The sequence below is a fragment of the Heterocephalus glaber genome, unplaced genomic scaffold (genome assembly GCF_053883595.1).
Source record: "Heterocephalus glaber isolate CG9 unplaced genomic scaffold, H.glaber_assembly_v1.0 deba00000122, whole genome shotgun sequence".
Classification (NCBI taxonomy): Eukaryota; Metazoa; Chordata; class Mammalia; order Rodentia; family Bathyergidae; genus Heterocephalus; species Heterocephalus glaber.
This window is the reverse complement of record NW_028258138.1, coordinates 28,237,011-28,309,099: the sequence shown is the minus strand read 5'-3', so window position 1 is coordinate 28,309,099 and position 72,089 is coordinate 28,237,011. Positions and strand designations below refer to the sequence as shown.

At 35.8% G+C, this 72,089-nt stretch overlaps 2 protein-coding genes, 1 non-coding gene and 1 pseudogene across 4 annotated transcripts; 1 reads left to right on the top strand and 3 right to left on the bottom strand.

Moving 5' to 3' along the window:
• Positions 1-27,259: 27,259 nt before the first annotated feature.
• Positions 27,260-37,363, bottom strand: Hspa13 (heat shock protein family A (Hsp70) member 13). 2 transcript variants are annotated; one of them, XM_004842200.4, is made up of 5 exons: positions 37,249-37,363; positions 35,475-35,815; positions 33,086-33,299; positions 31,356-31,523; positions 27,260-30,296 (listed from the first exon to the last, which is right to left on the bottom strand). In XM_004842200.4, the coding sequence occupies exons 1-5, from the start codon at positions 37,271-37,273 to the stop codon at positions 29,629-29,631; spliced, it is 1,416 nt and encodes a 471-aa protein (XP_004842257.1). In that variant the 5' UTR covers positions 37,274-37,363; the 3' UTR covers positions 27,260-29,628. The 2 variants fall into 2 exon arrangements, with proteins under 2 accessions (XP_004842257.1, XP_021111772.1); XM_021256113.2 differs by lacking the exon at positions 31,356-31,523.
• A 1,121-nt stretch (positions 37,364-38,484) lies between these two features.
• On the bottom strand, positions 38,485-38,591 carry LOC147830387 (U6 spliceosomal RNA). Its single transcript, XR_015439385.1, has one exon. It is a non-coding gene; the product is annotated as a U6 spliceosomal RNA (small nuclear RNA).
• An 11,786-nt stretch (positions 38,592-50,377) lies between these two features.
• Positions 50,378-50,465, bottom strand: LOC147830386 (U2 spliceosomal RNA; annotated as a pseudogene).
• Positions 50,466-57,112: 6,647 nt separating this feature from the next.
• Positions 57,113-64,438, top strand: LOC110348634 (uncharacterized). Its single transcript, XM_087213844.1, has 5 exons — positions 57,113-57,382; positions 58,554-58,678; positions 59,446-59,577; positions 61,790-61,934; positions 63,368-64,438. Exons 2-5 carry the CDS (start codon positions 58,652-58,654, stop codon positions 63,595-63,597), a joined length of 534 nt encoding a protein of 177 aa, XP_087069970.1. The 5' UTR covers positions 57,113-57,382; positions 58,554-58,651; the 3' UTR covers positions 63,598-64,438.
• Positions 64,439-72,089: the final 7,651 nt, after the last annotated feature.

Sequence of the window (72,089 nt, the reverse complement as noted above, 5' to 3'; positions counted from 1 at the left end):
ATTTACTTTACTTACTACACAAAATTCCACTGAAATCACAGTGAATAAATATAAAAGGAAAGACTTCAGGGGATTTCAGAATGATAAATGTCTACATAGTGATTATATGGATAGAAAATCAAGGGTAGAAGTACCTGGCCAAAAAATGAATACAGAAGTGGTTATAGAAAAGGAACATGATTAATCAAGCCAGGAAAAAATACTAGACTCATGGTCACAGTAACAGGGAGTAAAACTGAGCTGAAAGCAATTTACTAGAGCATTGTTCTGTCCTCCTGTCAGCCTCTTCCTTAATGCCTACCACTACCACAAAGGTATATAGACTCTGGCACAGCAATAGCAAAATGAAAACCATTAGAACAAGATACAAAGCAGAAAAGAGAGTTTCTAGCGTGTGTGACAGAGAAGAAAGCCGTTGGAAGACTCAGTTTCCAGTGTCATATCCACCCACTTAAGTGGAACTTGAAGCAAGCCCTTCCATTCAAGGGAGAACTGTTCAGAAAAATTAATGTGTGCAATGGCAGAAGAAAGCCACATCAGATATTCATGTTATCAACTATGTATTTTCCTCCGATGTTTATACTGATAATGATGAATGATCATAAATTCTAATAAAACTAACAGAGTAAATAAGAGTCAACTAATAGACCAGCTAAGCTCAAAAGTAAAATAATCATGTCTGGAATAGAATAGAAGCTTTAAAAGAGCTTTTAGTGTCTTCAGAGATTCAAAATATTGCATCCATAAAGTAAATACAGAATGTACAAAATAAGCTCAGTCTGAGACCAAGACAACCCTTTAAACTATTTAAAGACTTTTAAAAGATTGTACAGATGTGAAAAGATAAATTAGAAGTTATCCCTAAATACGTAGTACCAAAAAGGGAGATGGAAAATAATAGATAAGAAAAAATTAGAGGAAATGTTCAGGAAGTTCAAATGCATATAAAAAGAGTTTCAGTAAATGTGAGAGAAAATTGTCCACTGTATAGTACTCTAAAATATTTTTCCATAACTGAAGATTACAAATGCCTATTCTAGCAATCACTCTAGTTTACAGCAGAAAAGATGGAGCATTCCAAGAATGTGGTTTTTGTTTCAGAGGGGGAGGGACTAGATAAAATGAAAGAAACAGAATATCTAATGACAATAAATATGTTAAAAACAACTTGCTGTTTATTGAAGTGACTGGGAATAAATTAGTATTAGTTGTATAGACAACTACTCATACAGAAAAATGACCCAAGGTCTGTAAACTGTTTAGTAGTAATGTAAACACTGAATATTTAGGAAAAATAGTAACAATGAATTTAGGAAGGGGAAGAGGTATATACAGGGGAGACAAGGAGGAAACAATAGAAAATAGTTAAGACAAGAATTAGTTAGTGGTATTATGTGATATTATTTAAAAATATAAAGAACTAGCCAAATATCTAGGTGAGGGTAAATTTTTTTTAAGCATGATACCTACAAAAAAAGAAAGATCAATCATATTGGCAACACATTTTTATTAGCAATTTTGTACATTAGAGCACAATGGAGCAATTGTGTATCCATTACTACTGAAGAGCAAATTGAATTAAGTAAATTGGAAATTTATTGGTACTAAAAACCCAGATCTTTAAACATAGTTCACTTCGAGATGTAAATAAAGTGTCTTAATTTATCAGCACTGCTGTTTTCCTTATTGGTTTCACCTTCAGGTTTCAAATGCTAATGAAAATGTATCTTTCAAAGAGCTTACTTCTATAGAAGTTCATGAAATTATTCTGCTTGAAACAGTTTAGGTCATATACCCATTCTGGAGCAAATCTTTGTAACAAAATATTTCTTTTCTAAGTCTTAACAATTCCTCAGTTTGGGGACTCTTATTTAATCTTATACAGTAGATAACTCCTTTCTGAGCTTTTGTCATATGATGTCCAACACAACTAATAAGGGTCAATGTGTGCTAATAATTGTTTTCTAAGCCCTTCAACTAAAGCTTGAAGACAGATAGACAGATAGATATATATACACATCTATCTATATATATATATAAACTCATATATGTTTATTTATTTTGACTCTTTAGTTATTATAAAAATAACCCTCCTCCCAGCCACATATCAGTTGTTTATTACTCCAAATATCATTTATTCCTCATTCATACCTTTTTCCAATGTACAAAAAAAGGGAATTTTCTTTTCCTAGGAACCCATATTGAAACAACAATTCAACCCCCATGTAAATATTGGCAGGCATAGTGCAAAAGAAACAAGAATTACAGCAGGTCTGACACCAGCAATTAAATCTTCTGACTTGAAAGTGTCACATGTCATTTTTCCCAGAGTTCATTGTTCAGAACTCTGCATTTGGTCTCATCAACCACAAGTAGGGACAGAAGGAGCAACTTCTCCATGTATCTAGGAACTGAGAGAACTTAGAACTAAGTTCTAAGGCTAATAGCACTAATGACAACCACATTATCCCACAGGACATCCCAGGGTTGGTTAATCAAATGCTAAGATTCTGTGAACTAGATTTAGCTCTTATCTTCTATGCATTTCTATATAGCATTTACAGTGATCTCTGTTCTCATGGCAAGGCTAGCCATTAGAAATATCTATTTACAATGCACCATATACATTTATATTTCCTTTGCCCCACAATGAAACATTTTAAATTATGACTTCTGGGCATTCTGTTTGTTTAAAAGCTACTACATGCTACCTTTTGAGAATTAAAGCACAACAACCCATGTGAACATGACCTTCATGACAATTTGTGTTTAGTTCTTTTTGTCTGTTCTGAAGGCTATGTACTGCCTCTAGAATCTTGCATGCTCATCTCTTGAACAATATGTTACACCTCCTATTACAGTATTTGAAACCAATCTCAACTTCCTGACTACTGTGCCAAGCATATCACTTCCCTTTTTTGGTCTCATTTCTTTCCCCTGTAAAATAAGAGGTTTAACTGAGATATGTGCTCTTCAAAGTGTGCCATAGCTCACATCCTACATAGGCTACATCAAAATGTCTTTGTGTGGAGCCCGTATGTCTGCATTTGCATAAACCTTCCAGGTGATTTCTACAAAAGTGTGGGAAGCACTGATCTAGATAAGGGTCCTAAACTATATTTCATGGGGGGTTTCATGGAAGAACTCCATGACTTCTATAGTTCACTGAAACTTTTTGTATTTGGGTATACATTTTAGATTTTGTGGAGATGGGAAGGGACTCTGGGGTGTGGAAGACTGCAAGGAGGGCAGGGGACAAGAAATTAAAGGATCAAGATGCAATATGTATATGTACCAATAGCCCATGATTAATGTATTCATTATGTATCACAAACATATACTGATACAAAAGGAAGAAAAAGTTTACCTAGGGAAAGGTGTCTTCATTTTTTTTCTTAGGTGTCTTACTCTTAATTAGATACTCTAGGGATTTGTTCCCCAAAACATCATCCCTTCACTAGACGATCTGTTATACTGCCTTGCAGTCTCCAGACTATGATAATCCATTTTTGTTTCCAGAGCAGAGCTTGGAAATATAAACTTAAAGTCTATAGACAGTTTGGTATGTTTGTTTAGCTTGCTCAGTATTTTTGCCAAAATGAAAACATTTTAAAATCAAGAATTTTACATAAAATTTGAGACCTGGAGTTTTTCCTGAAATCGTTGCAAGATCAGTTAACCTCTGATTTTCATTTCCAAATTGTATCAATTTTCTAGGGCTTATTGTGATGATTCAGCTAAAAGAGTACACTCACTCCAGATCTCCAGACTTCCCACCAATCTCAGTTATCCTCAAATTCAGGCCAAAAGAGCATAGCCAAATGATACTTGTGGCTGCACTAGTGCATTGTGTTTGTTTGTTTTGGGTATTTTTTGTGGAGAACAATATTTTTTCTGTAATTATGTTGGTTTTTTAAATTTATTTATTTTTTTAGGTGCCAGGGATCAAATTCAGGACTGTGCACTTGCCAGGCAGGTGCAATGCCACTGAGCTACATCCTCGGCCCCTATTTATTTTTCTTTTTAGTTTTCTGAGACAGGGTCTCACTATTAGTTCCAGTTGGCCTTGAACTCACTGTGTAGTCCAGTCTGGCCTTGAACTCACAAAGATCCTCAAGCCTCAGCCTCCTGAGTGCATGCTGAGATTACAGGCATGTGCCACTGTGCCTAGTTTGTAATTATGTTTAGGTTAAAAAATACTGCATGTATATATGGTCGACTTTCCTCATCCAATTGGTTAATTGGGCAGTAGTGTTTTCAGTAACAGACAGCTTCCTCCAAGGTACTTGACAGAGTTCTCTACCAGAAAAAATGGCCTCAATGATCCTACATTCTAAAATGACTCCCATTCCTAAAATGATTCCCACTTACAGAAATGAGCCACTTTGGAAAAGTGAAACCTACCCCCTCTGGAGAAGCAAAACCTAACTTGTTGCTCCACCCTGCTACCTGAGTCATCCTCCCCTTCCAATCACTTGGCATCCCGTTGCCTGCCCAACAGCCCAACCAATTCTCAACTCTCACCATAAGCTCCCCACTGCACCACCCTATATAAACCTCATCCCAGTTAGTCTTGCTCTCTCTCACCATTGTTACAGACAGCCCAGAAGCTCTTTCCCTCCCCAATAAAGCCTTGCCTCAGCTGCTCCTGTTTTGACTAGTTTTCTTTCATTCTGGTGCCAAAACCCGAGAAGGCAACAGATAGGATTTCACCATGATTCCCCACTGGTTGGGGTTGATTGGCCTCCCAGCTGTTCTTCCAGAACCCTACCAGATGAGCACCGGACCAGGGGACTTCACCTTTGCCATTGCTGACACCCTGCATCCACACTGGTCCCTAATCTCTGGATGAGTACTCAGATCAGCCTCTCTCTTGGATCCTCTGTCTCTTTCTTTCAGAAAATCCTAGCACTAGGTCAGATGGACTCCTCAGTCCGTGGCCAGGACCACCACCCCTGGGGGATACCCCATCAAACTGGCTTCTCTCATTCCCTCTCTCCAGAGATCACAAACCATCAAAGGGATGAGGATGCTCCTCCCTTTTGCCCTTCTCCTCAGGTGCTTTCTGATACTCACCCTCTATGCCTGGCTCTCCCTCAATGTGGGAGCTACGTAAGTCAAACCTCCCTGGTAAACACCACTGGGATGTTTTCTAGCTAATCTCAAAACTCTTGGGCTCACAAGAGATATTAAGCCTAAACACCTGATCTTTTACTGCAATTAGGCTTAGCACCAATATAAATTAGGCGACTACCACTGGCCAGAAAATGGAACTTTCAACCCGAACATTTTGTGGGATCTTTATAACTTTTGTCAATGCAACAGCAAATGGTCGGAAGTCCCCTAAGTGCAAGCTTTCTCCTATCTCCACACCTGTCCTTCTCTCTGTCAATCTTGTGCCACCTCTCAGATTCTCCTGGCCCACACAATGTATCCCATCCATCCTGACCCCTTCCCAGAGCCATCCCCCTCTCATTTCACCTCCACCCTACAACCCCTCTGCCTCCTCTTCCTCAGTGCCATCAGTTCCTTCCTTGTGCTTTCCCTCCCTGCAGTGATCTCATTTGCCACACTCAAAGCCACCCAGCCCCCCTACTTCTCCACCACACACCACTCCTGATATCTCACTCTCCCTGCTCCTCCAGCCCCAAACAGGAGAGTGATTTAGCACCCCTGCCTCCTCAGATTCAGTGGTGAACCTCTACCTCTGTGTTTCCTCTTAGCCTCTATTGCCATGTTACACAAAAGGCTGCAAAGATAGGTGAGACTTTTAAGGTGCCTAAACCCACTGCTCTGCCTGCTCTCCCTGCCTCAGCTTCCCCTAAGGAGAGAGGGAAGCAAGACTGCAAAAGAAAGTAAAATCCTCTCCTGGCCCTGCCTATTTACATATCAACAACTTGTTTGGCAGGCTATATTACCAAGAAATTTCATTGGGCCCTACTATTTTCTACATAAATATTGGAAAATAAAATATAAGGTTTTGAAACAATTCAAAGAAAATGTAATGCTTAAGATTGGAGCTCAAAGACCAAATGCTAGGTTCCAGCCCAGTGCCTGCTACAGACTGCTTGCTCCATATTAAAATCAACTGTGATGTCTTGCTGGGCAGGGGAAATTAAAAAGAAAAATCAGATTATAAATTTTGGCTAATTAACAAATGTACCTTTTGTCTCCAATTTAAATTGGTGTTTAATTAATGTTTGGTTTCCAGATGTTTAATTGATGTATTTAAAACATTTCTTTTACATTACAAATTCTTGAATTGTAATTATAGGATTAACTTGAACTACTCTCTACTTTCTGCTTACAGACTCCTGACAATAACTATAATACAAGATTTTGCTACTTTTATAAAGTGCTTTTATTCCTTCTGATTCTAATGACAAGAGATCTCTATTAATTAATCTACAAAAGTTTTGACTAGTCTTAATTAAAAGAGATGTTATAATTCAATTGACCAAATATATTTGAGTGCACTCTAGTTTCATAAATTGTCTTATATGTTTGTTTTTATCTGTCCAATTGTTTTTTTTATTTGTCCAATTGTATTTTTGATAAATATTATTAAAGGCATGCCTTCCTTTTCTCCCAGGTTGCTAGCTGATCAAAATGAAATCAAAGATTAATTTTGATTGTAATGCACATTGCTGTCTACATACTATAACTCAATATATATATATATATTACAAATAAATTGTTAATTGTTACAATTTGATTTTTATAGGTTATATAAAAAGAAAATTGTCAAGATAATTAAATAAAAACTTTTATGTTTGGGGAGATGGTTGGATGATGGGACTCCCTTGATGAATAAAGAAGCAGCTGCTCAGAAAACAATTATTTCTGGTTTTGTTCACTAATGGGAGCCTCAATAATTTTCATAGCCTTATGGGAAAACACACCTCCAATGAACTTCACTTAATATGTTGTTATGAAATGTTTGCATTGATTATCATCAAAGGGTTGTGTTCTAATTAAGTTCTAAGTATGTTATTGTGATATGTTTATATTGGTTATCTTCAAAATATAAAATTTCTGTGGGAAAAACAAGGTGTTATTAAAAAGATCCTTTTGGTACCAAGATACATTACAGGATATAAGGTTTCATATAATTGTGATAATTATTATTGTTACTTTTCTTTTCTGGTGTGCACAATGTATTCATGTTTTCTGACTGTACTGTACTTTCCACCATAGTGTTTATGGCAATAACCTCCTTTTGATCCAGGTATTTGGCCTTCTCTTCTACTCCAGCTACTCATAATAACAGAAAGTCAACTACTAGAAAAACCATGATTGATAAAAATAATAGTCCTCTAACTACATTTTAGATTCCAAAATGCTTGTTATCCAGGTAAAATTATAATAGTTAAGCTCACTGCTCCTACTGCGCTACTAATGTCACTGATCTTCTGTTCTGGGTTTTCAACAACTTAAGTTTGGAGACCAAAACTAGAAAGGTAACTGGGCTAAGAGGACTGCCCATATTTTGGCCCTAGCCCCTCAAGGTCAACAAAGAATCCAGGACATGAGGGAACCTTTTCTGTGGGATCCTACATCTTTGGTAAGTCACCCAACCTCCTGAGCAGGGAGATTGCTGGATACCAGCGGACAAATGTACCATGTGCCAAAAGAGGATCACAAATAGGGAAAAATCTCCCATCCTTTCACTGAAAGCAACATGGTCAAGCAAGGCCTTGAGCCACCCTGATGGCTGACACTGACAGAGGAGCTGAGAGGCTCTATGCATGGTTCCAAAATAATGCCTGAAGAGATTTAACTGACCTTGATAGATAGCAAGATGTTCTTATTGATTGACACAGGTCTCACTTTAACTTGGTCTTAAACACCCAACAGAAAAGAATAACCAAAGGAGGTATAAAATAATGGCATAGCAATAAAGCTAGGTATAAAAAGGGGCTCCAGTCACTGACCCCTTCTGGCAGTTTGCAGCTCTACCAGTAGCTGACCATGGTTATGGATTATTAGGAAAAGCTATGGTAAAATCTATACAAGCTCAGCTAGAGCTTTAAATTTCTTAGTGAGATTTGTTCTTCAAATTGTCTCTTCTTACAGCTAAAACTAGAGAGACTTATGACAAAGTATCAGACATAGATAACCTTTATCAATGAAAGAATCTAAGACCCAACAGGTTACAATCACTCACTATTTCAGTTTCTAAGTGTGACTTTCTCCCTGATCTGCCCTTCTATTCTAGGTGGTCATACTTAGATTTTTCATGCTCTAATTTCTTTAAAAATCTTATTTGTTCTTGCCTATAAGCTGCCAAATTCAAAGTGATCATACAGATAATATTAACAACAAATGTGCTAGACATTTTTTTTAACCAATATCCACCATCTTAACAAGCGTGCCCTTCCTATACTCCCTTTCCTAATGGAAGCTGGAGTTCTGGCAGGAATAGACACAGGGGTCTCAGGAATTTCAACATCAACACACTTCTATTACTCCCTATCTCAGGGGCTAAATGAGGATATGGAAATGGTGGCAGACTCCTTGGTCACCCTACAATTGCAGATCAATTTACAGGCAGCCATGGTACTTCAAAACAGGCATGCTTTGGACATAATCACAGCAGAAAGAGGGGGAACCTGCCTCTTGCTGGGAGAAAAATGCTGCTATACCTTGTAAATCAGACAGGCATCATAGGTGACAAGGTTAGAGAACTGAGGGAATACATAGAAAAGTGCAGACATAATCTAAAAAACCAACATCCTTTGTCAGGATATTTTAACCAATGGCTTCTTTGGCTCCTACCTTTCTTAGGACCTCTCACTATTATCTGCATGATCTTGCTTTTCCATCCCTGCTTGTTCTATTGTTTTCAAAATTTCTTGCAGGAATGCATAAGAGCCTTCACAAACCAGACAGTTGGATAGCTCATCATGGCCTGATATCAGGCCATGATGCAAGCCTTCACCACTTCACCACTGATGCACGCTCCCCAAACTGGGACCTCACCTCAGCTGGCCATCTAAAGCCTCCACCCAACAACACCCCTTTGGCAGAATGAAGCAGCTACATTAAAAGAGACCTTCGCCCCTATTCCATAATAACAAGAGTCTAGAATGATAGAGTTCCCTACCAGACAAAATGGCCCCAACAGTCCTACATTCTAAAATGGCTCCCATTCCAAAAATGATTCCCACTTACAGAAATGAGCCACTTTGGAAAAGTGAAAGCTACCTCACTGGAGAAGCAAAATCTAACTTGTTGCTCCACCCGGCTACCTGTGTCATCCTCCCCTTTCAATCACTTGGCATCCCGTTGCCTGCCCACCAACCCGACCAATTCTCAACTCTCAGGATACTCTCCCCACTGCACTGCCCTATATAAACCTCACCCCAGTTAATCACACTTTGTCTCCTGCATTGTTAGAGGCAGCCTGGCAGCTTTTCCCCTCCAATAAAGCCTTGCTTTGGTTGGTCCTGTGTCAGCTAGTTTTCTTTCAGTAGGTACTCAAAGATTTCAGATCACCATCAATGAGATATTTTACTCAATTACATTCTAATTTTACTGTTCAGAATTTGAGATTTTTATAGTTACAAAGGGAAATATGTTTTCTAAGTCTTCTCTAACAATGTACCAAAATCTGGATAGATTCAAATAACAGAAGGGTATCCTCTGGCAATTCTGGTGGCCAGAAGTTCAACATCAAGATGTAGGCAGTATTGTTTCCTTCTGCACACTGCGGCTTCCTTCTGGCTTTTGTGGGCAGTTGGCAATCCTTGGCATTTTCCTTGGCTGTAGAACTATCACTCTGTGTTCTAGCAGTATCTTCACACAGCATTCTCTCTGTGTCTGTCTTTTTGCTATCTCTTAGAAAGACACTGAGCATTGAATTTAGGGGTCCACCTTAAATCCAAAATGATCTCATCTTAAGTTCCTTAATTTTTTTCTACAACGATCCTACTTCCAAATAAAATCACATTTACAGGTACTGGAAGTTCAAACTTAGACCCAATTTTTGAGGGATATCTTTTTAACTCATTACACAAGGGTCTTTCTGATTTTAAATTATTGAAGTGATTTCTACTTCATTTTTCTGAGTACCTCTCTATCTTCCAATTATAGGTACAGTATTATTTGGTAAGCTCTCAACAGATTCTGTGGTTATCAGGATCATCTTATTCTTCTGTCATTTCCCACTTCAGTGAGATTTTATTGGGTCTGTCCACTATCAGACCATTTGGACAGGGCAAAGATTTATACAGCAGAACAAAGAGGTGGTGAATGAGAACTTGGTCTGTTTTTATAATAATGTAATTTCAAACAAGTAAGTCCCATCAGTACACTTACCTCAGGATTAGCCTCTCAGATTTTTTTTCACTGATTCTAAATGGAAGAGCATTTTGTAATGACATTTCATCAAATTAAAATGTAAAATGTATATGTATATGCATTTTTTCCATTAAGTTTATTGGTACATTTTAGGTATAAAATACAGTTACATTCATCATTGGGATCTTCTTCCTTTATATGACATATCTTGGTGCTTATTTTTTTCCCCATTCCCCTGCCTTCTTTTCAACCCCTCCACCCTTTCCTATTTACAAACTTTATTTCCATTTTTTCCTTTTCTTATTTTTTATAAATTGGAGTACTACTCAGCTATAAACAACGAGAAACTAGGGCCGGGGATTTAGCTCAGTGGTTACACCACCTGTATCGAAAGCACAGGGACCCGAGTTTGATTCCCTGTACCCTCCCCCGCCAAAAAGAATGAGAAACTAGAAACATTTATAGCTAAGTGGATGCACACTGAGGCCAAACCCTTAAGTGAAATTAATAGGATACATATGTGTAAATACCAAATAGTTTCTCTGGTGTGAGAAACTAAAAGTGTAAATAAGGATCAAAATGTATAATTGATATTGTGTAATAGAAAGAAAAAGTGTAAAGGAGTAGGGGAAGTGGGAGAAGTAGGGGAAAGGAAAGAAGGTAAAATATATATTTATTTTAAAGTCCTGGATATTTTCTAATATTTAAAATGCATTTAAAATTAAATTGTATCCCCTTCTAGTCATATAAAATGTATCTACTACTCTATATGAAAGCAAGATCCCAGATATTTTTGAAAGACATAGAGGATATTATTAGAATTCCTCATAATATGATTGTTTCTATGCTGTATTTTATATCTGTAGAATGTATTTATTTGTATGCAATATTTTATAATACTTTTCATTTCAATCTATAATTTCACATGAAGGGAAAAATTAAATAATTGGGAGGAATAAATTTACCATTAGTCTGTAATGTATTTGATTTTATAGTGTATATAATTGGATAGGTAATTGATTTCACAATTGGAGTTTTTTAAAAGCAACATATTTTATCTAGTGTTATTTTCTTTCATTTTAAAAATTCTGATCAAGTTTTTTTTTTTGGTCTGATTAAGTTTTAAAGCAAATTCTTCAAAAGTCAAAAGCATTTTATGCAGAAGAATCCTTTAAGGTATTATTTTAATAATCTTATGTTTGAATTCTAATTAAGTTGTGGGGGAGTGGGGCAACTAATGATGTGTACTTCTCAATTTCCCAGAGTGAGTATGAAGTGCAGTAAAATCTTCACATCTCGGTCTCTCAGGAATATATTCCATTTATTACAGGTGACTGTCTCATAGACTCAAATTTCTTGGCCGCTTAATGGTGTTCTTCACTGTGCTTGGTGTGCTGGCTGCCAATAGATTCAGCAATAGTTGGTTTATCTATAGTCTATGCCTTTAATGTAAGTAATAGTGATTTTGTGGTTCATGCTGTTTATAATCGAGTTAATTAAATATTCTTCTCCTTTGCCTGTCTGAATTATAAATTGTATTAAGTAAATAATGAAAGACAAATCTGGATGACCCTAGAGGCTCATTTCTTCCTCTCTTTTGGTAGCAACAGGAAGCTGACTCAACAGTTTCAAGTTAGTCCACAAAGAGAGTAGACTGATGAGAGCAGACTGAATAGACTGATGCCTCACAAAGAGAATAGACTGATGCTGAGCTCTGGAGGAATAAAAACTCCTGCTGTTACTTATGATAGCTACTGGAAAGTTTCCTGGCTCCAAAACCTTGTACATTTATAGAGGGTTATAGACTAGGACCTCTCTCCACCATGGCTGTTAAGTTCATTTTGCCCCATGTAAGAAAGAGGTAATGCAAGCTTTGAGGGGAGTTCATGTTCTGATTTTCTCTGCTTGCAAATTTCCCCTAGTAAGCCCTATTTTATGTTACCCTGCAAAGCACTAGTGTTATGACTGTGTTCATGCCTCCTTTATGAAAGAACAAATGCCTTAAACTGCTTAATATATTTCTACATAATTTAGGAGATGTCTAGATGATGTTGGTACATACCTTAGTCTTTTATCCAAAGCCTTGAAGCCAATTTTCATTCAGAATTTAGAATTTTGGCTTGCAGAGAGGGAAATATATATTATTTCTCTCTCTCTCTTTCTTTCTCTCTCTCTCTCTCTCTCTCTCTCTCTCTATATATATATATATATATATATATATCCATTCTCCAAATAAAAATATAACATTTCCAGTTGTATTCTGCATCATTTCTATTCCTGTCTTCTCTCCTAGCTCATTCCATTAATAATCTTTTCTAATTCCTACATCTCAGCTCACTACTCCTTATTCATTATAGCTCATTAATATACTCAAATATTTTCTACACCCTCTAACACTTACTTGAACTTTGCATCTTCCTCTAAATTCTCTCCTAGGCTTGATTTTCCTTCTTGTACAAACCTCATGAAAATTATTCTATCTTTATACTCTCTAGGAACCAATATTTATTTTGTTCAGTCTGTCATTCCTGTGTTACACACACACACACACACACACACACACACACTGAGATAACAAAACATTTCTATGTTACTTGATGCAAGTGGGGACAAATACTGCTGCAAAAATTCTTCATATGGAAGGGTAAATTTGCTCAATTAACCTGTTTTACCTCTCTAGAATTCTGTTTCTCTGCTCTGTTTTATGAAATTCTTTGGAAAAGTTGCCAGTACTCTCTGTTTCTACTTCCTTTCCTCTTGTTCTTTTTTTTTTTTTTTTTGGTGCCGGGGATCGAACTCGGGTCTTTGCGCTTGCACAGCAGGTGGAGAAACCACTGAGCTAAATCCCTGGCCCTCCTCTTGTTCTTTTATGGACCCTCTTCAAACAGGCCTTTGGTCCCACCACTCCATTGAACCTGCCTTTTATCTCAATCATAAACAATTCATATTCAGTCCTCATTTTACCTAACTTATCCTTTGATACTGGTCATCCCTTCCTCTTCATGAAACACATCACCTTGCAGCTTGGGCACCATGCTTTCCTATATGTTCTACCTCTTACTGCCTCTCCAATGTTCCAGGTGGGCACTTGGGTAGTTGTTTCTTTCCAGGATACTCTTTATTTGATACTGTTATGGCTTGTGTTTAGATGTCCACCTAAAGCCTAATACTTTTTCAGTGGTAGCTGAATCTAGATTGTGTGACTGATGCATGGTGGGGCTAGGCCCGAGGGCATTAGGATTAAGGGTGTGAGTGCTACCCATCCTAGCAGTCTGGATGAGATAAAAGGGGCTGAAAGACGCTATTAAAGTCTCTTGTTGCTTTTGCTGTCTTCCACCACCATGAACTGTTACTCCTCTGCCACCCTGCTGAGGAGCAAGCCAATTATGGACTGAAACTTCTAGGAACTGTAAGCCAAATAATCAGTTTCCTTTTAACATTGGATATCAGGTATTTTGTCTCAGCAACTAGAGAAAAGTAATTAAGACAGATACCCATTTGGCTTATTCCCTCACCATGCCCACGCAAGCTTTTCTTAACTCTCCACTAAAAACAACCCTCTCCTCCCACCAACGTAGCCCATTTCGTCTCTTCCAAAGTTTTATCATCATTTAACATTGCAACTATGCGATGTAATTCTTTCTGTCTCTTCCTGTTACAATGTATTCTCCATTATATGAAGTTGTTTTTTGTTTTGTTTTGTTTTGAATCTGCCTCACTTCTAAATTCCCAGCAACTAAAAGATACTGGAATTCTAAGCATTCTGAATTTGGAGAATGAATGAGTGATAAATTGTCCTCATCTTGTAAAATTTTTACCTTCAGCCCCTATTTAGGATTTTAAAAGGATTTTATTAATACCTTGAAAGGAGATGGGAAGAATTTCTATTCAAAAAATTATTTCTAAGATTTTCTTAAAAATAAATGAGAAGTCTTATGTTGATAGTATTTAAAATTATTTTCAGAAAATTACAATATTTACAAATATCTTTAATCATTTTTCCTCACATTTGTTTATCTACATGAGAACTACTTTATGGAAGATAAAGTTTTACTTACTGTAACTACAGTTTAAAGAATATTTCTTTGTTTTAAGGCACCTTAAATAGTGTCTAGAAGTCTTCCATTGCAATGGCCCAATAAAGGCACAGTGGAATTTATTAGCTATCAGGTTCTCTACCAAGATGTACTAGACTCCGCATTGCAAGATATCATTTTCCAGACTCACGAACGGGAGAAGGCATGGACCTCATGTGTTTGATTCATATGGAAGTAATAATAATATGTGGTTGATGCATAGCAAGAAAGTTTTCTCTCTACAAAGAAAAATATATTTTAGATGGTTTATGCACTATTGTAAAGCATACTTTTAGTATACTTTTTTTAACTTTCTCTATAAAGGTATAATTTAAAAATAAGGAGTTGCTTAAAGCATAGTAAATCCATATGATAGGGTATTTGTATAGTCATTTTCTAATGATTGAGACATAATTTAGCTTTTTTAAAGCTATATACAAAAATTGATAGTAAGATATCAATTTTCTATTTTAAAAATAAACAGGTAAGCATATTAACAAAAATACCAGAGTAATTATAAATCATAAACAGTAGTTCTTTCTGGGTGGTAGGCTTTCAGATCTTTTTTTTTTTAACTTGTTAAATTTTTTTCTATATTTCTCTTTCACTTTTCAAAATGTTTTATGAAACCATTATTTTAATAATAAAAATATATTTTACAAATAAGGAGAAGTAAAAAAGTAAAAAACAATAATGTCTGTTTGTTTTTTCAGAAACTCAACTTTTATAACCTCAAATGTGTTTTGTTCTAACCCTCTAAACCAAGTCCACTGTGGAATCAAAAACAAAGATTTTTGAAACAAAAACCATTATAGAAGTTTGATTACCTAATTAATTCAAGTGAGTCCTGTTTTTTTTCTGATGTATTTTGCCAGAATTGCCTTTTATTAAGGCAAACCAATCACATCAATGTTCTCAACTCCTAACATTCCTATTCACATCAAGATAAATCAGAAAGCAGAAAAGATTCCTTTATTTTGCACTGCTGAAGGAACATGATCAATCACTGGGAGGTGTATAGTAAGCCGAGTATTTCAGCCAGGAGTCCAAAATCTGTAGCCCTTATCTATGGCTTCCCTGAACAATTCCAACCTGTAGTTCTGATACAGTAGGGGAAGTTGCAGATATTACTTTGGATTTCCTAATCTACCTGCCCAAAGTTTCTACTCCCCTTATTTTTATTTTACTTATTTATTTTTTTAAACAAGGGAAGCAAATTTCATTTAGATAGTTGCAGCAAAATCTCATTCGTACTGCTGCTTTGGCCACACCTACAGAGTTCAGGAAAGGTTCAGGAAGCCTGTTGTTCTGGGGCTGCTGGGCTTCTCTAGTTAGGCGGTAACCAAATTACTCAAAACTACTTTGTCTGAGAAATATCTGTTCATTTCAGATGCCCATTTTTGGATTGAGTCTTTAAATATGGGAGGTCTTTCACCCTTGCCCAGCCCTCCCTTCAACCCCTCCAGCCCTCCCTATTTACAAAAATTTTGTTCCTATTTTTCCATTTTCTCATATTAATCCCATTCCCTTCTATTCTTTCCCTTAGCCCTCCCACTTCCTTCCCCTTTGCCTCTTTTCTTCCTATTTCACATGACCTATTATACATTTAGTCCTTATTTACACCTTCAGTTTCTCACACCAGAGAAACTATTTGATATTTATACATCTGTGTCCTATTTATTTCACTTAAGAGTATTGCCTCAATGTGCATCCACTCAGCTATAAATGTCTCTAATTTCTCATTTTTTATGGCTGAGTAGTACTCTATTTTATTAAAAAACCACATTTTCTTTATCCAGTCTCCAGTTGATGGGCATTTGGGCTGTTTCCAAGTTTTAGCTATTACAAACTGCACTGCTATGAACATGGGTGCACATATATCACTGTGGTATGATTCTTTTAATTCTTTGGGGAAGAAAAAACAAGAACCAAGAGAGACTATGTAAAGGTGCAAATTTCCAATGATGAATGTCATTATATTGTATACCTAAAATGTACCAATTACTAGAATGAATAATCGATAATGTAAAATAGGAATAAAAGGTCCAAAGGGGTAGGGGTAGTGGGAGGCACAGGGGAAAGGAAAGAAGGGAAAAGAAAAAATGATGAGAAATGGAAAAAATGGAAATAAAGTCTTTGTAAATAGGGAAGGGTGGAGGGCGTGAAGGGAGGGCTAGGAATGGGGAAAAAATAAGAACCAAGATGCATTATATAAAGGTACAATTCCCAATGAGAAATGTAATTGTGTTGTATACCTACAATGTACCAATAAAAGAATTTAATACAAAAAAAATATGAGAGGTCTGATTTTTTTAAGTTCTTTATAGATTCTAGATAGTAGAATTTTTTCTGAGGAACAGCAGGTGAAAATTTTTTCCCACATTGTGGGTTGTCTCTTCACTCTGTTGATGGTTATCTCCTGCTGTCCAGAAGCTTTTTAGTAAGAAGAGATCTCACTTCTTGATTATTTGTGCTAGCTCACAGGCAACTGAAGTTTCGTTCATAAAATTTTTTCCTACATCAATCTCTTCAAGAGTTCTTCCTAACCGCTCTTCCAGCCAGTTCAGTATTTCTGTTTTAATATTTAGATCTTTAATCCATTTTGATTTTAGTTTAGTGCATGGTGAGAGACATAGGTCTAGTTTTAATCTTTGGCAAATTGAAGCCCAATTTTTCCAGCACCATTTATTAAAGAGACTATCTTTCCTCCAGTGAGGGTGTTTGGCTCCTTTGTCAAAGATGAGGTGGCTGTGTCTGGAGTTGTTTCTGCATCTTCTAATCTGTTACACTTGTCTTCAGTCTTCAGGTCTGTTTCTTTGCCAGTCCCATGCTGTTTTTATAACAGTAGGTTTGTAGTATAGTTTCAAGTTGGGTGTTGTGATACCCCCTGCCATGTCTCTGTTGCCTAGAATTGCTTTTGCTATTCTAGGTCACTTCTTGTTCCAAATGAATTTTTGGATTGTTTTCTCAAGGTCCATGAAGTATGCTGCTGGGATTTCAGTTTTGCAAGTATGGCCATTTTCACTATGTTGATTCTTCCTTCCAAGTGGCAGCGGATGTCTTTTCATTTTCTGATATCATCTTCAATCTCTCTTTTCAGAGTGCTATAGTTTTCAGAGAAAAGGTCTTTGATTTCGTTTGTTAAATTTATTCCTAGGTATTTCAGTTTTTTTAGATGCTATTGTGAAAGGAATTATTTGCCCTATTTCTCTCTCAGTGAGTCTGTTGTTCATGTAGGGGAAAGCTACATGATTTTTGTGTGTTGACCTTGTAACCACCTATTTGACTGAATTTGGTTATTAAGTCTAGAAGACTTTTGGTGGAGTTCTTGGGGTCTTCTATATAGAGTATCATGTCATCTGCAAGTAATGACAATCTGACTTCTTTGTTTCCTATCTTTATTTCTTTTATTTCTTTCTCTTGCTGTGGCTAATGTTTCCAAAACTATATTGAGTAAGAGTGGTGATAGTGGACATCCTTGTCTTGTTCTTGATTTTAGTGTGAAGGATTTCAGTTTTTGACCATTTAGTATGATATTGGCTGTTGGTTTTTCATAGAAGGCTTTTATCAGATTGAGGTAGAGACCATCTATTCCAATTTTTTGTAGGGTTTTTATCATAAATGCATGTTGGATTTTGTCAAGTGCTTTTTCTGCATCTATTGAGATGATCATATGGTTTTTGTCCTTGGCTCTATTTATATAGTGTATTACATTGATTGATTTGCGTATGTTGAGCCATCCCTGCATCCCTGGAATGAATCTGACTTGGTCAGGGTGTATGATCTTCTTGATAATCTTCTGCATTCTATTTGCCAGTATCTTATTATGGATTCTTGCATCTATCTTCATTAGTGAGATTGGCCTATAGTTCTCTTTTTCGGTTGGGTCTTTCTCTGCTTTAGGGATCAAGGTGATTGTTGCTTCCAGGAATGAATTTGGGAGTATTGCTTCCCTTTCAATTTCATTGAGAAGTTTAAACAGTAGTGGCAGTAGTTCCTCTCTAAATGTCTTGTGGAATTTGGTGATGAAGCTATCAGGACCTGGGCTTTTCTTAGTTGCTAAGTTTTTAATTATGTTTTCAATTTTATTGATTGATATTGGGTTGTTTAGAACTTTTAGGTTTTCTTTGTTCAATTTTGCTAATTTATATGTATCTAGGACTATGTTCATTTCTTCTGTTTTCCATCTTATTGGCGTATAGGTTCTTGAAGTAGGTATTGATGATTCTTTGAATTTCTGCTGGATTCATTATACTTTCATCCTTTTCATTCCTAATTGCATGGAATTTAAATACCCAATCCAAAAATAGGCATCTGAAATGAACAGACATTTCTCAGACAAAGAAGTTGAAATAGCAAATATACATATGAAAAAATGTTCAACATAACTTGTCATTCAAGAGATGCAAATGAAATGCTGAGATTCCACCTCACCCCTGAAAGAATGGCTGCTATCATGAAATCAACCAACAACAAATGCCTGCGGGGCTGTGGGGAAAGAGGAACCCTGCTCCACTGCTGGTGGGAGTGTAGACTGATGAAACCACTGTGGAAATCAGTATGGAGATACCTCAAAAAACTAGGACTGGAAGTCCCATTTGACCCAGTTATTCCCCTGCTGAGTATCTTCCCCAAAGAATTAAAAGAATCATACCACAGTGATATATGTGCACCCATGTTCATAGCAGCACAGTTTGTGAGAGCTAAAACTTGGAAGCAGCCCAATTGCCCATCAACTGGAGACTGGATCAAGAAAATGTGGATTTTTTAAAAATAAAATGAAGTACTACTCAGCCATAAAAAAATGAGAAATTAGAGATATTTATAGCTAAATGAATGCACATTGAGGCAGTACTCTTAAGTGAAATAAATAGGACACACATGTGTAAATACTGAACAGTTTCTCTAGTGTGAGAGATTGAAAGTGTAAATAAGGATTAAAAGGTATAATAGATAATGTGAAATAGGAAGAAAAGGTGCAAAGGGGAAGGGGAAGTGGGAAAGATAGGGGAAAGGAAAGAAGGGATGGAATTAATATGAGAAAATGACAAAATGGAAATAAAGTCTTTGTAAATATGGAGAGGTTGAAGGGAGGGCAGGGGAATGGGGAAAAATAAGAAACGAGAGATTATGTAAAGGTACAAATTTCCAATGATGAATGTCATTATATTGAATATCTAAAATGTACCAATAAAATTTTTAAAAATTACTCAAAACTAAAGAAAAAACAGATTATCCAGGATTTTCTCAGTGAGAAAAGGGTGTCTGTGTAAGGTCTAAACTTTCAAGGACACTACATCTTCTGTACCTTTTAAGATTAGTCCAGTTGGGAAAATTAGATCCCCCTGACCTGACAGCTAACTTCTTTGTTGTCAGAGCAAAGACCTTGTTCCCCTTACAAAAGGTACAGTATAAACTGTTTATGACCATTTCATTACAGATTGGAGTTGTGGGAAGGACTAAGGCAAGTAAATCAACAATAGCAAATCGCTTATTTAAAATAGTGAATAGATCAGGAGGCAAAATTATTATTGATGGAATCGACAAATCAACTATTGTACTTTATAACCTATGTGGTAAACTTTTTATAATTCCACAGGTAAAGGATTGTATTGCCAGTAGGTTTTTTAACTCACTGTAGGTGAACAGGTAATGTCTTATACACCTCTCTTCCTTCCCTCTTTTCCTTCCTTCCTTCCTTCCTTCTTTCCTCCTTCCTTACTTGTATATAAATTCATTTTTGGAAGCCAGGTAATTTTAGATGTGTTATGAAAAATCATTATATAATTGAATTCTACTAAACATTCTTATTGCAAAGTCTTTTTCCTAAGAACATTTATCTATTTGGAAAATCAGTACAACAGTTCAAAACTTTCCTTCATGATAGTGAAAATAAAATTTAATTGAGTATATCAGATTGAAAAGCATAGTTTTTTTTTTGAAGAAAAAAATCACTCAAAGTTAGTAGTTTGAGTAGTAGAAATTTGAGTCTTTTGACTTGAAGTTTAAAAACATTAAAAAATAATAATTCAGGTCTCAAGTCTTCTGTAAAATCAAAAGAACTTGATCATTAACAGGCATGTAAATAAGCTTAAGAATATGCATCCAATGTAAACGATGATTTATTCTGTTGAATTTGACAGTATTTATAAAATCTTTATTATCTTCTAAAAATACCTTCAGATACTAAAATTTCTTCATCATATTAACTTATACTAGTTGATTTACATCAAAACAAATTTGAGTGAAATCTGGAAATCTACTAGGGAAAAATTAGTGTAGAAAACAAACCTCAGTCATCTCTCTCTGATAAAGAAACACCAGTATAATAAAATATATTTTCTCTAGTAAATAAAACTGAGGTAAAATATAGTTTCCCCAGGCATTTTGCTGTGGGAAGAAGAAAGTGGATTCAGTTGGCTTTCATTTTACGTAATTATTTATATTTTGTGTGTCTTGGACCAAAGCTGTTTTTGCCCTCTGGTTCACTGTTTGTAAAATAGGAACCTTAATTTCTATCTTTCTGGGTTGATGTGCTGATTGATATCATATATATATAATATTTTATATTCATTATATTATGTATTATGTTATATCCCATAGTGATGTCATCATGTTGTCTACTGTGGTTATTATCAATATTGTCAATAATTGTGGGAAGAGAAACAAAACTAAGAAGCTTGTGGCAATTTAATCTGAATTACAGTATCCCCAAACATGTGTGTATGTTCCAAGCACTAAACCTTTTATATAGTTTTTCCTTTTCATACATTTCTATGGTAAAACATAATTTATAAATTGGGCATAGAAGGATATTAACAATAACTAATATTAAAATAGAACAATTATACCATAAGAAAGGTTTTTAGAGTGTGCTCTCTCCATCTCTGTCTCTTTTTTTCCTCTCTTCTCAAAAGTATTGATAGCCATGGACCATATACGTTTTTGCAGTTTGAAGCACAACAGCAAAAGTTATACAGTTTTTTCTTTGTCAGTTTCATAGAGGATTCATTCTTACTGTAAATCTCAGTAACTTCAGCATTACACTTTTTACTCTCCTTTTTAAGTTAATGTGAGAACTTTCATATTATAGATTCGCTTTGGCATATCCAAATTGCCAAAATCACTACCCTTGCAGTTTGGAGCTATTATTAGGTAAAATATAGGTTACTTGAACTCAAGCAAGCACTGCAATACCAAGACAAGTTGGTCTGATGACTATAATGGCTACTAAGTGACTAACTGGTGTGTAGCATACACAGCATGGATATGTTGGGCAAAGCACTGAAATTCTAAATGAGACAGATTGGAATAGTGGGAGATTTTTATCTCACTATTCACAATGGTATGCAATTTAAAATGTATGAATTGTTTATTTCTGTAATTTTCTGTTTAATAATTTTGGACCATGGTCAGTTGCAGATAACTGAAATTGTGAAATGCTAGACTGCACTAACACACTACTGTACAGTTTATTTATAAAATAAACTATGGTCTATTTTAAGAAATATTAAATGGATTTTATAACTACATTAATTTTGATCATTTTGCTTTCTTGTTATTTATTTTCTGAGTCTGATTTTTTTAAAAAGTTCTTATGCTTTATTTGATGGTGAGATTTTGAGGACTAGCTTATTCTCTAGGACTCAGTTTTATTTTCTGGAATGTTTTAGGTGAACCTGGATCCTCTACACAAGTATTCTGATAGTGAGCCACAGGAGGTGCTGGAACTGTGTCACTTTAAATGATTGTGCAGTCCCTTCCCAAGAAGCTACTGTATGAGATTTCAGAGAGTGGTGAAAATCTCAGGTAAGCAGCTAAAAACAATTTGCCCAAGTTGTTCTTTAGAAACTTGATTGGCTTTACAGGGAAGTAGCACGTGAGCCCCCAGAGTTCTTTGGTTTATTTAAAATATGCCATTGCTGATTAGAGGAATGAGGAATAAAATGCTAGTCTCAGTCTGGGAAACTACTGGTAAAGGGAGAGGAAGTGGGGAAAAAAAGAAAAATGCAGTAAGAAAAAATCATTGTTTAACTGGATCTCCTTTTGTCAAGATGTTTTAGAAATTATATTCTTCTTCCAAAACAATATTATAAGGGGCTATTTTTCCTTCATTGCTGTTTGTTTTGTTAAGACCTTGTGATCAGAGTGCAAGGAAAGTTTTTGCCACATCTTCTTTGTTTCATGTGTTTGCCAGAGGAGATCTTGGCCAACTCAGGGATTTTCCATCTGTTGTTCCATTTGCCTAGAGCAAGTTTCCACCAGAAATCTGCTTAGCTCACTTCTACTTCCCTTTGGTGTTGACCTTACAGAGAGCTTCTCCATGAGAATTTCTGTGACATGTCTATCTAGTGTCCACTTCACATCCACATTTTATAACCTTCCATGTTATTTTTATCCATATTTTATCATCCCCATGTTTGAATTCTTCTTAGTACTTATCATATTTGTATCCCATCCCCTTACTATTATGCATTATACTCACTTAGTTTTCTCTGTGTCCCCCAATAAAATGTGAACTCTACAAAGAGAATTTTTGTCTGTTTTGTTCATTGTTCTATTCCCTGAATCTGGACAAGTGCCTGCCACATAGCAATCATTTAATATATACTTTTAGAATTAAAGAATCAATGAATATATGGGTTAGAAGAGCAATAATATCAGAATTTCAAACCAGGAAGTGTGTTATTACAATGTCCACCATTGAAATTATTTTACTTTTTTTCCCCCCAGCATTGGACATCGACAGCTTGTCTGTCTTGCTTCTACTTTGCTTCCTAAAACAAAAATTCTCATTTTGGACAAGGCAACAGCCTCCCCTCATTTTGAGACTGATAACTTGGTTCAGACCACAGTCTAAGGGTTTTGTGTTTACACGATCCTAATGATTGCTTACAGACTGTATTCTATTATTGATTCAGATGGATATGATCACATTCTTTTTCAAAACTAACAATTCCTACAAAGGTAGATATTGGGCATATGAAACAAAATAAATGCCACTAATAAAGTATTTTGCCTGTGCTAAGAAATACAATATTTTCCTAATATTATGCAAAGTCCAAAAATAGAAGGAAATGTAAATGATTAAAAAACATTATAAACTATCTCTTGAGTAAAATATTATAAACTATCTCTTAAGTAATACTGATATTTTGAACTGAAATAACTTGTATGGTAAGTTAAGCCTTTTTTGTTGTTGTTGTAAAACTTGCCTTTAATGAATGTCACAAGCTAGAGAACTATATGAGGCTGCAGAGAAGTAAACAGAGGCAGACAAATTCATTGGCCAGGGCTGGAGACACAGGTGAGAAGGATGGTCCCTGGGGACCTTCGCCTGGAACTTTTGAAGTCCAACTGAGGGCTGTGAACAAGTTGCTAACTCAGTCTACAGAGGGCTTCCAGTCCTAGCTGGAAGCCTGTCCTGACTTCCAAGGCTGGGTAGGTGCCCTCCCAGGTGCTAGCTGGGGTTCACTTCTTTTGGAGCACACACTTTGCTTATGCTCTGCTTCCCTATCTTCCTCTCCTCTTCTTCCCAACACTGTGGGGGCAGGAAACATCTGTTCATTGTGGGGGCCCCAGGACTTTTCATGGTGCCAGGCATATAGTAGGGATTTAATGTGTCTCGTAGTGTCCCTTTTCTAGCACTGAGATTGTGCTGACACACTGTGCTAAGCACTTCATATATACTGATTTAGTATTCACATTAAGGCTAGTGTTGTTTTTTTGGCAAAATGTATATAAGTAACCATTTAGCCCTCTGGAGTGTACAATTCAGTGGCAATAAGTACATTCACATTGGTTTGAAATCATCACTTCCATCCATCTCTAGAACCCCTTTCATCTTCCCATCCTGAAATTCTGTCCCCATTAAACAACTCCCTGCCCCTACCCTCTGTCCCTGACAACCACCATCAGACTTTCTGTCTCTATGAACTCAAGGACTTCAGGAACCTCAAAAAGTAGAATCAAACTGGGCCTTGTGGTACATGCCTGTAATCCCAGCACTCTGGGAGCCGAGGCAAGAGGTTTGCAAGTTCCAGACCAATCCAGGCAATTGAGCAATTTAGTGAGGCCCTGTCTCAAAATAAAAAATAAAGGGCTGAGGATGCAGCTCAATGTGAAGGCCCTGGGTTCAATCCCCAGTACTGCAACAAGAAGAAAAAAGGTGAAATCATACAGTATTTGTCCTTTTGTGACTGTCTTATCTCACTAAGTATAATGACTTTCTTTCTTTTTAAGGCTGAATAATATTTCATTGTGTGTATATATATATATATCTTACATTATATATATATATATATATATATATTACATTTTATTTGTTGGACATTCAGGTTGCTTCTACATTTGGGCTGTAGTGAATACAAATCAGGACTTTTAAAATAATTACATAAAATGTGTATGGAGGCTAAAATTGTGCTCTAAGGTACCCCAAATCATAACATTGTCCAGAGGCAGAAACAGGTCTTAACTTCAGGCCTGTTGGAGGCTACATTTTCTTCCATTCACAGAATGAATGAGACCCTTAGGAAGGTGTTAAATTGTATTAGTTACTTTTTTAAGATCAAAAAGGAGAGATTAAGATGAGGTTACTTAACTGTATTCTTTTTACATTGCAGGGTGCTTATTCTAGACTCTGGAAGAATTACAGAATTTGAAGCACCACAGAATTTGATACATCAGAAAAGAATACTTTTTTGGAATGACAGAAGCTCGAATAACGCAAGATGCGGGGACAAAAAATGCATCTGTATGTTGATAAAACTATAGTATATTAATATTTATAAAATAATAATGGGGAGAAATGCAAAAGGGTAAGACCCTAGAGTTGGCACATGTTCCATAGCACAGTAGTTCCTAACCATCCTGGGCTGTACTCAAGTCTTCTCACCTCTTCAATGCTTTCAAATGTGTGGCCCAAATGCTAAGTGTCCTTGAAGTGTCAGGAGTCACCTCCCTTCAGCTCCTCTTTCTGCCTTTACTTTTCTACCTTTTCTATCCTCTTACTTGCTCCATGTGCACAGCTTTCTCACAGCAAGGACCATGTTCTATTTTAATTCAAGTCTGTGTCCCTTTCCCCTAGAAAAAGCTACTTTAAGGCAAATACCCATTTCAGTCATCTTGGTTGATAGACTCCTAACACAGAGCCTTGCACATTGTCAATACTCAACAAATGTTTGTAGAATGATGAACAGAATATGAGTTTGTAGGTGTGTGTGCAATGAGCTACTGTAGCTTATTTTGATGGAGGGATCACAGAAGCATAAGATATTGAGCTGCTTTTTGAAAATAAAAGGAAAATATTTGGGGTAATTTCATAGTAACTGAGTTTTGTGATCTACTTCATTTAAATATGTTTTATATTTTTACCATTTGCTTTTGAGTAAAAAAAAAGTTTTCTATGGAACTATGGAATATCATTTTTTGTTGTTGCATCAACCTCGATATGAATCAACTAGTATATATTTTAGATTACTGATTTGTAGCACTAATTATATTTTGGAGGGATTTTTCATTTCATAGTTTTATGTAGTAGAAGCAATATTGTGTCTGAATTCCCTTCAAATTCAAACTGTTCAAAGTGTAGTAGCATTTTCCGTTCAAGATGATTTTAATAAACTATTTTTACATATTCGTTAAGGCCCATGAACCAATTTTTGTCTTTCTTCTTTCTCTTTAATCTTATACATAAAACTTCGCTTCATTTCCTGTGTTTATGAAATTGCCTTAACTTTAAATCCCTATACTATCTAAAGTCTCCTCTTACTAAAATATAAACTATTTGAAATGTCTTAGCTTTACAGTTTTTGAACTTTTGGTCCATATTTTTTGACTCCATTAAGAAAGGGTTCTAGATATTTCATAAATACCAGTTAAAAGATGTTTTAGCTCTTAGTCCATTTTGTGTTGCTGTAATAGAGTACCAGACCGACTAAGTGATAATAAAATAAATTTATTTTGGTCGTGGTTTTAGAGGAAGGAATGTTGCATGTCATCTACCTCATTGTGGAAGGCAGAAGGGTTAGAGAATGAGAGAGAGAGAGCGAGAGTGAGAGAGAATGGTATTAACCTATTCATGGGGGCACACCTCTCTTAAGCTAAGGGCAGGTGGGCTCCAAGAAAGGGATGAATCCAAGACAGAAGCCAGTCCTTATTTAATTTTGGAAGTGACATTCCAGTACTTCTGCCACATTTTTCATTAGCAGTGAATCATTGTCTTCCCCAAATTCAAGGCAAGAGGATTATCCAAAGGCCTATACCAGGATGTGGGCATTACTGGGAGCCATACTAAAGGCTGCCTACCTCAATGAGACATTGTGTATTTATTAAATTTGAAAGTATCACTATATTACATCATATATTTGAGTCCTTCACCAAAGTACTCCAAATAACAAGAAATTGCAAGAAGTCATCCTGAAGGAGATCAAGTCTATATTCTACAAGTGCTCACTTGAAAAAGATTAATAAAACAGATTTAAAAGCAAATTGTATTTTTCTCCAAAGAAAACACAAACTATTAGAAAATTAAGTATTAAACATCTAACAGAGTTACAGTAGTCTTGTTAAGAAGCATCATTTACTAAATATATAAATAAGTTTAACTCTTGGTTCTATTACAGTCAGAAGTCATGAACTGGTATTCAGAATTTTAAGATACTGTTTCTCTGATGTAGGCATTGTTTCTTTTAAATTAGTAAGTAGAAAATATGTCAGAAATCTCAGAGATAGGATGCAGAAAAATGTACATTTCTGGAATTAAGCAAAAACTACTGAGGTTGAGAGCCACTAGCATCAGATCAACTCTATCCCCACATCTGTTTTTACATACTTCCAAAACATACACTAGCCTAGTCCTGAATGAAAAATAAAATACACTGTTTAAAAAAACTGCAAAATGGTATTTATTTACATTCCAATATGAATTACCTATATATACAGATTTAAGAGGCACAATCTGTTCTGTACAGTAATTGTTATGTTCACTACATGTTACACACAGTAATACCTGTGGGTTAGTGGTTTGAGTGAAAACATAGTACCAACACACTGCTCACACAAAATAAATTACTCATTCACATATTCTAATCACTTAGTATATTAAAAATTATATACTTCAAAAAACACTAGCCAAATGTGCAACAAAAAAGTTCATTTTATGAAAAATTGTTATGCATAACCCCTTTAAGAATGCATTCTTACCTTTAAAATAAACTACACTGACATCAATATTACATATATACAGCTCCCTAAAACACAACAGAAGACATAAATTCCTGTTTTTAAAGGTATAACTATTCTAGAGAATATGCTAAGCTATTGTCCCCAAATTCCAACACTGCCATTCTGTTTTTCAGACACAAGCTATTTAAATTCCAATTCTAGTAGGACATTAGCTGTCCCGTTTTGGAAATTGTTTCCTTTTAAAAGTGTTAACAGATTGCCTTGAACCATATCACATATCTGAGAAATTCAAGCTTTTCTTTTTTTCAAATCGTAAAATGCTTTAGGTTAAAGCTGATACTTCATGTGGCGTTTTTGAGATAAATTCAACACTTTTTTCTCAAAGACTTTCACAAAGATATTCTAAAATCTTAAAGGATTTTAAACAAAGTCCAAGAGAATACTTGATTATTTTCATACTTCAGTGAAGGATTCATCTTTGGCATTTCTCCATTATTTCTAAGAACAATATTTTATATTTTCCTATTTCCCTACTAAACACATTTTCTGTACACAAAAGTATTTGATTGAAGTTTATGTTTTAACAGCAATTTCATTAAGGAGTATTTTTCTTTTTAGATATGCAAAAAGTTTTAACACTATCTTTTTATTTTGAGAAGCTGAAATGTTTTGATGTTGATGAATTAAATTTGCTTAATTCTTCAGTGACTGGAAACTCACTATCTTTTCAAACTCAACAAGGGATAAAATAGATACACTCTATATTAATAAAAAATGTAACCAGAATATAACTTCTGAATATTAATATGAAGCCTACATCAGTGAAGGAAAAAAGAATGTTATCTTCAAATCATGGCAATTGAACTGGTATTTTTTTTTTCTTGGTCCTTGTGGCTTATCTTGAAAGAAACAAAACAAAGCAAACACAACTTCTATAAATGCTGATTTGTAGAAAAATTTTCTACATTGCCTTCCACATTAGAATTATTTTCAGTATTCATAATTTTCTTGCTCTCATCACATACTCAACATTTGGATGAAACTAGTACAACTATTTAAAATAATATAAAATACCAGACCTTTATAGGTTCAATTTGGTCATTCAAAACTAAACATGGAGGAAAATCTCAGTAAAACTGAATAACATTTGATAGGTTAAATGCATGCGTGCTATAGTCCCTAGGGCTTACTGAAAATATAAACAAAATAAAAACATAAAATACAGTAGGAATTAATTCTATTTACCAGTGTTTGCAAAAGTCTTGGATAACAAAATGAGATAGTAATGGTGGCTTTATTATGATAATAGTACATTTTAAAAATGCAATTAATAATTCCCTACTGTTTTCTAACCAGGCAGAACCATGGAAACCCAGAGAATGATGCATAGGAAATGAAGGAACTACAATATAAATTGGATATATCTATTATCTACTATAGAAAATTTGAATAACTGTAGCAATTTTAGAAACAAAATAAACTTGTGTCTTAAATAAATTAAAATAATCCAGAGACTATAGATTGCAAGAACATGACACTTAATGGGACACTGAATTTGTGAAAGTAAATGTGTATATGCCAGCTAATAAGTAATACATGCATCTTAATAATACTGCTATCTCCCTCCCCATGTAAATACTTGTCATCAACACTGTCCTTCAAGTACAGACCAAATTAAGTTAAATGTGATAAGCAAGTAAAGAAATTACCAAGTCTTACTAATACAATTTAGTAAGAACCGGCTATCTTACAATTGGCACTATTTAATGGTAAACACATATGGTTGTCTATTTTCAGAATCCAGAAAATACAGCTACTTATGTTCCTGTGGAAAGTTTTACCTCAATTCCAACATTTTTGAAGTACTTGTTGGAATGAGACCTCTCCAAAATCAAATAGGATCAATTTGGTCTCTTCTAATCTAAAACAAAATGTTATGTAAAATTTTCCTACATGTAAATGTTACCTTGTAGGTAAATCTCTGAGACACTTTAGAGATTTTCTTTTTTGGAGCAAGTGGTCTGTTAAGGGAAAAGATCACAAATAGTCATCATTGCTCCAGAATTCAGTTGAAGTTGGTTTTTTGTAAATGCTTATTGGGAATTTCTAAAGCACTGACTTGCAGAGGCCAAGAGCCTCCATCAATCCCTGCTTGGATAGCCACTCCTGTCACCACTGCCAGGTCAGGGTCTACAGATGTGTTGGGATCCTTCCCAAAGAACTCTTGAATGACTTGGCGGATTCGAGGAATGCGAGTAGAACCCCCAACTAAAACCACCTCATCAATCTCAGTCTTGTCTAGGTGGCCTTCTTTTAATACTTGCTGAATGGGCATGAGGATTTTCTGAAAGAGATCTTCATTGAGGGCATCAAAGAGCTTCCGGGATATTTTTGTTTCAAATAAAACTTGATTTTCTCCACTTTTCTTTTCAGAAAGGCCAGGTCCAAATGCTCTGTTCAGATGGTAGCCATCTGATGGGGTAAGTTTGTCCTTTGGCTGTTTAGTGTTACCATCCTGAGGTTCCTTTCTGTCTTTTTCCTCCACAGTTAGCAATACTGATATCTGAGCAGACTGATGAAGGGTCAGATTTAATTTGACCATTTCCGCAGCTTGTCTTAATCTGTGGATTTCCTCTTTCCTAGAGGGGAAGAAGCCATATGTTTGATAGATCTGTCTATATAAGTACTGAAGCAACCTCTGATTGAAGTCCTGTCCTCCAAGTTTATTGTTTCCTAAGTGAGAAATAAAAAGTTTTATTAATTTGTACATTCATATATGTGTGTGTGTGTATTTATATTTATGTGTATAAAAATTATATTCTAAGAAAACAAATTCCTTGTTAATATATTAGGCATGGTGGCACACGCCTATAATCCTAACACTTTGAACTTGAGTTTGAGGCCAGCCCGGGCTACATAGTGAGACTCCTTCTCCAAAAAGAAAAAGATTCTGCTCCTTGTTAATATATTAAGATTTTATTCTTACAAAGACCGATTAAAAAGTGACTTAAAATAATTTTCACCCAAATATCTAATATTTAAACAATGTACAACAGGATTGAAAGTTTTAAATGATATAAAAGGAAATACCTAGTGATAACTTTTTATATTGAGAACACAGACTGGTTTATTGGGTAGCTATTTAGAAATACTACATGTCACTAAAAAGTGCTTTTTATAACTAAAAAGTAGCAGTATAGTTTTCTTTTCTTCTTTTTGCTTGCATGACTAAGAGCTAAAAAAGAGAAAAGATGATTTAAAGAAAGAGTAGTATACTTCTCCAGCATTCAACTTGGGTTGAGAAAGAGTCCAGCTAAGAGAAAGAAAAACGTAGATGTTTCAACTATAACTTACAGCTCAATTTTTCAAATAGTCTTAATACCTTAACCTAACCTGAACAAACAAAAACTTGAAACAGGAAAAAGATTTAGAATCTTACCGCTTCTTGGGAAACACTAAATTAGATTTTCTAAATGTACCTATTTTATAAATATGATCAAATAAAGTTCATTTTAAAGGAATGTTTTTCCCTGTTTCTTTCACCATCACTATGAAAGCCCTAGGTGCTCCAGACCTGGCTGTTTAATCTGATTTATGGGATATTCAGTCATTTTTGTTTTCGAAACTTAAATTTCTTCTGTAAATATACACAAATTAGTGGCACAAATAACATATACAGAAAATTATAAAATGAAGTCAAATAGTTCTGAAAAAAATAAAAAATAAACATATTATACATTGGTATTTTAAGGAAAGCACTGCTATAGCCTCTAATTCTTACGGTTTTCTTACCAGACATTGCTCGAGTGAGAAACATTCCTCCTTGTTTATTCAGTAAAGACACATCTAGAGTTCCTCCTCCTAAGTCTATTACTAAGACATGGAAAACATCAGCCTTGTGGAGACCATAGGCCATAGCTGCTGCTGTGGGTTCATTTATTACCCTCAAGATCTTTAGTCCTATAAGATTGGTTGGAGGAAAAAATAATTCATGAGAAAATGCTGAGAAATTCTATCTCCCTCAATTTCATAAGATGTTTCTCTTTTATGACATGAAATTCACTGAGTACCAGAAGCAGTCACAAACTTAATAGAAATAATGAAACAGGAATGATACACGTTCTGTTAAATACCATGGTATCATTAAAATTATTCTAAAAAGTTTCAACATAAAGAAATAAAACCTGAGGCTTAGTGAAGTATCTATCTCTATGCTATTTAATTTTCAAAATCCCTCAACCTTTCCTAATACTTGTATTCTACTTGGGAATACATAAGCAATAAAGCTTTAATTAATATAAATGATAACTAATTGCTGTGAGAGATAACTTTGTCTTATACAGTTAAAAGATCAAGATCCTTGAACAAAATTCTTGCTTTAAACTTTTACACTTAAAAAAGTGGTCTTCAAAATAATATGACATTATCTCTCAGGAGTCATAACAATATTTGAACTTTAAAGAACTCTTCTTAATATCTTTCTCTGTAGCTCTGTGACTTCGTAACTCTGCATTGGTCACACCAGCTAACTTCCTATCCTCTATCACACCACCAAATTCCCACTGTATTTTATTACACTGTTTCCATTCCCTATATTGTCCACTTCCATGTGTCTCCACGGCTAAGTACCTTGCTTCTGTCAAGTCTTTCTGAAAAAGACTTACCTGACCAACTTGAGGAAAAGAGTAAAACTTAAAAGTCCTCATCCCTGACCATCACCAGCAATCCCTTTATCCTGCTCTTCTTTTGTATATCATGCTATTTTCCCCTTACACATCTTATTGGTGTTTCTCAACTACAGCTGATTTTATTCCCAGGAGACATGGCAATAAATGAAGGCATTTTTGATTATTATCCCTTGGTGGGGAAGGATGCAGCTAGTATCTACCAAGCAGAGCCTAGACATGCTGAAAAGTACACGGTAATGCACAGGATAGTTCCTTGCAAAAAAGAATTATCCTGCCCAAAATGTCAATACAGTGGTACCTCACTTCATGAACTTCACTCTTTCAGCAATTCTGGTCGCAAACCCAAATGGATGAGAACTGAATCAAATTTGCTCATAAGGTCTACATTGAACCCAATCATTAAATTTGATTTTATGTTTATTTTATGCTTATTCTGCTTCCCTTCAAATATGAGCTACATAAGAACAGGATTTACCTGTTATTTGCTAAGGCACTCAATATTTGCTGAACAGAATAAATCGCTTCAGATTTTTAAAAAAATATTATATTCACTTTAACCTTGAGTTTCAGAAGAAAAAAAATCCCTTCCTACATGTGTCCATGTATTCTCTCTCAGCCTTTGTCATGTGTCTGACAGGCTCTTCTGAAATACATAAATTGTTAAGAGCTTTCACAATTATCTTGTATAAAGCTATATAAAAATTTACCTAATTTACCTACTACATAGTTTATGTGCCTACAGCTGTGATTTACAAAGTGATAAAACTGTCACATAAGACTTTCAAACTACATAAAAATTTGAGAAAAGTACAACTCAGGCAAGGGTGCTGTCACCTGCAAGGTTAGCAGCTTCAACAGTTGAATTTCTCTGTTTTAGGTCAAATTCTGCTGGTACAGAAATTACAGCATTAGCAACTGGCATTCCAAGATATTCCTCGGCCATTTGCTTTAATTTCAACAACAGTCGAGAGCCAACATATTCTGGGGAAACGGTGATGGTCTCATTACTTGTCACAGAAAATTCAGCCATTCCATCTTTGTTTAACACCTGTGAAGAATATTTTAAAAAAAAGTGTGCATATACATACATACATATATAGTTACATACATACATTAACTTAATTAAAATTTATTTTATCTTAAAAAGTTATACCATTTACTATAATCTATCCAGTACATTTGCTAAGACTAGAGCTTATTAAATGTTACTTAAAAATGTACAAAATTAATTTACATTACAGTTTTCAAGAGTACAATAAAATTCACTACCAAGTATACAACACAGAATATTCTCAGTACATATTTGTTTAATGAATGAAAGAACGCCTTGCTTTATCTGCAGGGGAAATATACTAAGATTCTCAATGGATAACTTTTCACTTAAAAAGGCATTTTATGGCATTTCTAAATTGCCAAAAGACCTTTTCCAAGTATCATAATACCTTTCCTGGATCTCTGTGACTTCATGACTGTGCACTGGTCACACTAGCCAACTTCTTGTTCTCTATCACATCACCAAATTCCCACTGTATTTTGCTACACTGTTTCCATTCCCTTTATAGTTCACTCTTGCATTTTGTGGTCATTAAGTAAAATAAGGGTTATTTGAATACAACCGAATGGATATCTCATCTGATAACCAAGATGGCTACTACTAAGTGTCTAGTGGGTGGGTAGCATACACAACAGAGAGAAGAATGATACAATCTAGGTGGGACTGAATAGGATGGTAGAGATTTCATTCTGCTACTGGGAATGGTGTGCAATTTAAAATTTATAAATGATTTATTTCTGGAATTTTACATTTAATATTTTTGGACAAGAGAAAGTAAAACTGTAAAATGCAAAATCACAGATAAAGGTAGACTAATATGTAAGGGATAACAGTTGCTCAACCATGATTGTAATTTAGGATCTTCTCTTTTTCTTTTTTCCCAATTAATTTGTTTCCAAAACTGATAGCTATCTAGGCAGGAGGTGGAACCACTGAGCTAAATCCCTGACCCTGCTAACAGTTATCTAAAAGAAAAATTTTAGTACTTTATTATGTTCTTATCCAAGAAGTAAATATCACTTACCTTCTTAATTCCATTAAAGTATGTATGGTACATTAACTCATTATCCTGGCTAATGCTGGTTTTCTTTTAAAAGCTAGATTAACTCTAAAACACACTATCTTAGTTTTATCAACAAATTATTAACAGAAATAGTATAGAGAATCAATCTAAGGAATCAAAGAATTTTTCACCCATCATTTCAAACCTTACAGTATTTGGTTTTTTTGGTTTTTGTGGGGGTTTTTTCCGGTACAGGGGATCAAACTCTTGCATTTTCGAAGCAAGTGCCACTGGGCTAAATCCCCGGCCCTTCAAAACCTTATAAATAGGTTTCAATCAAGAAAATCTTATTTTCTACAAAGTTATTTCACCAGGCTGGGAAAAATAAAACCAAGCTACAAAGACATTATTAATAAAAACTTACAAAGATACCAGTACCATCAAAAACAATGAAACAATCAGATCACTTAAAAACTGTAACATAAAATAACTCTTAGATCAGTAACATACCCAAAGTTGTAATTTAGAGGACATATATAGCTTTAGATTATTTTGTCATTACAATGAAGATTATGAGACTCCTAAGAAAGAAGCTAAAAGAGAACAAAGTAACAAACCTAGAAGTGCATACTGAATACTTGCCCAACTTCCAACATTATTGTGATATCAGGAAAATAAGAAATTGTACATTGATAGGGGACTAATCATTAAATACAAGAATAGTTATTTCATACAATCATTACAGATGATGCAAACTTCCTAATTGTATATGACATATTGATGAGTTTTAAATAAGTCAGAAAACACCATGTCTAGTATGAGCTTTTTATATGTATATAAACATGTATACACACACACACACACATACATTACCTATCTATAGTAAGTACATGATGTTTCATGAACCTTCCTGCTACCTGGAAAAAACTAAGAAGACATTCTGAGGATGGCAGAGCAAGCATATGGTAAGGCCTTAAGTCCTTGACAGCACTGGGGAGTCAATGAATTAGCTCACCCTGGAGCTGATGTGGAAGTTCTAAAGTGAACTAATATAACTTCCAAGGAGATTAAGCCAGTTGAGACAGAATGTTTTGTAATGTGATATTAAAACAATAATTGAAACAGGTACAATAGACATTAAGCAGGATTTTACATTAATCTCTTACCTTAAATGGGTATCTGCCAACTTCAGCCTCGAGCTCTTCAGGAGTGAAAATCTTACCTATGAATCTTTTGGCATCATATATTGTGTTTTGAGGATCGGAATCTGCCAGCTCTAAGCTCTCATATCCCACATACACATCATGGTCGGTAAAGGACACCATGCTGGGTATGCTGATATGCCCACTTTCATCTGGAATCACCTTCACTTTTCCTGTGCCAGGAAAAAACACTCCAACGGAACAATATGTGGTGCCTAGGTCAATCCCAATCACTTTAGGAGTGGGCAATGGTAAATACTGTTGTGCCAAATAGCCAGCCAACAGGAGAGTTAAAACAGCTGAACCTGAAAATAAGCAAATTAAAAGACATGTTTTATCAGACAACTATGATACCCTAAGTAACTTTAGCAAAAACCTCTTAATATTACTTTGTGAAATAAGGCCAATAATATAAATCTCAAAATATTTTATTTTACAGGACTAATAACACTTCTCTCATACATCAAGTTTTCACAATGTAAACTGGCTATAATTAAAAATTAAGTAATGACAAGACAAAAAGCCCCTGTATGTTTATGTAGTTCACTAACAAGAGAATAAAGAAATAAAATGTATACTATTTCCGTAATAATACTGCTGATTAGTGACAGGGAAAACCATCTGAAACAAGAGCCGGATATGGTCGAATTATTTGATCAATTGATATTTAGATTTTATAGTTTTCTAAACCTCTTTAATTATCATTATTAAAAAGGAACTCCATTATTGAAATTCTCACATCAAAAGCTTTGTTATTGTAAAGCTAAAAATTATCTTCGTTAACTCCTTTTCCCTTGCAAATGGAAAAACTGTGTTGCTTAGGTATTAAACTGTCACTTTATAACAAAGTATAGCTAATTTTTTACGCATTTAAACATGAAGAAAGGCCACACCTCCCGCAAGGGGAGAAGTATTAGAGTGGGCAACTCTGATGGCCACACATTCGCAAGCTCCTTGGAGACAAGTTTGGCTCACTGCTGTATCCTCTATGCCAGAAAAACAGATGCTCAGCAAATACTAATTGAGGAAAAACAACTGAATATGAACCGATGGCACGGCTACTGCAAACCTAAGTGAAGACAGACAACACTCTAAATTTAAAATTACTCTTAGTTTCAGGAGGTTGTATTACACACCTGCTTCCACGCACCTTACATACACCCTAAACATCAGTCTGCAGGACTGTATTACTACTGTCAGCTCATCCTCAGCAACTCACTCAAAGAAATGAAACCTAGTGTCAATCGCACTTTCCTCTTGCACCAGATGCATTTCATCACTTTTAGACAGGGAAGGTAATTCCCAACCCTACTTGGTGGAAAGGGTACCGGAGCCTGAATCTCCTCAAACTCAAAATCCTAGGAGTCTACAGCTCCGGATGCTGATGCTGTGCCTCCCCAGTCCTCTACAAAAGGGGTCTTGGGAACCTTCCAGAGGTCCGACTTCAGCCAGTAATTCTAAGCTGAGTTCGGGTTGGAAAGAACATATACCTCAGTTCGAAGGCGCTAAGACAGACACAGCGAGTTCCCTCATCAGGGCCTATCCAGGCCCACCCCTTAAAGCAGCGCCCCCACCTGCGGCGAACATCACCAGACCCTCTGAAAGTCACCTTTCCAACTCTCCTCCTGCTGCGTCATACGGATCCAGGAGGTGAAACAACCACCCCGCCCACTCTGGCCTCCCCACCTCCTCGACGCCCGCCACGGCGAAAGAGAACAGGGACCCGGTGGGCACTGACCTAAGATCGTCATCTCTCCGGCCATTACAGTCCCGGCTTGAGGGGCTCAGGATGACTGTACACTACGCAAGACTCCGCCCCCACACCGCCAGCCGCCCCGCCTTCCCCTGGGAAATGTAGTCCGGTGGCTCTAATGTAGCCCTAGACGCTACCTCTCCAATCACAGCACGGACTTCAACTACCGAGAGGCTGGGCAGTCAGCCGAGCGCCTCCATTCAACAACTGCCAGTTTCAACAAGAGCCGCCTTCCCACGAACAGGCTACAGAACCAATTAGGCTGAGGCGGGAGCCAGTCACGGCAGGACTGGAGTTTACAGTGTATAATCAAACCTGAAAACACCCGAGCCAATTTGAGGTAATAATTCACATCAGCCCGCTCCTGCGCTTTGCATTCTGGGAAGTGTAGTTCTGGCCTTTGCCTACCCCATTGAGGGAGTAGTGGGAGGGTGGGTACCCTCAGGATATTGCTTTCTTTGGTTCTTTCCATAATCAGATACAGTATGAGCCTTTGTTCTTTCATTCTCCCATTTAAAACGTGCTCCTTTGCTTATGATTTAGAGCACAGAGTTTCTCAACACCCGCCCCACCCCGGCCCAATTCCCGTCAGCCTCCCCAGAAGACCCCTTGCCACAGTACAGGTCTAGAGGGAGGTCCGGTCTGGTGTTCCTCCTCCTTGTGTTGGAAGAAACCCTGAAATCTCAACAGATCTTTAGGCCTCTGCTTTTGTTTTGAGATAAATAAATTAAAATTACTGTAATCTTCAATCAGTACAATTTAGCAAGAATACAGGGACAAGCTTTTTTTTCTGTTTCTAACACCAAAGGGGATCATTAAAAAGCAAAACAAACCCCTCAAATTTCTCTTGAATTAAGTCATAAGGGGCCAGAATTGCCTTTATAGACAGGTCCTATAACATGTATTGGCCATTTAGGACATTTGTAAAACGTTTTTCAGTGTTTAGTCTATAATAAAACCCAATTTTCTTACTTTGTGGTTACTTGTAGCAGTTTATGGCTCTTTTTGAGAGTGCTTTTTTCTTTATTGCTGTTAAAATTCATGAAAATTAAGATCCTACAGGCTTGAATCTTCATCCACGTCTTAATATAAATCCCTGATGACAACAGATCAACTTGGTGTGGGAACAAACTTCTGTTAGATTTCCTAATTTTATTTTATTTATTTATTTATTTATTTTTTAGTGCACAAAAAGCAGTTTTATTGGATGCTGGTGCTTTTAAAAATATGGAATGCTTCACAAATTTGCGTGTCATCCTTGAACAGGGGCCATGCTAATCTTCTCTGTATCGTTCCAATTTTAGTATATGTGCTGCCGAAGCGAGCACTCCTAATTTTAAAAATATGTAAATGTTGATGATCATTGGATCTGAATTTTGGCTAATGAAGATTCATTATAATATTCTACTTTGTGTTTAAAAATATGTGAAATATGAAAAGTATATGTCTATAGTGAGTACAATTCAGTAAAAATGTGAATAATTCGTAATTTGAGCAAAGAATTCATGAATGCTGTTAGGTGTAATTATAGTTTTAACAAATGCTGAGCAGTTACTATGTGCCAAACAGTGATAGCCACTCACAAAACCAAAAAGGAGAGAATGGTCAACACACAATTTGATAGGACACACAATTTGATATGTCATAATTTCATTAAAGACAGAAGGCAGAAACAGAATTGAAGAAAGGCTATACTTTTAACTTGAAGAGAAGGTTTGCTGGAAGAGAATATGTCTGAGCAGTGTTTTGAAGACTAACAGTCAAGACATAGGCTAATGACACAATGAGAAGCAGTGGGCTATGGGTATTCAATTACTACACTTGATCTTAGCCAAAAGGCCGAGAAGCGATGGGTATTCAATTACTAAGAGCACAGGAGCAGAAGACCATTTGTTATGGTTTGTATCTAGATGTTCCCCTGAAGCTTCATATGATCATAAGTGAGGCATTTGGAAGATGATTGAATTATAGGGGCATTGTAGCTGACTTGCTCTTAGGATGTAAGGCCCCGTTGGAAGAGGCAGGTCATTGTGGGCATGACCTGGAAGGTATATCTCCTTTCCCAGCTCCTCCCTTGACACGCTCTGTTTCCCTGCAGCTGCCATGATGGGAACAGCTTCTCCTCCACTATTCCCCTCTTCCAAAACCTCCTGCCTTGCAGCCGCCCAACCATGGATTGAAACCTCTACAAAGTGAACCAAAATAAACTTCTTTAAGTTGTGGATGTCCAGCATTGTGTCTCAGCAACGAGGAAAGTATCTAAGACACATCTCTTAGATTAGGAACTCACAGTCATGAATCATGGGGTAGAAATCTGAGAGGCAGGACTGGAGATGTAGATCAGATCAAGAAGATTAGTCATTTGTGCCAGGCACTGCTCATTGCTATTCTCCTTGCAACCCACCCTTCCTCGTTGGTAATATAATCCTCATTTGTTCAAGAAATAGCTAGAAATTATATGTTCTCAGAATGGAAGGTCTTTAACCTTGGGGAAAAATTAAGATTGAATAAATAGGTTATATTAGCTTTCTATTGCTGCCTTAACAAACTGCTGGAAATATACTGGCAACTAACACAAATTTATTATTTTGCCATTCTCAAAGTCTACAACTTGGAGTTTAAAAAAAAGTCCACGATTTTTCAGTTTGTATTTGATGATACATGATATGTTTTGAAATTTTTTAATGCAAAATTAAGTTATGCCTGTTATTTCCCACTGAAACAGAATCTGGGATCATAGAAAAGAGAAGAAAGCACTCAGGCTAATGACACTTGCTCCAGGATCTCTCTCAGAGAACCAATCCAATGAAACAGCTTGACATATTTTTAAGACTTTTTTTAGTTAACAATTGATGATAGAACTGCCAAGTGTCATGTGAAGACTATACTAATATTGCATCAGAGTTGCCAGCTCCTGCAAGCACTGAAAGCCCCAGTGAATTCTCTTTCATAATAATTTTCATAGATTTAACTGTCCTAATGAAGCTGTCAACCATTCTTTCATTCTCTGGACCTACAGGAGCCCATTCAGCCTATATGCATTTGTGTCCTGGACTACAATCCTAAACTGTATTCCCAAAAGTTTTGTTGTTGGAGATTTATCTCTATGTTTTAAACTTGTTAGTTGTATATGGATATTTGATTGAATTAGTTTTTTTTCTTTCTTGAAAGACTAAGTTTTTCTTTGTTTGTATGTTTTTTGCTTAGGAAGCCAAAAAAAAAGTTGAAATTCTAACATCTACTATTTCAGAATGTGATCCTATTTGGAAATCAGTTAATTTACACATGTAATCAGATAATATGAGGTCATACTCAAATAAAAGTGGTCTCTCTTAACCCAATATTATTGATGTCTCCATAAGAAAACAGAAAAACACAAGGAAAATGTTATGTGATTACAAAGGTAGAAATATGAGTTAAGACCAGCAAGCCAAAGAAGGCCAAGACTGTCAGCAAACCAGCAGAACCTAGGAAGAGACAAAGAAAAATTTCCCTACAGGTTTCAAAGTGAACATGCCTCTCTTACACAAAATTTGGATTTGTAGTCTCCAGAGCCATGAGATAATAAATTTCTGTTGTATCAACTCATCCTGTTTGTGGTGCTTTGTTATATCAGTCTTAGAAAATTACACAGTATCTGACAGGAAAAAATATTTAAATGATAACTAGAGCTGGTGGGGGTGGGTGTGTTTACACTTGTTCACTGTAGGCCAGTGATAGCGAGCCTTTTAGGGATAAGTGCCAAACTGCAGCCCAAAACCTACTTATCTCAAAGTCCCAACAATACATTAAACCTGAATACTGAGGTTTTAGTTGAAAAAAACAAAATCAACATTAACATCTTTTGTCTTAAAAGCACAATAACGTGCATACCATAGGTTTGCCACTACTACTATAGGCCTATTTGTGAAGGACCTTTTGAAAGGGTAATATTGATTAAATTATAAGTGCATTATAACTGCATAAGTGTAGTCACAATTCAGTCAGTTTTCCACAAAGATGTGGAAAATTGGACAAAAAAAACATGAAACAACAATTTCAGACCTTGAAAAATACAGAAGGACTGTGAACTGAGAAAAAGGAAAAATAATATAAGATCTATAGTAATTTTGAATTTCCACTCAGAAGAATAATTTAAGGCCTCACTGTAGAGAAGGAAATCTCAAGGAGAGCACAGTGCCCTAAATAAATTGAAGGGACAGATATCAGAGTTAAGGGGTGTGCGGAAGCTGACATTTCAGAAAAAGGCTCTGGAAAGGTGAGAACTATGCGAAACAGCAGAAATCTATTCAAGAAATATTCAAATAGGTGGATACTTCTACCTCATACTATACATACAAAAATTAACTTGAAATCATTGGTGGATCTAAATGTAAAAGCTAAAATTGTAGAATTTATGGAAGTAAGAACTAGAGAAAATATCTATAACTTGAGTCAGATTTCCTGATTAAGGTATAGAAATAATGAACCATCAAACCTTGGTAAATAGAATATCATCTTTAAAAAGGTCTACTCAGAGAAATGAAAAAAATAACAAACAGAAAACTTTCACAATACATATATCTGACAAAGGACTTGCATCTAGAGTATGTGAATACCTCATACAACTAAATAATATGACCAAAGATAGCTACTTAAATACTGTCATAAGATTTTAACAGACACTTTGGAAAAGAAGTACAAATTGTTAATAAATGCATGGACATACAAATTATCAGGGACATACAAATTAAAACCACTGCAAATCACTACAATGGCTCAAATTTACATGTTACTAAGTGTTGGTACAGATTTGGAGCAACTGGCGCTCCTATAAATTACTGACTGAAGGTAGTGTAAAATCTCATATTAACTCTGCAAAAATAGTTTGACACTTTTTAAAATAAGGTTATACATATACTCACCATATGATCTAGCAATTCTACTTAGTACTTAACCAGGAAAAATAAATAACATATCAGCAAACATGCATAAGAATACATGCAGTGACTTAGCGAGACCCTATCTCAGAACAAAAAATTTGTAAAAAAGGCTGAGGATGTAGCTCAGTAAGGTCAGGGTTCAATACCCAGTACCACTCACACACAAAATGGAATATATGCAGTAAGTTTTATTTTTTATAGTAGCCCTAAACTGAAAGCAATCATATGTCCATTAATGGTTGACTAAATAATTTTATTGTACAATTATGCACAAGGGGTATTAAACATGTCCACAGGAAGATACTGAGTTGAGTGAAACAAACCAGGTACAAAAGAGTTTATACTCTGATTCATTTTTAGGAAATCCTAGAAAAGAAAAATCTGATACACAGTGTTAGCACAGCAAGACAGTAGAACTTTTGTGGTAATGCAGATGTCCTTTATCTCAGCTGTGGTTATGTCATAAAAGGGTTTGTGTGTGTGTGTGTATGTTGTGTGTGACTATGACAAACTCATCAGATTATACCTTCAAAGTTGATATATTTTATTGTATGTAAATTATGCCTCAATAAATTTGACTAGAAAAACAAAAAAAAAATCTATGTATGACAACTTCAGGGAATAACACCACAAATTCTGGACATTCTACTTCTAGGAGTCTACATTATATTTAAAAAATTTTTATTAGTACATGTTTGCTGTACATAGTGTTTACATTCCTTGTGGGGGCTTGGTATATGCATATAACATATCTTTAACTCTTTTTTGATCCCTTTTCTCTCCCTTCTCCCCCCTCCCTGTTTCTCTTGATCCTTTCCCCTTCTAGAGAAAGATCTATCTCCCTACTCTTTATTATCTATATTGTACTTAGTTCTTTATTTATATTTGGGGTTTTTCATATAAGAAAAAACATGGGATATTTAATATTGTGTCTGATTTATTTCACATAACATGATAAGTCTCAAAGTGCATCCCTTTTTGTACAAGGGACTCAAGTTTTTCTTTATGGCAGAGTAGTACTCCATTGTGTGTAAATACCACCTATTCTTTACCACTCATCTGTTGATAGATGTATAGGCTACTTTCAAGATTTAGTTATTATGACAAAATTATTGTAATACATATCTGTTATGGTTAAGAACTAAAATATTCATCGCTTCTCAGCCTTTTGGCTAAGATCAAGAGAAGAACTAAAATAGTCCCCCAAGAGGGGTCAGACCAGAAGAGTGGGTCACTGGGGGCTTGATCTAAAAGAGTATTTTTTTTCTCCTGCTCCTTCTTTCCCTCTCTGATTCCTGGCTGCTACGAGTGAGCAGCTCTTCTGCTCCCCACCCTTCTCCCATGCCATTTCTACCTGGCAGCCGGCCAAGCATGGGCTGAATTCACTGAAAACTGAGCCAAATGAACTCTTCTTCCTTTAAGCCATGGGTTTTGGGTATAATGTCCCCATTCTGAGAAAATAACTAATACAAAAAACTCATACCAGAGAAGTAGTATCTTTGCTATGACTGCACCTGACTATGTGGTTCAGAAGCCTTTCGGACTGATTAGCTAGAGGAGTTTGGAGAGATTTGGAAGTGTCAGATAAAGAAGCCATGGAATACTGTAAGCAGATCTTGATGAGTGCTTCTGAGAGTGTGACCTGGAAGGATGTATTTTCTCTTTTCTCTATGCTTCCTTGATGCAAAGGTGAGCAGCTGTTCTATGCCAAAAGCATCATGCTGCTTCTGCCTTGTTGGGTTCATGGACTGAACCCACTGAAAACTGTGAGCCAAATAAACTTCTACTTGAAGTTATGGGTATTGGGTATATTGTTTCCCAGTGATGGGAAAGTAGCTAATACGTCTTCATTGCACATAGTAGGAATCTTTCTCTCAAAATGGCTGGAAATAAGCTCATTAATAATTTATATTCTACCAAATAGTGAAATACTATGGAGCTATAACAAAAATGAAATTCATTTCTATTGTGGTATGCAACTATCACTATGCCAATGTTAATTAAAATCAAGGGTTAGGACAGATAGTATTGAATTAGTTATTAACATAACTTTGGATCAATATACTATATATTTGAACCTCATTTTATGTCTATTTAATTTATTTTAATGTATTAGTTTTATGATATTATTTCTATTCTTTTAAATATTGGTTATTTAGAAGTATGCTGCTTAATTTGCAAGCATTTGAGGATTCTCTGTCATTTTTATTATTTTTACTATAATTCTTTTAAATTGGACAACATATCCTATGTGATTTTAATCTGCTGATATATTTAGACTTTCCTTATTGTCTAGAGTGTGTTCTATTTTGGTAAATATTCCATGACTGTAAAAAAAATGTGTATTCTGCTGGACGTAAATTTTTGAAAATATTTGGATGTTATTTAAAACTTATGCATCTAATTCTTTTGTTGCAAGGTGAGTTCTATTTGTTACTGACTGTGGTATTTAAAATTATCCATTAATGATTGTGGATTTTACTGAGTATGTAGATGTTTAAGCTATGTCAGGTTTTAATTAATATATTTGGAAGTTCATATTTTAGGCACATACAAATTTAAGATTATGACCATTTTATCATCATGAATCATTCATTTTTATGTTTAGTAATAACTCTTGTCTGAGGTCCCGAACTAGAGCCAAATTTAAGGAAAAACTCTGTTTTTTCCTGTGTACTGGCAGAAATATGAAAATAAATTACTGTTTTGTGCCTTAGATGGCTCACCTTTTAGAAACCACGTATTTTTCTCTTTTAAGTGCCTGACATACTTATACTTGCTTGTTCTATCCTAGTTCTATCCCTGTTTTATCTGATATTAATATAATAAGAATAGGTTTCTATTGTTAATATATGCTTAGTACATTTTTTCCATACTGTATTTCTCCACTCAGTTATGTCAAGTGCCTCTAGTAAACAGTATATAGATGGGCTTGAGTTTTAAGGCAGGTTAATAAAATTTGATTTTTATTGAATCTTCAGTCTATTTATGTTAAATATAGCTAGAAATACAAATCAACACATGGTACCTGGTTGCTATTTTTAAAAAATCATCTCTATTTTAAAATTATTTTCTGTTTTCCTTTAGATCACTTAATATTTTTATTATATTTTGTCTTTTATTTTGTTTTCAGTTAATACCATTTTTACTTTATTCTGTAGTAGTAGTCTTAGTGATTTTAACCTATGTCTTTGACTTATTATAGTTAATCATTTTATCATGTCTGGAAGAATTAAAAAATCTTATAGCATTTTTTATTTCATTTACCACTTCCATTATTGAACTATTATTGGTGTTATGTTTTATATGTAATACATTATTACCCCCCAAGTGATAATTAATACTGTTTAAGTCATCAATATTCTTTTACATTACATATTTAAGTTTTATAATGTTCTTAATTTTTTTGCATGTTTTCATCTCTCATGATTTTCCTTCAGCCTGAAAAATTTTGTGAATATTTCAACAAATGCTTTTACATTTTTGAAGGTGGGACTGAAAATATCTTTATTTCACTTACTTTTTTTTCTTTTTCTTCCATTAAATTTATTGGTACATTTTAGGTATACAATACAGTTACATTCCTCATTGGGATCTTGTACCTTTACATGATGAATCTTGGTTCCTATTTTTTCCCCATTCACCTGCCCTCTCTTCATCCCCTTCACCCTTCCCTATTCATCTACATTTTGAAAAATAATTTCACTAGCTATAATACTTTGGCTAGCAGTTTTAATTTTATCTCTTACTTTAGAGATGCCATTCCATTGGCTTTGTCTGCTGTTGTTTGTTTTATAAGATCAACCCTGTCTGACTTTTTTCTTTTTGAAGATGATGTGTCCTTTTTCTCTGTTTTATTTTACTTTTTCTTTCTCTTTATTTTTGAGCAATTTAATAACATTTGGAAAATAGGTTTTCTTTGCATTTCCACTTCTTGGGATGATAGATAGTCTTAGCTTTCTGGATAATGTCTTAATAAAATTTGGAAAATTCTCATCCACATCTTTTCATATGTTGTCTGTTTCTTTTTTTCTGAGATTTCAACTATATGCACATTAGCTCATGTTCAGTATTAATATTTGCCCTATATTCATTAATATTCAGCTCTATTTTTTCCATTTCTTTATCTCTTCATGCTTTGATTTGAATATTTTCCTCTTTATATGTTGACTAATAGTTTATTTACTACTGTCCAAGCAGATATTAAGCCTATTACCAAGCTTTTAAATTTATATGCATTTCTTCAGCTATAGAATGCTCCATTTGATTTTTATGATTTTATTTATATGTGGATATGCTCTATCTTTTTCCCATTATGTCCGTCATTTTTCTTCTTTATTTTAAAATTATTCTACAAAAAAACTAAAAAGATAAAGTCATGGTAGTAGTCAAAAAATTATTCTTGTTAGTTATTTTAAGCATTTATCAGTTTATTACAGTGACATTTGTGGATTTATCCTTATGTAATCTGATTTACTCTATTTTTATTTTCATTTACATTTAGATGTCTCATATTTATTTTTATATTCCAGAAGTACAGAGAGGGAGATCAATGTTAGTTTCTTTCAGATAGGATTTGTCCTTTCCTCTGTTATACACATAGACTGAAGTCAGTTCACCTCAGTTCCATTGGGAATTTAGCTAGATAGGGGTCATTTTATGTTAATTTATTCCTCTTGTAATGTAGGGACAGATAAAAACATGTCTTGTGTTTATTACAGACAACTCTCTTTTGCAGAGCTTTGTTGCCTAAGCATTGCAAGAAAGGAATTTCTGCTCTGCTTTATACTGTTATGGACAGTTAAGTTAGGTAGAAATATATTATACAGTTAGACAGAGTTAGGCCCTTGAGGAAATCAGTGCAGAAGATGAGAACACATGAAAAACTAGCTGTAGGCACATCTGAAGAAGATTAAAGTTACAATGGCCAAATTTACCTACTTCTATAAGGAAGCTTGAGATTATTGGTACCATCTTTTTGAGATTTCCCATATAAATAAACCATCATCTCATTAGGGGTGGGCCATCTTCTCCCACCTACTGAGAGTAAGACTACTAAGACTAAGATTACTAAAATTAAAGACAAGATTAATACTATAGATTATCTACCAAGGTTACTGGTTTCATCCATATGCCCTTCCTATTATTGGATCAATATTAGATTATAACTTTACCCATGTTGTACCCACCACTTGTGGCTTTGCTCTATAAAACTTTCTTAGAAAAGTGGGATCACTGGCAACCCATTCAGGATCCCACCTGTCTCTCAGGAGCTATCTCTATTCCCCATTCTTATTCCCTATTCTTATTTCCCATATCTATTCCTTCCTCATTCTTATTCCCTAATAAATTTTCCTACTCTTAACCTCTGTTTTGTTCCTTAGAATTCATTCTTCAACTTTGGGGAAAACAAACTTGGTGTATCTGACATCTAGCAGATTGGGAGTTACATTTATTTCTCCTATGTTAATACTGTACATCACTCATGTTTGGAGCTCCCAGGCCACCCAAAGCTCTGTTAGTTTCTCTTTCACCTAGTAATAGATACTTTTGCTTTTTGTTTTTTGTTTATTTTGTTCATTTGTTTGTTTTGCTTAGGTAAAGTTGGATCTTAGCATGTGCAAAGATTTAGAGAATGCTTTCAACAAAGAAAGCCGCTAGTCTTATCTTTCCTAAGACTATATATTATCTTTGGAAATAGTTGATTCAGTCCTCTGCTTCCTCCCTATATTGATATCTTTACAAAATGGACTTTTGGATTTGTGCATTTTTTTCTGTATTTGTTGACGTGGCATTATAGCATGTCTCTTCCCTTCTCCATTCTACTCTGAGGTTGGAATAGATATTCTAACTTTTTTTTTTTTTAACTGCAGTTCTTTGGTCAAAGCTTGTGTGAATACTGTGATTAAAAGAATTTTGTCACATTCAGACTTGTAAGTGTTAACAGCCCTAATTAGTTAACAATGCCTGCTATGGGGTCAGGTATGGAGTGTGGCATACATCATGCTATTTCTTTATCTAATTGCACTATTTATTACAGTGTTCCTAAAGTTTTTCTTGGTAGTGAGTATGCCCAAGAGGTAAGAAAGATAAGGAAGTAAGCAAGCAAGTACAATACAGTTGTCTTGTTCTCTGTTGTATGTTCACTTCCTAAAATAGTTCTAAATACATTGTGTATATTTAAATATATTCACTGAAAGGATAAATAAAATAGTAAATGAAGACTGTGTGAAAAAGGTGAGACCTTTACTGAAGTCTTGAAGTGTCAGCTGCTTTCAAGAATAAAACTCTTTCTAGTTTAGTTTAGTATTTCCAGTTTGCCATACATGAAGATCAAATAATTTTGAGTGAGTCATTGAATGAATGTGCACTGGGACAGGCCATCATAAATACTTTTAGTGTTGCTAAAATAATTAGAGATTTATCTATGAATTCTGTGAACACTACTGGTTGCCTATTCTATACTGTCATATACTGTACTGAGGGCAACTTAACTTAAACTAATATTAGTATGTAGGTTTATACAAGCAGTAATGCAGAGGACCTTAACAAGCTGGTTGTGTTAAGAGTTAACCCCACAATTGGCTTGTTTTGAAAAGTGAGTCTGGCTGAAGCCTACATGCTGAGGTTAGAGTAACTTGCACCCAAATTATGTTCCCACAACGAAACCTTGAGACTAGAAGGACAGTGTTCTAATTACAATCATATATTTTGTCTATTCTGTTCCTAATTTAAGAATGCTTTGTCTTGTCCTTTATGAGCCTGGTTTTAATTAATTTCCATAGAAACCACACATTGCCTTTACTCCAACTGATTGCCAATAAAAGTCAGTGCTTGGGACTGTCCAGCGCCTTTGTTGGTTGCACCAGCACTAGTCATCCCGGCACCCCACTTTCTCCCCTAGTTCTGTCTCTTAGTGTATTCTTTTTCTCAGGCCTGCGTCGCACACTGGGCAGGTGGGTACTGGAATCTGCCTCCAGGGGTCTCTGGCACAGTAAGATCATATATTTAAATTTTTAAGTGAATGCTACATAGTGTATTCAAAGTGGTAAAATAATCTTGCAAAATTAGTTATTCAGTCATACAACCTTGAAGTTCAAGATCAAATCACATATATTTGAACTGCCTATTATTAATTAGCATTTAAAATGTATTAAGTTCCCTTTAAATTATGAAAGTCTATGATTTGTTAACCAATTTGTTTAAATAAATGAAATACAAAATATTAAGTTATCATTTAATTACATAACTGATTTATATATACTTCAATCTTTATTTCTGAAAATGGATTTTAGGGTTGAATTTATACCTTTGTACAAACAGGAAAACTGAGATATAGAGTTAATTGGTACATAGTTTAGATTTAGATCCACTTTATCAAACAAAAATCTAATTCTTGGTTTATTGAACTTGGGCTACATTTAAAAATTCTATAGACTGGTAATGTAAACAACAAAAATTTCTTTCGTCATAGTTTTGATGGCTGAGAAGCCCAAGATCAAGGTGCCACCAGTTTGATTTCTTTGAGAATTGTCCTCCTGGCTCCTTGATGGCTACCTTCTGCATGATATGGAGAATGAAAGAGAGAAAGAGAGAGAGACACAGAGAGAGAGAGAAAGATTCATCTTCTCAAAGTCCTGTCAGATTAGAGCCTTAAGACTTTAACCTTTTTTTTTTTAACTTTTATTAGTACAAGTTTGAAGTACATAATGATTACATTCACTGTAGGGAATTGGTACATATACCAAATATATTTCAATTCTTTTTTTTTCACATTTCTTTCCACCCCTTTTTATATATCTACCATCTGCTAAAGACTACCTCCAGATATAGTCACATTCTATTAGGGGTTATGTCTTCAATAGATGAATTTTGGCAGGGTACAAATTCAGCCAATAATAGTCCTTAAACACTATAATATACTATTTCATAATTATTACTATTATAATTTTAAAATAAAGATGAAATGATTTAATTTCTTGACTTATTTTTCAGTTATCTGGTTATGAGGCACATGATATTCTGCAGTTAATAACTTCATGAATAACTTTGTGGCATATAATAATATTCATTGAGTTAATGAGTGAATTTAACCCCCTAACAGAAACAAGTTGATAATTGCAGATTTGTGTTCCTGTAAAATTTTCAATTTTTTTATCCCAAGTATGACTAAGTTATACATTATTTCTTATGAAAATTTTATACCCTTTAATTTTTCTTTCTAGCAGCTCTAGCATTCAGATACTACACTTGATCTTAGCCAAAAGGCTGAGAAGCAATGCTTTAGCATTCAGGTAAAAGTTGTACAATAACTAAAGTTAGCTTTGGTTTCCTAGACTAAATTATGCCTTATATTATGAAACTTTAATAGTTTCATCCTATTGGCTATCTTTATTGATCCTGAACCATCAAAATAATATTTGGCCACAGGAAAATCATTGTATTTTCAATATGGCTTTTGAGAACATTAATAAAACTATCCAGATGGTTAAAAATTATTTTGCAAAGCCAGACTAGTAGAGAGTTACTGTGGATTACAGAGTACACCAGCATGTATCAGTTTTCAGGTGGTTTTTCTCTTTTTAACAAATAAAGACAATAAAAATGGCATTTAAAAATATTAATTTAGGTCATTTTTATGACATAAAGTTATAACCTTGAATTATTGCTTGACATAAAGTCATAAAACAAAAGAGCTTCAGTAGAGGAAAAAAATAAAAGAGCTTTCTGTATATAAGCTGTAGACAAAGGAGAAAAGGGAAGTTATATAAAAATCATCCTAACTCGTTGGTCCTAAACATAATCTGGGTCAAATATTTTAAGAACCTAAGTTTTTAAGTGTTTGACTAAATTTTTTACCAAATTCTCCATATGACGTAGGTCAAGATACTCTTTTGGTTGAAATTGGGATGAAATCTACTAAGTTGAGGCAGAATGGGATTTGCTGCATAGTAGAACAGAGAAAATACTGGGCTATTAGAAGAAAGTTCCAGGGCTAGCTGCATGACAATGATTGTATGACTGTCACCTGTAATCATCAATTACATGACACTGATTACATCAATAACAGAAATGCCATTGGACATTCCTTTTATATTCTAAAATGTTGTGTTTCTTTTTCTTCCTGCCACCATTCATTTCCTAAGCACTCTGAATTTGGTTAAGTATAAGAATTGAAGGATTCCTGAGCTCAATGAGCTTCTATAGTCTAGTTGGACTAGATGCTGAACTAGATGCTGAGAAGTGGTTAAATTTCCCAAATAAATATTTATATTATTGAAAAGAGGCTTTTTGAGTTTTTATACCTTCATTTATTAAAGGGAAGTATTTTTGTCCTTTTTACTGCAATGAAAAAGAGAGATACTGTTAGCAATGGGCCAAGATCTCAATAAAGAAAATAATACTTACAGTCTATAGTTCATGTTAATCTTTTAATATATGTTAAGTGAAATTAGTTGACCTTTTTCTAAAATTTTTCATTTGCAATATTCTGTGGTATAGGTAGGTCATTATGTAAAGGTACAGTTCCCAATGAGAAATGTAATTGTGTTGTATACCTACAATGTACCAATAAAAGAATTTAATTAAAAAAAAATCTTTTACTCAGATCTTCCAAGGTCTGAAAGAGCCCTACATGGAGTTTTTACCCTAATTAAAAGTTACAATTAAGAGGCAGATATCTAATCCTCAGGCAGCCAATATCTTTGTGTTACAACTGGCTTATAATGCTTACAAAGATTGCAGGCTAGCAATTAATACCATAAAGTTTACCAATGATCTTGGAGGCAACATTAGAGCCTGCAGAGATATTAGATCTCCCTCATATAATACAGCTTTGATGACACAAGCAATTAGCCAAAATATGAGGGGAAATCAGGCTGATTCAACTGTGGTAAATCAGTACAAACTAAGAAACATTTCAAAAATGTTGCATCAAAAAATGTTAATTTGGAACCTATTATAAGAGGAGAAGGTCAGCCACCAGGGCTATGCTCATGCTGTCAAAAGGGAATTCACCAGACAAAAGATTGCTATTCCAGGTATCACATAAATGGAACTCTTCAGGGAAATGGCGGGTGGGGGGCGCTTTTCTCTTGGGCCCTGAAAAAATTGAGAAGGGGTCCAGTGACAGCCAATTCACTGCCATTGGATCAGAGGCATCTGATCCAAACCCAAGCAACAGCCAATTGGTTATCACTAAAATGGAGGTACCCAATTCAAACTCCAGCCCAAATGAAAGGTTTGATGGCCTGGGTGGCAGAAGGGATATATCCTCCCTCATCCATGGAATAGCAGAGAGCTCAGGGTTAGCTCTTCCAGCTGCACAGAGAGCCTGTTAGGGGGTCATAATCCTTTGTCTATTCCAACTGCGATCTATAAGCCATGCTTACAGGGAATTACTGGTCTGATAATTGGCAAAGTTAATTTAACTTTGTTTCTTTGCTTAACTTTTTTTGGTACCGGGGATCAAACTTGGGTCCTTCCGCTTGCGAGACAGGTCGCAGAACCACTGAGCGAAATCCCCAGCCCCGTAAATTTAACTTTGTAAGGTTTAACTGTTATTCCTACTTTAATTGATGCTGACTGCACTTCTGAATTGTTTGTGTCTGTTTGTTCTATGGGTGTTTGGGTGTTTGAACAAGGAGATTATATTGCTCAGTTGTTCCTTTTGCCTAAGGTTGAGGTGGTTAATCATTGTCATAAAGAAACAAGGAAAATTCAGAACAAGCACTTCCTCAGGGTGAGTTTTATTTTGCTCAAGAAGTTTTGCGGAATAAGCCTATATGTAAGATTAAAATTAATGGAAGGCACTAATAGATACTGGAGCAGATGTGACTATCATCTCATCACAATTTTGGCCTAAAGATTGAGAAGTTAGATCACCTTCTGCCTTCCTGGTGGGACGGCTCACCACAGCAAGTACTACAGAGTACTATGCCATTGACTTTTGAGGGCCCAGATGGACAGGCAGGATATGTGTGCCCCTACAGTGCACCCATTTCTGTAAACTTATGGGATAGAGAATTACTGACGGAATGGAAGGTGGTAATAACAACCTTGCCTCCTGCCATGTCTCCAGCCAGGAATATGATAGATAGAATGGGTTATCAGGAAGGAAAGGGATTAGGAGGCAGCTTCAGGGACAAATGCACCCCCTAGAGCCTCAAGTAAAAAACAATTATTATGGAATTGGGTGTAAGTCAAATTTATAATGAGGGCCATTGCAGTAGCTCCTCGCAGAACAGTACTGCCTTTAAAGTGGAAATCTGATACTCCTATCTGGGTTGATCAGTGGCCCCTAACTAAGGAGAAACAATAGATTTTAAATCAATTGTTAACTGAACAGGTAAATGAAGGACATCTTGAGCCTTCTGTCAGTCCCTGGAGCACACCAGTTTTTATCATCCCCCCAAAATCAGGAAAATGGAGGTTAATAGAAGATTTGAATGCAGTGAATGCTAGCCTCCTTCCAATGGGAATTTTACAGCCAGGGCTCCTAAACCCAAGTACTATTCCATAAGAATAGCCAATAATTGTTACTGATTTAAAAGATTTTTTATTTTAAATATTCCTTTGTTTCTAGGAGATAGGACATGTTTTGCTTTTTGTGTTACAAGTATAAATTTTCAAGAACCTTATGAAAAGGTTTCAGTGGACACTTTTGCCCCAGGGAATGGCAAATAGTCCTACATTTTGTCAGCTGTTTGTGTCTCAGGCTTTGCAGGCCACTAGAAGGAAATTCCCTCAAATATATTGGTTGCATTTCATGGATGATATATTGATAGCGTCTGATAAACAAGAGACTCCTTACAGGCTTTGCCCATGCCAAATGGGATTTACTTAAATTTGGCCTTTCTGTAGCCCCTGAAAAGGTATAGTTGTCTGCTCCTTATCAATATCTGGGCACTCTGGTAGCTGAAAGAATTATAAAGCCTCAAAAAGTGCAAATTTGAATTGATAAATTAAAAACCTTAAATGATTTTCAAAAATTCTTGGGAGATATTAATTGGCTAAAACCCCTAAATTGGGTATTTCAGTCTTTCAGTTACAACATTTATATAGCATATTACAAGGAGATTCAGATTTATATTCACCCCGCAACTTAACTACAGAGGCACAAGAGCTATAGTTAATTGAGAAAAAGCATTCATGATCAACAGGTTTTTAGAATTAACCCTGATTACCCTGTGTACTTGTTTGTACTCCAAACTCCTCATTCTCCCACGGGACTACCTGGACAGTGCTATGATAAACAAGTTTTTCTTATGGAGTGGTTATTTTTACCTAATCAATTGGTGAGGGTACAATTGTATGTGGAACAAATTGCAAAGGTAGTTTCCACAGGACAAAATAGGGCCTGTCAAATATTTGGATTTGAGTCTCAAGTTATAATTTTGCCATTAGATAAGACATAAATGCAATCTTTACTACAAACTGCTGTCTACTGGTAGGTTGCATTTGCAGATTTCATTGGCCAAATTGATAATCATTACCCAAATGACCCCTTGCTATAATTTTTTATGCAACATGAATTTATTCTCCCTGTAATCCAAATCTCAACCCCTTAAGGAAGCAGTGACATTTTTCACAGATGGCTGCTCTAAAGGGAAAGCAGTAGTGTGGAGTAAAAACTTTCAACATGTCATTTTAACTTCTGGCCTTTCAGCTCAGAGATCTGAATTAACAGTCATTCTTTATGTAATAGAGAATTTTCCATCACAGACCTTAAATATTGTGACTCTTCCTATGCAGTTTACTTAATTCAGGGCTTAGAAAATGCCATAATTTGTTCCTCATTGGAACCAAAATTACTAAATTTATTTCTAAGCTTATGAAAAGCTATCCATGAACAGACAGCATCATTTTTTATTAAACATATTTGATCACATTCCAGTTTACCTGGACCTTTATTATATGGTCATTATCAGGCTGATATGTTAACTGGATGCATTTCAGCTTTTGAACAAGCTAAAACATCACGTGATTACTTTCATCAAACTCTAAAGCTCTGAAAAGACAGTTTTAGACTTACTCATGCTCAGGCTGGACATATAGTCACAGCCTGCTCTTCATGTCAAAAAAATTCCATGACCTATGCCTCTAGAAGGGATTAACCCTCATGGCTCAAGTAGCAATATGATTTGGCATATGGACATAACTCATGTCCCCTGATTTGGAAGAACTAAATTTGTTCATGTTTCTATTGATACATACTCTCATATGATTCTTGCTATTTGCCATGCTAGGAAAGAGTCATTATGTCCAACAGCACTGTTTGTCTGCTTTTGCAGCCATGGGGGTCCTTGATGAAAATATGTATACAAAGATCTTTACCTCAAACTGATAGAAGCCATATTTCACAAACCTACTGTCAATATTTTAGCGCTTCAGTTTTCAGAGCTCTGAATTTTTCAAATTTATTTCTTTACATTGGCTTATCATCCCTGTCTTGGAATTCTTGTTTACTGACTGTAACTGCCAAAGTTTTATTTATCTTTTGTCTTCTTGCTTTTTTGAGACAGGGTCACATTTTGTAGTTCAGGCTGTCAATGTACTGACCATTGTCTAGGCTGGCCTCAAACTCTCAACCATCCTCCTGCCTCGGCCTCCTGAGTCTTGAGGTTACAGGCATGAACCACCATGCCCAGCTGTTGTCAAGGTTTTATAGCATTAAATAGTCTTGTGTAATTGTTCTGTCCCTTGGTTAATGTTTAATTTCAAAGTGAAGTTTTTATTTCATTCTACTTTAATTCAATATGTTTCATAGTAGCTGTGACATTTTTCCTTTTTTATTCACCTTTTGCTTTCTATTCTTATACTACTGTATTTTACTATAGAATCTGTGATTCTCTCTGACTTTATCTTGGTAGGCTAGGCCAGAAATGCACCCTTTCTTTCCATCACTCCACAAAATGTCAATCTCCTACTTGCAGAAACATATGGATATGCTACTTTGTATATTAACCAAAGAATGTGTGAAAGCGAAAGATTATCCTGGGCTCTCTGGGTGACAGACTGGAGATGTGACAGTATAAGCAGAGGTTAGAGTGATGCTCCTTGAAGAAAGGGAAGAATAGATGAGGACTGCATGCAGCTTCTGAAACCTAGAAACCTCTGCCCCTGGAAAATGATAACCACAGAGAGAACTGATAGGGTAAAGGAGGCTGCAGGAGGATAAGCCACTGCCTGGGACTCATGGTAATTACTAGAGAGAAAACAGTTTGACCTTAAAAGATGCAGTATGTTCTACACACAATGGAAGGTAAAATAACGCTGTCTCAGAGTTCAAACTCTATAGGACACAAATGTTCCAAAAGACAGACTGGGGGCTGGCACAGAATCATGAAGAATGAGACTGTCAGCCACAAGAACAGAATTCCTGATGAAGACCAGGTTTGGTGTAGTCAAAACTGAGTCTCTCCCAGCTATCAGGGAAGTGATGAAGAAGAGTGGCAAAGGAGACAGGTTGGATTGGGAAGACACATGAGAATGTACACAGTAGCAGGAGAAATTTAATAAGTGCTGGAACTGTTTGGATTTATGAGGTGCTCTCAAATATGCACCTCTATTATAATATGTATCTGACGTGTATTTCCAAATAACTTCAATAGTAATGCTATGATGTAATATTTACTAATTTCCATGATAGAAGCATGGTTCTAAGCCTAATCCTCTCTGGTCCTGCCATATCCTTGGGGTTGGGAAGATTCAGAAGTACAGTATCCCTAGACACATCAAAGGATTTCCTTTGTTTAATCAATATCATCTATTACATTTTGGGTATGAAAGTTCAAGTCAGTGACAGATGAACATAGGCAATAGATTAAGCAATCCTGCAGTGCTGTGAATACGAGTGGGGTCCTGGAACACCATGGATGTCATCAATAGGTCATAGAACCCTGCTGAGGCCTTAGTGATAACTGGTATCATACCAACCAGGGTATCATACTGAGCGTTACAAAGGACAGTGATCTGGTAAACAGATAGTGTCTTATTTGCTACTTATTTGCTATTTTTGGGGGGGTGTATACATTTAATTTCTTATCGTTTCTAATAACTCTCTGAGAACAGTCTCAGACTCTTACTTGATATCAGCAATTCTGCAAAGAGTTGAACCATGAAACATAAAGAGAGGAAAAAACACCAGAAGAAGAAACTCTTAAAACAACCTGTGAAAAAGTCAAGGGGTACAAGAGGTATGTATTAGCATATTCTCAAGGAATAGGGAACCAGGAATTGCCTTCTAAAAACAAGGAAAAGAGTGAACTTCTAGTTTGTGGTGGAGGAGCAGAGGAGAGAAAGATGAAGAAAAGAAGTGACCAAAACAGGGAAGGAGAGAGATATGTATGCCTTCACAAAGGCTCATGTAGTCTGAGAGTAAAGAGAAGGTTCAGATGATCCAGGTCTTGTCACTGTGCCTTAGGCTTGGGGCTGCCAATTCAGTCACTCTGAGTCACTCTCATCCTTCATCCAGACTATTTTTTTTCTTTAAAAAATGTGTTTTCTGCCATTTGACTTCTTCCTAAGGGTACTGGGAAAGTAAATGAAATTTAAGTTTTCATAGTACCTTTTCCCTTTTGATGAAGAAACTGGCTCATAGAACTGAAGAAAATATTTTTTAAAATAGGTAGAAATGGTGTACAAAAATGACTATAAAGTCACAAATAATTATTTACTCAGAGTAAAAAGCTAGTTTTGTTTCAGACTATGAAGATATGTCTCCAGAACTTTAAAATTAATTTTATTGGTACAGTGTAGGTATACATAATGATCATATTCATCATAGGAAATTTGGACCTGTACATAATATATCTTGATTTTTTTCCCATTCCCCTCCCCTGCCTTCAACCCTTCTTCCCCTCCTTACTTACAAAGCTTTATTACCATTTTATCTTTCTTTTCTCGTATTTGTTTCCTTTCCCTTCCTTCCTTTCCTCCTTCCACCTCACTAGTTCCTCTTTTGTACAATTTCTTCCTATTTCACAATAGTTATAAGACATTTTGGTCCTTAGTTACACTTTCAGTTTCTCACAGTAGAGAAACAATCTTTGTATCCATTTCACTTAAGAGTATGCTCTCAAGGTGCATCCATTTACCTAGAAATGTTTTGAGTTTAACCTGCTTTATGGCTGAGTAGTATCCCATTATATAAAAACACCACATCTTTTTTATTCATTCATCAGTTGATGGGCATTTTGGTTGTTTCCAAAATTTAGGTATTACTAACTATAGCACTACAAACATAGGTGCGCATATATATGGCTGTGGCATGATGCTTTTAGTGCTTTTGCAAAGATACCCAGAAAGGGGATAGCTGGGTCAAATGAGACCTCTAATCCTAGTTTTGTTTTGTTTTTCTAATTCTAGGTTTTTGAGGAATCTCCTCACCGATTTCCACAGTGGTTGCCAGTCTACATGCACACTAACAGAGGAAAAGGGTTCCTTTGTACAGAGGGGCTGGAAGAATGTTCTTGTCTTTATTTTACTTTCAGGTACATCAGTATATATTCAAACATGTCAAGTGTAAGCCATGAAATATGCAAAGCACATACCCATACTTACTCATACACACACAAAATACAAAAATAAACCAAAGCATGATAAATACTATCTAACATAATTATCCACTTACTGTATACCAAGTCTGATTATTTGCCTCTCAAAAACACCTTACAACCTGACTTCACTAGAAGATTCCAAGCTCTAATAACTACTATGCATAGAATCAACTGCTAGCATGTTGATGAGCGGGTCAACAGGACAATTGCCTCAATGAACTAATTCATGGGCTGAGACAAATACTGTCATCATTAACACATCTTTCACAGAGACCCAGGGCTATCAACGTCCTAGACTGGAAAAGCAGAGTACATGGAGAGAGACAGAGGCTTCTATGGCCACAGAAGTGGCATTTGTCACTTTTCATTTTCTTTGGTAGGAGATACAATCACAAGATCAAAGCTAACTACAAGGTAGCTCAATAACTAGAATACAATGGTCTGTCCAATTTGAAAGGTGGAAGCAAGCAGTTTCTGCACCAATGAAACTTTGTGCAAATGTAATGATCTGCAACAAGTACTGACAAAATAAATACTGCTCTACATTTAAAATTTTACTAATAGGAGCCATATTGTTTACCCTTGAGGATGGAGGTAAAGTGTATTCAGTGAACATGTAAATAGTAGACTCATTATATGTTTTACAGTAGATACACATAAACACCAAAATAGAACTGTATCTTTTTTATTTCATTTCTCAGGAAAGTTGGATTTACAAGATGTTCTGCAGGGTAGAGCCAAGGACCTGGCCTATACTCAAGGCCACAAAGTGGCGGATAGTTCTTCCTCAACCTCAGGGGACTTCTCCTATGAAGACAAATTCTTGGATGCAGGTATGGAAGGGGAGTACAGAAGGGGAGGTAGGGTCTAGGAATATCTCAGAATTGAGTTGAATAGTTCTGAACATCAGTTGATACAAGGGTACTCAGCCAGAAAGAAACTGGAAATAATCAGCAGTGGAAGCAATAAATGTCAAAGGGAAAACACATGAGAGGACTTCAGGAAGCCCAGGATCATTGGAGGACTTGGCTCTGCTCAGGAAATAGTAGGAGAGTGCCCGGGAGGATAAGACCATGATCAGAGTCACATAGGAACAGTATGTCAGTAGGAACTAGGGAAAAGCATGGTAGACTGTCAGGAAAGAAGAAGCCCAGAATAATAGGATCCTCAAAAAAATCTTACTTAAAACACATTAAAAAGATAGCCAGTCCAAGAACACAGCACATCCACTTATTGTCCTAGCCAATATTCACACATGTGTTCCTACACAAACCCATCTGCATTGCTACTTATTTTTCTCATTTTCTTATAATCTTTCACATGCGCATGAATTCAATACTTTCACTTTTTGACCCTACCATGCAAATAGTAATAATTACTCTGACTTCTAGATGACCTTAGAAACCAGGAGCCAGTCAGGAGATAAATTTGTGTAAATAGAAGTGCAAAATATATACTTTTTGTCTGGATCATTTTTGCTCATCCTTATATTTATGAATGTTATCCATGTGGCATATGATTGCAGTGTATATTGTCATTACTCCCTATATTCCATTACATGGAGAAAAAATTTATTCATTGATTATACTTTGCTGGGCATTATGAACAGGAACAGGGACATAAGAAGATCATGAATATTTAATTTCTTCAAACACAAAAATTTACCAAATCTTTTGTTTGAGATTAAGAATCTCTAGGAAGTAAGATGTAGACAAAGTATGAAATATGTAGAAGGCGGCAAGCAATATGAAACAGTACCAAGTTTGAGGGGCATAAGGCACCTTGAGGGCAGGATCCCTGTAGAAACACAGAGGACCGAAGTGCAGCAGTTCCTGCCCAAGTAAGACATCACTGTTCAAGACGCAGTAAGTATTCCTGGGAGAGGACGCTGGACAAGATGGCTTTGGAGAATAGCAGAGGGTGAGCAGAATGGAATCAGCTATTTCAGGTATAATCTCTTGATTACTCTGCTCCCATTTTACAGACAAGTTCATTCTCAAAGGTCTGAGGTGGAACAGAGGTGGAGCAGACCCCGTTTGTTCAACAACTGAATAAATGACCACTTTTCTCCAAAACTGCCCAGGTTCTGTTTCCAAAACTCACCATGTTCATTTTTCGATCTCCCAAAAGTTTATTTGAAAAATGAAGGGTGAAGGGGTAAGGGAAAACCTAGCTCTCTAGAGCAAACTTGAGCCAAAAAAAGAAAAGATAAAAAGAGCAAAAATTAAAAATACACCCTGGGTTTGGGAAACCCAGGGTGGGCTACTGTGAAGAGTAAAGATAGCAAGCTCCTCCAAGTTTCTGGTCTTCCTCATGATGTCCATATCTTGTGGAGCTCATAGGAAGTTCTACATATGGGGTCCAGAGAATCATCTGTCACTGCCCTGGAGTCTTGTAATTTACAGGTCCCTCCCACTTCTCTAGTCAGTTTGCCACATTCCACCTCCTATATCAGAAGGTTAAAGATCCAATAGAAATGTGGAAGCACATTTCTGAAAGATGAATTGGGATCAAGTCTATAAAGTCTTCATTTGAATGCTTAGCTGTGCCATGCCCAGTTCCTAGAGAACCATCTAACAATTTGTATCTTTGCATGCAGGTTCATCTTTTACTCATATTCACATCAACCTTTCCATGTATATGACTCTACATTCACCAAAATAAATGAGTCAACATTCACAATTCCTCATGAAACTTGTACTCCACAGCCTTCACTGGCACAATTTATTACCAGGAAATTGAGCCAATAAAAATAGCAATAGTAATAATATCTAACCACTAGTGAATGTATATCATATTTTAAACATATTTGAGTTCCCAATATTCTGTATACATCTCTAGAAATATATAGAAGATACCCAATCCCAGTGATACCCACCACATACATAATTTTAATAAGTTCTCTTTAATTTCGTGTGAGGAATTACCATGGGTGGTAACAATGGCAGAAACAAAATATCTACTCAATATATGTTTCAAAATGACACAGACTCAGACTATGCTATGTATCAATATTTTTGTTGCTTCTGTTTTCTTCCACTTCAGAACTGGACAACTCTCCAGAGGATACCACTGAGACACATGATGAGATGGTCCCAAGTTCAAATCTGGATGCAGGAGAGAATTTCTGTCTCAGAACATTTGCCATGCATCTCTTCTTCAAGCAAGTGCATTCCTATGGACGAGGATGGTAAGGCAGATGCAAAGGTGACCTGAGCTTGGACAAGAGGTGCAGCTGAGCAGCCTCCCAACCCCATTCACTTCCTTTACATACACGAAAGGTCTTCAGGGAAGAGGGATGAACACTGACTCCTCTGGGGAGGGGCACATAGGAAATCTGCCTTCTAGAGGAGGACAGAGTTCCTCAGCACACATTTTCATGTGGACACTGGGGCCACTGTGGGTGAGGCAGTGGCCTATGTGATGTGCAGGAGGTGGGATCAGAGTCTTCCCCTTCAGATCAGTGTATAAACTCAGCTCACACTCACATGTCACACTCCTTTGTACTAAGTACAGACCATTTCTTCTCCTTTTTATCTTTCTCATAAATATCTCGTCTCTCCCTATTTTCCCAGTATCAGTGTTACATAGGTACAGCCTTATGCCCACATTCCAGAAGTCATTCTCAGACCCACTCACCATTTTACACCTTAATCCTGTAAATAACTTCATATCACCTCACACAGATAAACTATTACCTCACATGGATAACCTGTTTTAATTTCATAATGCTACTAGTAGACAAAATACTAGAAAACTCTTGTGCCCTTCTAATATGTATATGTTCTCACACAAAAGTCACTTCTTCTACCACGCCTTCAGCCCTTCACAGAGCTGCATGTACTGAGGTCATAAACACTTCCTCCAATGTGTAAGGCTATTGTCACACCATCTACCAATATTCACAATGAAATCACATGTGCTATCTCATACCGTATCAGACACACACACACACACAGACACATCACTATCTGCTTTTGCCAGTCCAGACAGTCACCAAAGGTATACCAGGATATATGTACGTATACATACATATACAGATTCTGCCCCAAAAATGTATACACACTTTAGGAAAAGAAAAACTTGTATAAATATTTTAATACTGCATATATTGAGATATAATGAGATTAATGCAAGTTATCTTTGGGCACTACAATTACAAGAGGTGCTCAAAGTTGAGCCCATTAGCAGTGAACTGCTGCTTGGGTGATCTTGGTTATTGAGATTGCTACATATTTGTTTTCAATTTCTTCCCTAAGAGCTGACAATGTAGTGGATTTCCTGCAATCTACAACATCCTCTATGGTGCCCCTCATTTGGGTAATTGAAAAACATACTATTTTTCTTTTCCTGAAGTGTATATACATTTTTTGGCAGACTCTGTATATGTATGTATACACACATACATGCACATGTCTATATACATGTGTGTACATACATAATTTATAGTAGTTGCCTTACACAACTCATTTTCCACGTAGGATTACAAGGCATGTACATTACATGACACAAAACCACACACAAAATATGACCCCACCCCAGGACATTTTCATGGCCATCTTATCTCATTATTTTTGAAGCTTTCTTTTCCAAATACCAACATACTACCTCAATATGTTCCAGGTCCTGGATCCTCCAAGAGGCTTTTAAATCAAGATTTGATGGAGAAGAAGAATTTCTCCTTCATGGCACATCCTCATTTACCTTCCTCCTTGGCCAATAACTCCTTAGAGTCTGCAAGATCTACTGAAAAGAAAAGAGTCCTGAATGTTTACTATCAGCCTGTCATAATGAAAAGGGGTATGGCTTCCTTGGGGATACAGAAGATGATTTGGAGCCCCCCGCAAAGATGACAAGAATAGCAAGAATGACCTTTCCTGAGAAGATCCCTTCAAAAGCCAGCCTCTCTTCTGTGTGCCTAAGAGACGTCCTAACTGACAGGGAAAATGGCCTGCCCGGGGAAGGCCAAGAGGAAAGGGAAGAGGCTGAGAATCGGGCCCGGGATTTGGGGCTGGAGGACCTGTATAGTGGCTTTAGGTGCATGGGCTGCGACCAGGTCTTCCCCAACTTGCGGATGCTTAAGAAACACCTGGAGGATGGGGATGAGGGTGGTGCTTCATGCCTTAGTCTTGCATTTGCCAAACCAAGGAACAAAATGAAGCAAAGCAAGAGAATCACAGAGGGGGAGAATAGGAATATGACAACATCTGGAGGTGATATGGAGATACTTTTGAGGTTCTTGTTACTTTGGGATTTTGTAGTTTTTTGTTTTATTATTATAATAAATAGAAATTAAATCACATGTTTCTGGAAGTAATAAATTAGAGGCAATAACTCAAGAGGGCACCAGAAAACTTTTCCATCCACAAAATAGCAGAAAAAATAAGCATCTTCACAACCTAAGCCTTTGGTTAGTTTTTTTCATTCCATCTCTGTTCCCTCACCCACATCAGCCTGCTGTTTCCAGAATGGGTCTCAATCTTGATGATACAGGTTGACCTGAAAGAGAAGTTCACCACATCTGCCCCAAATCTGAGAAGCTGACAGAGAAGGTCTGGAGACATTTGAGAAAGCTGCAGACTTGGTGGCTGTCATCTGGCAACATCAGCCACAATGCAGCTATCCATGAATGATAGGAATCTTCTAAGGGTTAGTATTAACTGAGTGTTTTCTATGACTAAAGCACAATGAAAGTAGAAATCAACAGCAACATAAAAGGAATTGAAAGCAGTACATGTGAAAATTTAAATTGCACCTCATAATTTAAAGAAAAAAATTATGATGGAAGTTAGAAAATTGTTGGAACTAATTAATAAAAATATCCTACATCAAAACCAGTGAATCATAATGGAAATTTTATAGAATTTTATAGAATAAAGATGAATATATCTCTATATTGTCTGGTACAGACTAAATTTTTTAATTGTGCTGTTCAAAATTTTACTGTCTTAGGAAAATTTTTCTATAGAAGCTTTTAATTAAGTCACATTAAGAGATAGTGAATTTGAGGCCAGCCTGAACTAGATACCAAGACCCTACCTCAAAAATAAAAAGAGGACTCCTGGGAAGATGGCAGACTGGTAAGCAGCAGACAACAAGTCTCTCTGAGATTTGTTGTCCTGACACTGGAATATAGCAGTGCAAAGAGGAGAATGAGGAGGCAAGTGAGTCCCACCGGACCGAGGAAGGATCTGAAGAGAGAACTGAAGTCTACAGGGAGAGGGAAGAGAGACTTTAACAAAGAGGAGGGAAGTACCAAGCAGTGTTCTCTCCCAGAGCCCAGACTCTCTGAAAGGGAATGGTGGGCCAAACCTGCACAGTGACTACTGATAACCCCAGTGGCTTCCACAGAGAAACACACCAGTGGAACAGAGCAGTGGACAAACCAGACTGCAGCAGCTGGTGAGTTATGCAGGTTCAGACCTCACCCAGGAGAGGGTGATTTGCCGGTAGCCATCTTGGAGGGGGGCCAACTAAGCTCAGAACTCAGAACAGCTGTGGGCAGACTGCATCGCATGGCTCCCAGTCCCTCAGTTTCAGGGAGCAGAGTTCAAGCCAGCAGGAGACACATAGACTGTTGTAGGCTCAAGGAATCTGATTTCAACCTCATAGCTGGAAACTGGCCTGAACTTCAGAGGAACTAAAGGGGCAGACTGGGTGGGATTATCCGCTACCCCACCATGAAGCTGCAGCTAGCTTGCTGGGATTTATCAATTTGGCTCTGGACCCTGTTTGCCTACATTGCGTAAGAGTGATAGCAATGATACACGTTGAATTGGATCTTTGGATTTTTAAAAATCTTTTCTTTGTTTTTCTTTTTTCCCCCTTTCTATTTCTTGTTTCTTAGTTATTTCTTGTTTCAACACAGTTTCTAGTTTGTTTTTGTTCTGTTCTATTCTTTTAAAAATTTTTTTCCTTTTCTTTTTCCCACCTGTCTTCACCAGTTTCCTAAAGTTCATCCTCCAGCCTCACTTCTGACCTCTTTGTATTCTTCTGTTTCTGTTTTTTACTCCCTAACCCCATTTAAATCCTTCCCCTTAAAGGTAAAAATGCCATATTAAGGGCTACAGTTTGTCGTTTTCTAGGCTGTATTTGATGCTTTTGTTATTATATATTGTACTACTTTAGCCAAGGTGACATAATTGTGCTAATCAGTTGTTCCTCTTGGTATACCAAGACTGATATTGCCTAAGGGTCTTGAAAAAACCTGGTAGCTGGGCCAAGTAAGCAGAAACTTCTTATCCCCAATAAATTGAAGAGATAGGATCCTGCAACACATTCAAAACCCAAAAGATAGCTACATCTGGAAGATGCTTCTGAGAAGTAGTCATTTCCTAAGGGTTTTGAATACTGGTGATAAAGCTACTCACTATAAGCAATTTACAAGCATCGAGTCAGGAATCAAATTTTAAAATATAGAAAATGAGAAAACACTTAGACAAGATGCAACCCCCACAAACTTTCAGCTCACCAAAGGCAAACCCCAGGGGCAAGGAAGTGGAACAGTCCAAAAACCACCCATTTGGACTCTCTGAAGTGGTAACAGCAGAAATAACAAGGCAGATGAGTGAGGCTCTAGAAAAAAATCAAAGCAGAAATAATTTTCCTAGTAACTACAGACATGGCAACCAGAATAAAAGATACAGATTAAAAAATAGAGGAACTCAGGAACATGAAGGAAGCCATGAATGCCCAGTATAGGAAAGAAATGGAATCCATGAAACAGATTCAAACAGATATCTAGGAGATTAAAAATTCCATTGAAAGTATACATAGAAGAATGAGCCAATATGAGGACAGAATATCAGATATAGAAGATAATATTGCAGTTAGTGATCATGAAAAGAGAGATTTATTAAAAATAGCAAGGGACCACAAGAAATCAATCCAGCAGCTGCTAGATGATGGAAAGAAGAATAACATAAGATTGATTGAAGTCAATGAGAAAGTAGGAGATAGTGTAGATGACATAAAAAAACAGTTCTCAGAAGTAATAGCAGAAAGCTTCCCAAATAGGGGAAAAGAATTTGACATACAGATAAGTCAGGCATATAGGACTCCAATTAGCCATAATAAAAAAACTTTCCCCAAGATTCCAGAAATTCAACACAAGGACAGAATATTAAAAGCTGTTAGAGAAAATAAACAAATCACCTATAAAGGAAAGCCCATCAGAATCACAGCAGACTTCTCAACAGAACTCTCAAGTGAAGGAGAGCTTGGAGTGAAGTATTTCAAGCCCTAAAGGAAAACAACCTTCAACCCAGATTGATGTACCCTGTAAAACTATCCTTTAAAATTGACGGGGAAATAAGATACTTCCATGACAACATGCAACTGAAAAAATTCATGACCACTAAACCAGCACTCCAAAGTGCTCTGAAAGATGTTCTAGAAAGAGACAATAAGGATTACAAATCCATGAACGCCAACAGAATGAATCCATCAGGCAAGGCAAGAAATTAGACAGAACAGGAAAGAAGGAACCCAACAGCAGGAAAATAACATGACAGAGATAAGACAATATATATCAGTTATAACCATCAATGTTAATGGTCTCAATTCAGCAATCAAAAGAAACATGGGCATAATGGGTCAAGAAGCAAGATCCAAAAATATGCTGCATACGAGAAACACATTTAATTGAAAAAAAAATTCATAGACTAAATGTCAAGGGATGAGAAAATACTCCATGTTACAGGAACCCAGAAAAAAGCAGGGGTAGCTATTCTATTTGCAGACAAAGTGGATTTCAAGCCAAGGTTGATTAAGAGAGACAACAAAGGTCACTACATCCTGGTAAAGAGAACAATCCAAGAGGGAGATCTAACAATCATAAATATGTATACACCAAATAGCAGCACATCCAACTATAAAAAACAAATGTTAACAGACATGAAAAATATAAGCACTAATACAGTTGTAATGGGGGACCTCAGTATTCCACTGTCACAAATAGATCAACTAGATGAAAAATCAACAATGAAATATTAGAATTGTACCAAACTTTTGAACAAATGGATTTAGTAGATGTCTACAGAGTGTTCCATCCTGCAACATTAGAATATTCTTCTTACCTGCACATGGGACTTTCTCCAAAATTGACCATATGCTACCTCATAGAATTTGCTTAAGTAAATGAAAAGGAATTCAAATAATCTCAGGCATATTATCAGACCATAGTGCAATGAAATTGGAAATCAAAAACAAAAGATACCACAAGAATATCATAAATACATGGAAATTAAATAACCCCCTTCTGAACACCCAGTGGGTCATATATGAAATTAAAGAACAAATCAGAAAATTTCTACAATTAAATAATAATGACAGTACAACATACTGGAACTTATGGGACACAATGAAAACAGACCTATGAAGGAAATTTATAGTGGTGAATTCCCATATCAGGAAAACAGCCCAGGCTCAAATAAACAACCCAATGTTGAATCTCAAGCTTCTAGAAAAAGAAGAGCAGGTCAAACCCAAGCTTGTACATGGGAGGAAATCATAAAAATCAGAGCATAAATTAATGGAATGGAGACTAAGAGAACAATACAAATAATCATTGAATCAAAGAGTTGGTTCTTTGAAAGATTAAAATTGACAAACCCTTAGCCAGCTTTATCAAAAAACGGAAAGAAAAGACTCAAATCCATGCAATTAGGAATGAAGAGTGTGAAATCACAACAGATCCTGCAGAGATCCAGAAGATCATCAATACCTACTTCAAGAACCTGTATTCTAATAAAATGGAAAATATAGAAGAAATGGACAGATTCCTAGATACATATGAATTATCAAAACTGAATCAATAAGATATAGAAAATCTAAATAAACCAATACCAGCCAATGAAATTGAATATGTAATTTAAAAACTGCCAACAAAACAAAGCCCTGGAAATGATGGATTCACTGCTAAACTACAAGAAATTTAGAGAAGACCTAATGCTGCCACTCCTCAAAATTTTAATGAAATTGAAAGGAGAGCAATACTTCCAAATTCATTCCTGGAAGCAAGTATTACCCTGATTCCAAAACCAGAGAAGGAGCCAACCAAAAAGGATAATTACAGGCCAATCTCCTTAATAAACATAGATGCAAAAATCCTCAATAAGATACTGGAAAACAGAATGAAGCAAATCATCAAGAAGGGTATACACCATAACTAAGTTGAAATCATCTCAGAGATGCAGGGATGGTCCAACATAAGCAAGTCAATAAATTAATACATTGTATTAACAGACCCAAGGACAAAAATTATATGATGCTCTCAATAGATGCAAAAAAGTGTTTAACAAGGTCCAACACCCATTCATGATGAAAACCCTACAGATAATTGGTATAGATGGTCTTTACCTCAATCTGATAAAAAGCCATCTATGACAAACCAACAGCCAACATCCAACTAAATGGAAAAAAACTGAAAGCTTTCACTCTAAAATCAGGAACAAGACAAAGATGTCCACTGTCACCACTGTTGTTCGATATAGTTCTGGAAACACTAGTTAGAACAATTAGACAGAGAAAGAAATAAAAGGAATAAAGATAGGAAAGGAAGAAATTAAATTACCATTATTTGCAGGTGACATGATACTCTACATAGAAAAACCAAAAAACTCCACCAAAAGGCTTTTAAATTTGATAACCACATTCAGTGGCCTGGCTGGATACAAAGTCAACGTTCAAAAGTCCATAGCCTTCCTGTATACAAATAATAGAATCAAGGAGAAAGAAACTAGAGAAATAATCCCTTTCATCATAGCATCCAAAAAAATGAAATACCTCCAAATTACTCTAATGAAGGAAATAAAAGACCTCTACTTTGAAAACTACAGTACTCTGAAAAACGAGATTGAAGAGGATTGTCAGAAAATGGAAGATATCCCTTGTTCTTGGATAGGAAGAACCAATATAATGAATATGGCCATACTTCCAAAATTGTTATACAGAATCAGTGCAATACCAATCAGAATCCCAACAGCATATTTCACAGAATTAGAAAAATCCAATCCTAAAATTCATTTGGAACCAGAAGAGACCTAGAATAACAAAGGTAATTCTGGGCAAATCGTAATATCAATAATTCATCTCAAGTATTTAAAAAAATAGGCCCGAATATGAACTTCCTAAATGATATCTCCAAGATTAAGCAGTAACTAAAACAAAGCAAAAAGCTAGCAGAAGACTATTACTTTCTTATCTATCATAATTTCAGCCTCCATTATGGCTCTATAATGTTTAGAATAAATTTTAAACTTATGAATTGGCCATTTGAGTCCTTAGCCTGATGTGCTATCAAAACTCATGCTTTCACAGCTATAACTCATGCTGATCACTGCTATAGTGGTACACTAACATAGTGGCATGCTATAATTTGGGTATAGTTTGAAGTGGTCTTTAACTTTGACATTTAGCTTTATGAGAATAAAGCAGAGACAGGCATCATTTCAGTATTTGAAGCAGTAACCTCATCAGAGTGTCTTGGTGGGATCCTGCAGAGACCACAAACATTTGAGACAAACAGACCTTGGTTCACATTCTAATATACAATACAGGAAATTTTTTCTAAACCCTGTAAGTATCATACAACCCAGCTGCACAAATGGAGCTCAGAATCTCTTTTTTCCCAAGGATTTGTACAAATGAAATGAGATGATAGATGTTTTATGTTTGACAAATAATATACATTCATTAATAGTATCAGTTTTCTATTATTATTATATATACTTACTAGATTCTTATGTAATTCAGGAAAAATTCCTTACCTTTTCCTAAACAAGAATAGATAATAAAAGAAGGATGATAATTATTCCTATCTCTTAAGGAGTGTTTTTTCTTCTATAGGGGAGTGGAACAAGGAATGTAGAAGAGGGTGGATTTAGGGACCTTATTTTCTAGGTTTGTCATCAGTAATAGTCAAATGTATTACTTAGTTTTCTTCTTTATTTATTATTGGCAGAGACACAAAGTAAATAATTTAGTCATCATATAGAATGTATGAAGTTATATATGAACCACTTTCCTTGTAGCTAAATTTTGAATCCAAATATTATTGGCAAAGTAGCTCAGTTGTAGCCAATCCATTTTAGAACACTTATGATGAAGGTTGCTGCCAAACTAATCTTTCTTAAATACTGAATTTATTAAGTCCCTCTCTTTAAATTTATCAAAACTCATCATTCTTATGTCCTGATGCATCAGTTCTAAACTTTCCTGGCAGATTCTCAAGAATTGCCTTATACTGGCCCTACATTTTCAAGCCAAATATTTCTTGCTATAATCTCAACTCACTGTACTTCAGGGAGCAATACTCCCTGCCGACAAACAAATTCTTTCTGATCTTTGCTATTTTCCCATTATTCTTGATGCTTCCTGTCCCTGAAATAACTTTGTTTGAGACTTGTGACAATTAATATTGACTGGCAATTTGAATGGATAGAGACTCCTGCGGAGATGATTGGACTGTGAGAGCACTATTAACTAATTAACCCATTTAGTTCATGGCTGAGTGAACTATTAGCTAGTGAGGCCTAGTTGAAAAAAATGCATCATGGGAGCATGACCTTGGGCACTATACAGTATATGGTTCTTCACCTCCACCCACTCTGGCTCTTCTCCCATACTATGCCTTTTGGCTATCACAAACTAAGCTGCTTTGCTCCACCACACACTTCTGCCATGTTGTTCCGGCCTTAGAGCCAGCCAGTCTAAGACTGAAAGTTCTCAAACTGTAGGCTAAAGTAAAATTTTACTCATTTAAGTTGTATATGTCATGTATTTTGTCCCAGCAACTGGAAAGTTGACCAGTACACTCTCACTCAAAAACTGCCCAGTATAATATGCCCATTCAGTTCTCATTTCTAGCATAAACATTTCCTTGAATATTCATAGCTGTCACAACTGGTCATACAGGAATCATCACTTAATTTAGTTCATAAATAAATGCTGACATTTATCATACACTATTATTTGTGTGAAATAAAGTGGCTTTTCTAATTAGAATATGTGCTCCTTGAAAATACATTGTCTTACAGTTCTCTATCTGTTACAACCCTAAGCATAGTATTAAACAAAAAGTGCTAATAAATACTTGTAAATTGATGATCTGATTGATTAAAATGAACACTTTTTTACATTTATAGCTATTGTTAATTTAGCCATAAACAATATCTACCTTACTGAATTCATTTATTCGATACGCTATTTTACATTCTGATTATAATTCTTGGTTTTTGAAATAACTTTGTTTATAAAACATGACATTGAAGGGTCCTAAAGAAAATATGAATTGTATTTTATCAAAGGTGTATTTAAACCATAGTATTTTACTTCCTTTGAATTA

Coding starts and splice junctions, on each gene's coding strand:
- Hspa13 (XM_004842200.4), bottom strand. CDS start 37,273: ATGGCCGGAGAGATGACGATCTTAG. Junction 33,300..35,474: donor TTGGCAGATACCCATTTAAG/GTAAGAGATTAA, acceptor TATTCTTCACAG/GTGTTAAACAAAGATGGAAT. Junction 30,297..31,355: donor TCTCACTCGAGCAATGTCTG/GTAAGAAAACCG, acceptor TTTCTCACTTAG/GAAACAATAAACTTGGAGGA.
- LOC110348634 (XM_087213844.1), top strand. CDS start 58,652: ATGTTCTTGTCTTTATTTTACTTTCAG. Junction 59,578..61,789: donor AGACAAATTCTTGGATGCAG/GTATGGAAGGGG, acceptor CTTCCACTTCAG/AACTGGACAACTCTCCAGAG. Junction 61,935..63,367: donor CATTCCTATGGACGAGGATG/GTAAGGCAGATG, acceptor AATATGTTCCAG/GTCCTGGATCCTCCAAGAGG.